This window comes from Nicotiana tabacum, chromosome 2 (assembly GCF_000715075.1).
Source record: "Nicotiana tabacum cultivar K326 chromosome 2, ASM71507v2, whole genome shotgun sequence".
NCBI classification, from domain to species: domain Eukaryota; kingdom Viridiplantae; phylum Streptophyta; class Magnoliopsida; order Solanales; family Solanaceae; genus Nicotiana; species Nicotiana tabacum.
Genome location: NC_134081.1, coordinates 1,854,641 through 1,911,507, shown reverse-complemented (window position 1 = coordinate 1,911,507; position 56,867 = coordinate 1,854,641). Strand labels below are relative to the sequence as shown.

The 56,867-nt window shown below is 34.6% G+C and overlaps 3 protein-coding genes across 4 annotated transcripts; 2 read left to right on the top strand and 1 right to left on the bottom strand.

Moving 5' to 3' along the window:
* Window positions 1–6,912: 6,912 nt before the first annotated feature.
* LOC107763165 (double-strand break repair protein MRE11) lies at window positions 6,913–18,735 on the bottom strand. Of its 2 annotated transcripts, none has more exons than XM_075229846.1 (23): window positions 18,552–18,735; window positions 18,185–18,224; window positions 17,796–17,931; window positions 17,422–17,579; window positions 16,858–16,948; window positions 15,962–16,081; window positions 15,817–15,885; window positions 15,643–15,734; window positions 15,399–15,501; window positions 15,193–15,300; window positions 15,043–15,105; window positions 14,862–14,933; window positions 14,641–14,718; window positions 14,474–14,536; window positions 14,295–14,355; window positions 13,143–13,225; window positions 12,492–12,605; window positions 12,290–12,367; window positions 10,846–10,917; window positions 10,451–10,719; window positions 8,898–9,018; window positions 7,971–8,171; window positions 6,913–7,259 (listed from the first exon to the last, which is right to left on the bottom strand). In XM_075229846.1, exons 2-23 carry the CDS (start codon window positions 18,199–18,201, stop codon window positions 7,227–7,229), a joined length of 2,202 nt encoding a protein of 733 aa, XP_075085947.1. In that variant the 5' UTR covers window positions 18,202–18,224; window positions 18,552–18,735; the 3' UTR covers window positions 6,913–7,226. The 2 variants fall into 2 exon arrangements, with proteins under 2 accessions (XP_075085947.1, XP_075085953.1); XM_075229852.1 differs by having other exon boundaries at window positions 17,457–17,579; window positions 18,552–18,729.
* A 3,797-nt stretch (window positions 18,736–22,532) lies between these two features.
* On the top strand, window positions 22,533–23,906 carry LOC142173837 (uncharacterized). Its single transcript, XM_075239678.1, has 2 exons — window positions 22,533–22,822; window positions 23,753–23,906. Exons 1-2 carry the CDS (start codon window positions 22,533–22,535, stop codon window positions 23,904–23,906), a joined length of 444 nt encoding a protein of 147 aa, XP_075095779.1.
* A 108-nt stretch (window positions 23,907–24,014) lies between these two features.
* LOC107759697 (uncharacterized) lies at window positions 24,015–25,498 on the top strand. Its single transcript, XM_075239673.1, has 3 exons — window positions 24,015–24,497; window positions 24,582–24,910; window positions 25,462–25,498. The coding sequence occupies exons 1-3, from the start codon at window positions 24,015–24,017 to the stop codon at window positions 25,496–25,498; spliced, it is 849 nt and encodes a 282-aa protein (XP_075095774.1).
* The last annotated feature ends 31,369 nt before the right edge of the window (window positions 25,499–56,867 follow it).

The window sequence follows — 56,867 nt, the reverse complement described above, 5'->3', positions numbered from 1 at the left end:
AGAGTTGAGACACATGCTTTGTGTTGCCTATTCTATGGCAGCATGGGTATGGGATAAGATAACTAATCGGCACAAAAGGTTTCCCAAGAAGAAGATGAGGGCGGAGGCTCAAGTGTGGCTTAAACTGATAAATGCACGGCTCCTACCATGCAATCATGACACACTTAATAGCCGTGAGAGGACCTGTGTACTCTACTTCCTCATGACGGGTCAAAGGGTAAATGTGGGTTATCTGATCCGCTACCAGATGTCTATAATCAGAACGAGTAAAAAGATCGATTGAATGCCATTTGCCAATTTTCTAACTTAGTACTTAAGACACGAGGAGGTTGAGGAGGAGCCAGAGTTTGACCACACCATCAATCAGTCCCTACGACAAACGGACATCACTAGCCTCCGGCTGAAAGAAGAGACTGCCATGACATCGTTGACAAGTACCGAGCACAATGCTTAGGATGATAGTTTTATGGCCCATCTCTATGGGATGATGGATTTGCAGCTAAGGATAGGAGGTCGACAAGCCACATCTGAGGAGAGGACCGAATTGGAGCACCGGTACCCGCTCAACGCTCATGCTCAGCAGCTGGTTGGGTTAGGAGATTGATACAGACTCCCCGATGATGAGGATATCAACACACCGGAGCAGTCTGAGGCTGAGCCAGAGCAGTCAGATGGTGAGGGAGATGATGATGAGGAGGAGGATGAACATGATGATGAGTGGAGAGCGTCAGAGGATGAAGGCGTTGCTTGATCAGGGAGTTTCTTTACACCCTACTCATTTTTTTCGTGTTTTGTCATTTTGTGCATGCACTGAGGACAATGCATGAGCTAAGTGTGGGGTGGGGACTTGTACATAGTTAATTTTAGTTATTTAGTGTTAATTATTTTAGTATGTGTTTTAGTAGTTTAGTAATTGATTTGGCTTTGTGTTTTAGTTGTTTAGTGTCGTTAAAAAAAAACAGAAAAATTGTACTCCTCCCGACGATGGATCTCCCAGACAGTTTTCTTGAGGGAAGTTAGTCAAAAGAAAATATCAAAAAGATTTTTTTTTTATAGGTAGTGTAGTAATTCCCCCTTGATTTTTCTTTGGGCCGCGGTTCTTTTCCAGGGGCTTTTAGTTGAACCGGGTGTAGTTAGTTTTAATTTTTAGGAGTAGGAACCACGAAGCTATACATTTAATTGTAGAAATAACTCTTAGCTTTGTTATACCTTGAGAATAGTTAGTACTATGGTTGTGACGCTTAGGCTCGATTTTTGACTCTCGCATAAGTACCTTAAATCGTAGATTCCTAATTTTGCTTAACTGCTTTGACTGGAGTGTCGCGATGAAACCAATCCTGAGTGAGTTATATGCCATGTGTGTGTGATTTTTGTATGTATTCTGTGCATTGCATTTGATGTCTAGAACTTACCCTGTATGTGTGCAAAGCGAAATAGTAGTCTTGTTCAGTCTGAGAAGTGATATAGGCGTTTCTTTGTTAAGCCATATATATATATAGTTTATCCCCCTAAAAGTTATGTAACGTAGTTAACCCCTTTGAGCCTGTAATCCTGTTTCTTTGGCAACCACACTACAAGCCTTACCCAATTATTTGAAGTAACCATCTATTTGAACCTTTTCACCTCTAATGAGCACTTGAATTGTTATAAACTTTGTAAAAGTTAAAGTGTGGGGTGGTTGGTTTGGTTTTTGCATGGAACTAATGAAATAAGGAGAAATGTGAACTGTTTTGAAAAAAAAAAGTAAGAGCCGCTTGAATTGAAAAAGAAAAAAATAAAATAATAGTTGTATTGCTGGGAAAAAGAATATTCTTTGATAAGTGGCGACTCTTAATGCAATTATGCTTAAAGAAATATGGGGTAATATAAATTGAAGTGAAGGTGGAATGTTTGCTTTGGCATAAGTATGGGATGTGTGTCAAAGTATATGTATTGAAGTGCTTAAGGGAGGTGTAGTCACTCATATCTAAATGTATCCTACCCGACCCGCAGCCTACATTACAACCAATGAAAGTCCTACTTGATCTTAGACTGAATGAACTCGAGTAGTAGAGTATTACACTACGGGCAAGCCTATGGTGCATCATTTGTGGCATATGAATGTTATTTCTGAGAGCGAGAGAATTTTGTCTATCTTGAGTTCCTATATTCTTAAAATTCATTGTGTGTGAAACTAAGCTCTTTGATTGGGTAAGGGCACATGATTCATGAAGGAAAGGTAATGTTGTTGACATCCATGTTAGAGTAAGTAAGTGAATTGTGAATAAGGCATGGTATTTGTGAGTCGAATCTTGAGGCGAGGATGTCACACTTGTGTGCTTAAACTATTTTAAAAAAATTCTTGGTGTAATGAGTTAGGAGAATTGCTTAAAAAGGTCATGTCTATAAGTGTAGTTTGATTGCTCGAGGACGAGCAATGTTTAAATGTGGGGTATTGATGTGTGGCTATAATTCCATAGTTTTGTATATTATGTGCCTTGCATTTTACATGCTTTAATGATAAATTACACTTTATATGCGCATAATAGAATCTATTTTATGTGTAGGTGAATTGGAGATGAAAGTAGAGCAAAAGGGATACTGAAACGTTGAAAGTATGCTCGAGAACAGTGAAAAGGAGAGACTTGACAAGGCCAGCCAAAGGCCAGGCTGAACCAGGCTTTGGCCTGGCGAGGCCAGCCAAAGGCCAGGCTGAACTAGGCTTTAGCCTGGCGAGACTAGCCAAAATCCAGGCGTTAGGCTGGCGACGCCAGGCCTGAGGCCAGGTCCAATCCGAGTTTTGAAGACTTAATTCGTTTCCGGGTTTGACTAGGACTTGGCCTACACATTTAGGGTTTCTTCTACACATATAAATAAACCTAAAAATACCACTTGGAGGGACTTTTGAAGCCAGAGGCAAGAAGTGCTGGTGGAATCACTTGTTGGGAGTTAGAATCATCAATTTCTACAGCTTTTCATCTTTACTCTATATTTTAATTATGCAAAATAATTGGGATATTGTTACTATGAGTATGAGTAGCTAAATTCCTAATTTAGGGTTTTGATGGAACCTATTGAAGGATGATTTTCTTGTTACGTTAATATAGATTTGCCGTAGTATTTTCTCTATTTGTTCAACTATATTATTCTTGTGGTTGATTGAAGGGCCCTCAATTAGTTGTGCCTATTTAGTATGTATTACTCGGGAGAGAGTGTATATTTAGGTAGTTGTTGAACAACATCACTCCTAAACGTATATGAGGGATCAATACGGAGGTTTAAAGGTGGGTTTAGGGATAACGAAACCTTGATGCGATCTGAGTGAGCTGTACTTAATGCCAGCTAGCGTAATTCGGGAGAATATGCCTAATAAATTATGGTAATTACTCAGGAGAGAGTTACGACAGTTAAAGTGCTCATGCTCGATAGAGAAGACTTAGGCAAATTTGTAGAAAACATAGCAGAAAAGATTCCGAGAATCGGGAAAATCACAACCTTAGATCATTTCAATTCTTATTTACAATCTGTTCGTAGTTAGTTGTTAATTATTACATTTTCATTACCTAATATTTAGTTAATAAAAACCTAAATTGTTACTTAAATATTTCTGAAGATTGATTGTGTGAATTTTTGCGAGTCTAGTAGTTGTGTTTGATAGGTTAATTCCCTGTGGGATTCGACTCCGGGCTTATACACCGGAATATATTTGCAATGACCGCTTAGTCCTTTTTATAAGGCATAGTTGAGCGTGATCAATGTTCGCCCCCACTCTAGATGACATGTTTCACTTGGCTTGTTGTCATAAAAACTTGTTTGACTCATGAAGTGTTACATAAAAAGGGGATTCAACTGAAATATTTTTTGTACCAATAAAAGGGGAGAGAGAGTAACGGTCATGTATCCCTACATTTATTTATTATCACATTTATTTGGTGTCTTAGCTGAGAACGAATGGGTGATACTACAAAATATTAAAGACCTACTATGGTATTGGAACATCATCATTAAAATAAAGAACGAACAAAAGGAGTAGTGGAAAATGGCTCCATCATGCATCTGGTGGACTATGTGAGAAGAAAAAAATAATATATACTGTTACTTTACTAAAAGATATTTTTTGGGACTTTATTTTAATTTACATATTTGTCCTCATATTACCATTTGCAATCATGGATTAAAATTGTTATTATTTTCTTTTCCACATTCAATTCTCCAACATCACTCTTTGAGGAATGGATTGTCAGAACTTTCATTTTCCCCTAATTTCTCCATCTTGAGACGGTTCAAACCAAGTATTATCTATTTTAACGTTACTTTTGGGGGAGTCAAGTATCAGAACTTCTAATTTTACTATCTTCAGACGGTTCAGACCAAACACATCGTCCATTTCAACATACATCGAGGAAGTCGACGATGGAAATTCCTTATTGTTTAGAAAATAATAGGCAACCATTATACATATTAATAAAATTTATACCCATTTGCTGTATTATATGGTTATTTATTTGCCTTCTCATATTTGTATTAGACAGATATGAAAAGTGTATGATTTCTTTTTCCATATTCTTCAATACACTCCAAATTAGCAAAAAAAAGGCGAAGTTTTCATATTTGATACTTTTTGGATACATAGCTGTAGACATCGAAATTTTAATGGATCAAGTTAAATCCTAAATTAAAGATACTATAAAAAAATCATAGGAGTCTATTAGGATTGCTTGTAGGTTACTCTACCCTAAACCTAACTAACACCTATATAAAGGAATATATATTCCCGTGTCAAAATTCTCATAAACTCTTGGGATATTCACAAAGAGATCAAAATATGGCTGAATACTTCTTGACAATCAAATAGTTCAAGAAGCTAGAAATCAAATACATCCCCAGGAGGTCTGCCCATCCTACATTCGAGAAATACGCTGCTTCAGCCCTCGAATCACGGAGATAATCAGGATAGAAGAATCAAGGGAAAAACAGAATTGTACTCACAATTGATTAGTACAAATATTTTTCTCTTATTTTGTGAATGCAATTTATTTTTCATATCTTGAAAATTTATTGCAAACAAATTGGCACGCCCAGTGGGTCCAGTTCTGCCCTCCATCTCTTCCTCTTGTAAATCAAAAACTCCAAGTTTCAAAATCATTTGTTGCGATGATCGAGTACTTCAAGTCTCGTCTTCAAGTTTCGGCAATCCTACACCCCGACAAACCTTGAAGTATGGGACATTTATCGACATCGAAATTTTAACGGATCAAGCTAAATCCTAAATTAAAGATACTATAGGACTCTTGAAATTCTAGGATTCTATTAGGGTTGTTTTGGAGGTTACTCTACCCTAAACCTAACTAACACCTATATAAAGGGATAATATTCCCTTGAAGAGGAATCTCAAAATTGCCATAAGCTCTTGGGATATTCACAAAGAGATCAAAATATTGCCGAATACTTTTTGAAAATCAAATAGTTCAAGGAGCTAGAGATCAAATACATCCCCAGGAGGTTTGGCCATTCTACATTCGAGAAATACGCTGATTCAGCTCTCGAATCACAAAGATAATCAGGAGAGAAGAATCAAGGGAGAAACATTATTGTACTCACAATTGATTAGTAAAAATATTTTTCTCTTATTTTGTGATTGCAGTTTAGTTTTCATATCTTGAAAAATTATTGCAAACAATAGCCATGAATGATTCCATGGTTTAGTTCATTTTGCCTTTTATTTGACTTGATCAATCAATTTATGTTTTTATATTATGCAAATATACTACTAATGTGCTATTGAGAGAACTCTTTCTTTAGGTTAACATGTTTGTATCATCGTTCATGTATCTAAAAGCATTAGAGGACTTTGTATTTGTAATTGGAAATTCAGGAGGGACTTTTTATTTGGCAAGGTATTTCAGTTTCCTTGGGTTGATTGACTTTCTTGGCTTGGATTTGCTATTAAGTAAATAAAATCAATCATCAAACCTTAATAACCTACAATAAGACTTTCTTCCTTAAACACTAACTCAGCCAACATCAAATGAGGACTTAAGAAATTTGTCATATTCCTTGTGATTATTGATCCTTTATAGTTAGAAGACCAGTTCTTAAATCAGATATACATGGAACACCTCTTCCCCACCCCTTTTAAAACTTAATCTTCTATTTTACTTACAGTTTAATCTAACAAATATTGAAATAATAGTTAGGGGAGGGGGTAGAATATTGATACTGTAATATTATTTTAATGGATAATTGAATCTTCTCCTAGTTTATTTTTTCATTGTACCTTTCGAACTTCTTTATTTTGAGGTAGATACGATAAATTTAAAAGAAAAAGGCGTTATTATGGTAAAAGTTTGATTTAGATATGCTAAGTGGTTTACATGGCCGAACCGTCAATTAATTGGAGTGACAATCTTATAATTCAATATTCAAGTTTCAGCTGAAGCAACATTAGGTTAAAACAATTCAGCTGCCTAAATTTTGTGATATCGATTTACACGATACATTTATAATAAATTAGTCGAGATATGCATGAGTTGTCTTGAGCATTACCATTATAAGAATGACTTTTCTTCGTCTTTCATGTTTAGACACTCAAGGATTCATGTTTGCCACTCGTTCCATCTTTTCAACTTCAGTTCAAGAAATAAAAAACTTGTCTTTTAACATGCAGAAATAAATAAAACTTCCTTTACAGATGGTCTTCAAGTGCTTTGTCAAACATATGAAATCGTGGGTTTAGAAAGTTGCAATTTGGTCATGAAATTTTGGGTTTAGAATTTGAACTTTAAGTTGGGATCCTGTTCTACTGACTAGTTGTTGGTCTCTGATTTTTTTCCTTTTGAATCTTGTCTATAATCGTGGAAAATTGCCTGGCGTGCCGTAGAGAGCAGAACCATAACAAAGAGAAAATATGGAAGAGAAGGGAGGAAAGGGGGAAAGTAAAAAAACTGGAATAGCCACGTCTTACAACAATTTCCGTTGAATACTTCTGAGTTAATAGTACTATCAACTATACTGTTCCAAAGATGCAAATGCATATCCAAAATTGGATTAGATTTTGAAGCCAACTGTTCCTGTAAACAAACTACTACTCCTAACCTATCAACCATGGCAATACAAAGCCGCTGAAATTAAAACCAAAAACACATCTGCAACTCACTAGTGTATATTTACACCTCGCTATGCAAATTCAGTCCACATAATCAACATCCCAGAATGGAACAAATGGTATCAGATGTTTCCAGCAACAGTCACCTCCTTAAAGCACCATAATTCCTTGTTACCTGCAAAGAACATTAGTTATGCACGCAATGTTCGACCTAGAAAAGTAAACTTTGCTTTATAAGGTGAGGTAAAATGCACGACGTTTTCAATGCTCAGTGACGCAGAGCTAACAATCTATAAGAATAACCAGAGCATGCTTCTTATTCTTTGTCATGAGCAATTTCCCTAATTACTTTGCACCTTTCCTCAACATCAGAATTCTTGAATATTTATCAATACCTACATGGGGCAGACTACGATATTTAAGTTCAGCCGCCATTTCTCCAGTACCTCAAAAGGAAGAAAACCCCAAGAGTTCATAAATCATACTAATTTACTTTGTTCTCCCATCAATTCTCCAATAACACAATTTAGTTTCATTTCTTCAGAAAAGAGCCACTCAAAACTAATTAAGACATTTCATTTGAAGTGACTGAAAGTATTCAGGGGGTCATGCCTAACGATGAGATATAAACTAAAGCCCTATTACCAGATTGCAGAAGGGTATTCTTGATCGAGTTTCTCACTAGGATAATTATAAAGATATAACTATAAAGGAAGCAGCAAAGTTATAAGCACGCTCAAGGAGCAAACAACAACTTAAACGGGATAATATCTTATGAAGTAGAGATATAATAATTTTCAAATTTTTGTTTGTCTAAATAGTATAAGCATTGCCTTAAAACAGCTATATGATCCAATCCAAATACTAACTTTCTGATATCACTTACCCGAGGTCGAGGTCTATTTTCTTTCTTTGCCATGTCATCATCATCATCATCTTCTTCATCTACATCCATGAGCATCCTTTGAAGTGAAGACGAGGAGCTATCTGATTTTCTTCCCCTTTTAGCCGCTGTTGTTGAACCTCTACCCCTTCCCCTTGGAGCAGCCCTTTTGCGGCCTTTGCCCTGGACTGTCTTGTCATCGCCCTAGCAATGGGAGACAGCATATAAAGGCGCTATTACGTAACATACAGCAGGAGGAAGTGAGACAGAAAACTGATATTTAGGAAATACTTTTACCATCCAGTATTTGGAATTTTCATGCACACTATCCAAAATACAACTCTACAGGGGAAACAGATTCAAACTGAAGCGGTGACGTTTAATGATACTGCACTGGCCAGTAATACATTGTTCAGTAGTTCAAAGCAACTGGATCTCCTGATCTCTTACTCTCAATGCAAAAGTGAGTGTACGACGTTAACGGGGCTGATTAGCAGTGCGGTTAAGTGGGCAAACGTCGACTGAAGAGCGAGTCGAGGTCTCCAGAAATTATTAGTAAATAGAATAGGCATCCACTGTCTTCCTTGTTACTTGAGTTTAAATTCTTTATTCACATTTGTATTTTCTAACTGCAATTCTCAGGCAATGAGAGAAGAGCTAGAATTTACTTACTGTCACTCGTGCAAAGGTTTAATTGCCTTTTTTAACACTTCCAATCTTTTGCTTTCTATCCTTAGGCAGTGTGAGGAAAGTTGGGGTTAATTGTATATAATACAATGTAATGCTCATACAAGACTGCAATTAATTTGTGTGCAAGCTATATGCCTTCTTTCCAATACTCTTTTTTTCCTTTCCTAAGACAGCTTTCTAAACCAGGGAGGAGAAGTGCTTGGGGAAAGAAATGTATTCAATAAGGAAGATAGAACCTACTGAGCTTTCATCAATAGCATTTGTGTCCTGTTTAGCATCCTCATCACTTGAAGGAGATTCCACATTCTCATCATCTTCAGCAATACTTCGCACTGATGCAGATGCAGCAACCGATGCAGATCTGCAGCAACAAAGTTTATGTAAAGGACTTTAATGACAAATAATGCTTAAATTACCTAAATTTATGGCAAAATTCTAAAGGAGAAGCAAACAGCTATCAGCTATTTTGACTGGTAAAGTTTTATTTGTAAAAGTTGACACTACAAAATGTTGAAGATAATGCTTCTTTTTTCATATGAAGATCCTTTGTGTTATGCAAACATTTAAAAGAGGTGACGACAATCTGTCTTTAAAATAGTTGGGCGTCTTGTTGATTTGTGTTGTATTTTAGCCCGCTCTCTTTCCTTTTTATAATGTGAATAATCAATGAAAAGTGATTTCAATTAACTTCTCACTTGTTTATCATTCTTAACAACTTAATTCTTCTGTTTTAAGAAAAGTTGTCCATCTTAGTCCTATTTATACCCCTTTTCACCTCTTTTATAAAGGTTGCATAAAACAAAAATGATTTCAATAAACGTATCATCAACTCACCATTTTAATTTAGTGCATTCTTAACCTAATATATAATTTAATGTTACCTCTGTCCCATAATTTTCTTTTCCTGTTTGACTTCAAATATTAATTGCTTTGGAGTCATGGCCATTTCAAGACTAAATTTAAGTTGTGCTAATATCTTTTTCCACAAAATTAATGCTATCACGGAAATACGCATAGACTCGCTTATTGCCACGCAGAATATATACGCATACAAATGAGTTCACTGGTGTAGAATATTTATTTCCTCCTCTCTCTTGTTGTCCTTCCATGATCAGCGAATAATTCCTCTTTCTTTTAGGGAGTGTTAATTAATACTCCATAACAATTAAGTTATAAGAAATAAAACTAGCAAATCAAAATTCTAAGAAATAAGAAGTTTAAAGAAAATGAAATTGAAAAGACAAATCTGCTATCTATATATCGTAATAATTTGATGAAAGTAAGTTTATATAGGAAATAAAAAGCCAAAACAAACAGCAAAACATCAATGTTTGTAAGTAGTAGCGATAATTGCTTATTTTGCACTGATCAAAGCAAAAATATTGTTGTCTATTTGCTTATTATTTAAGAAAAGAAGCAGAGAATTTTATCTGCTACTGCAACAAAAAGAGCGTGAAGCATCTTATGTTGGGTATTCTTTGTTGTCTCACTAACACATGCCTCCTATAGGCGATTGTATTCTGGTTCAATCCTGCTTTATATTCTTAGCAAGCTAAATGTAGCTTGGAGTTCAGAAATATAATGAAACTTCCCTTGATGCTCAATGCTTACAACAGCAACAAGCCACATATCAAACCCTTTGATGCCAAAGAAAGCAAGAAACAAGCACAACTCGAAGCAAAAGCTTCTGCATGTGAATAAACTATAGCAAAACTGGGACTTTATAAAGAAGACTAGAAACAGGGCAAAAATACGCAACATTGGAGCATCACTATTAGGAATCCAGGACAAACCTCTGTGAATGACGGAATCCCAAAGATGCATCAAGAGTTGTCTGCTTCAAGCTATTGGAAGCCCTTCCTCTGCCTCTGCCTCTGCCCCTGCCCCTTCCCCTTGAAGAGGTCTTGCTAACTTCAGAAGCATCACGAGAGGATCTAAAAGATTGAGATGACTCATTTCTTCCTTTACCGGCAGTAGACTTTGAGGCGGAGAGCATAGTGGTGTCCTCATCATCACTGAATGAAACTGCTGATCCTACTGCAGTACTTTTGCCTCTGATATCCTGAGAACACATGTCCTTAATCATTATGGATCAGATGCCCTTAGATTATACATGCTTTAGACAAATATAATAATGGACATTGACGCAATAAGATCATCCTCAGGTAAAAATCACAAAAAGGAATACCTCCAAGGACTGTCCATTAAAGGAGAAAGGTTGATCATCTTTATTCTGTGCAGCTCTTTGTTTGACGCGTTCCTACAAAAGCCATATTTGATATAAGACTTCAGAACATCACATAACAGTAATGGCATTGTGAAATTTACAAGCACACATAATTATAAGAACAATCAAGAAAAATACATTTGAACATGCAATTTTATGCAGTTAGTGAATTCATAATCATAGAATGTGCAGAAGAACTTCTGCGCCCAGCTAATTCCAAGCAAAAAAGAAGAACAGCTCTAGTCAACATTCCAAGACTACTGCTTTCCATCTTTGGCTAAATTTGAACTAGCAATTTGTGTAATTGCCTCCATTTGAACTGACTGAACAAGTGGCACAAGCACATGCAAATTGTTTATGTCATCTGAATTGTATAGCGAACAATCGTGAATGGACCTTACGGACCAGACTTGAAGGTCATCTTTAACTCTGTGTTAACCTGGACAGCAGCACATTATTGAATAATTAAGAATCTAACTTTCCAACTGTTCTCTTTCCTTTCTTTGGCTTAAGCTTCTCTTTGCAGACAACAAAGTCAATTAACACTATCACATGCCCAAGCATATAAAAGGCATTTGTAGTTCTTTGCTGCTATTTGAGTTCTCCGCTTCCTTCTCTCAGTGATTGTCCAACCTACTTTGCTTTGATGGAACAAAATCACCACCTCACCCACCCTAAAAGGACTAAATAGAGCAAGAAAAGAACTGCAAGAGAGCCCAACATGTTGAGCTACTCCAACATTTGCACTGTGAACTGACACGTTCGCACGTGATCCATGCATAATATAAAAGCACCACATAAAACGTGGCACCCTGTCTGTTTTTCATAGATCAGGAATTAAGCAGTCATCAGAAAATTGTTAGTTCCTCATGCATCTCTTCTTATTTGGTGGAAGCCTCCTCCTTTTTTAACCTGTCTTTCAGAAGCTATTAGCTGGGAATTATTTCTGTGTGCTTAAAACTTCTGCAAACAAATAAACCCATGAAATCCTTGCATCAAGTTCACTGACTCTCCACTTGAAACAGATTCAAGAATCACATATCACAATGACTGTTTGGGACCATAATTCATATCAGGTACCATTGAGAATGAAAGCCAATTGCTGCAGATGAAAATATACTTTTTCTATTGTTTAGCTGCATATCTCCCCTTTGTGAGATATGGAATGGGTGCCCAACCTATCTTTCCCCATTTGAAACTGTGAACCAAAGTAAAAAGGGAAGAGAATAGAGAAGGTACAAGCTCTTCTTTAAGGGGAATCTTTAAAATAGTAGATATGAACCCAGAACTTTAAAAATATAATGGGTTCAATGCTAAAAACTTTAAAAGTTGAACCCATAAGATTTAAATCCTGGATCCGCCTCTGTCAGAGGTAGTCTCAAGGTGAAAGATATAAAATTCTTACCTCTAAGCATTCTCCAACTTTTAAAATTATATCATCTTCTTCGAATTTCACTGCATCTGAATCACGGGCTATTTTATTCTGTTAGAAATATTTCAAACTTAGTACCGCACAATTAAAGTAACATATATGTAGGAGTAGAAGAAAAAATGGAATATAGGAATATCCCTAATTACAGTGACTACCGCATAACAAAATGACATACTCGAGTTTCCTCAAGGTTGTATTGTACACAAGAATAAAAAGCCATTTTGTCATCCTTGTTAACAAAATTGTGCAGCGCAACATCCAGATCGCTGACTGGAAGTACCTCCATTTTCTGTAGCATAAAATCATTATTAGATAGCTCCAAAATATTGAAAAACAAATGAGGACTTTGATGTATTGTTTTCAGCATCAAGATGTTTTCCACTTGTGCTTGCTCTTGTCAAATCTTCTGATTATACACTAATTGCGAGAGTCAAAATGTTTTACTGTTAGATACATGCTTCTTCTTTAACTGCTAGTTGGATATATTATGTGGTAAACAAGGAAAACCCCATTTATCAGACTAGAAGAGGGTGAAGAGAGGGGGTAAAAGAGGGTGGTCAAAGAGAGAAAAAGTCCAGGATAATCGATAAAGATGCCCTACTGGAAACTTAAGTGTGCTGCCAAGAGTACGTTCCCTTTCACTTTTACGAAACTTAGTTTTCCCACAGCATAGAGGAACCAAAGAAAACTCTTGAACTCGAAAAATTAAAACATTATATGCTACTGTTTTGGATATATAGTAATGAAAACTCAAACATTGAACTATTTAACAGGTGATCGAGGACATCAGAATGAGAAAAGCTTCCAAACTTGACTTGATACCCACCAAATTGCTCTCAGCAACTAAAGCTTCAATGTTTTGCTGATTCAATTCTTCAGGGCGAAGCCGCTCAGAATCATCAAATTTAGCTACAAGAAATAAACAAATGTTAATAAATGTGAGATAATAAAAAATAGTGTAGATTACAATATCATTACAACAACAACAACCCAGTGAAATCCCACAAGTGGGGTCTGGGGAAGGTAGTGAGTACGTAGACCTTACCCCTACCACGAGGGAGTAGAGGTTGTTTCCGAAAGACCCTCGGCTCAAGTAGATTACAATATCATTAAAAATAAAAATAAAAAAATCAAGAGAAGCTAGGATATAAGGAGAATCAAGGTATTCAAAATGATGGATCATGGATGAATTATCTAGCATTATAAGTACGTATCTGCATTGGAGATGGTAAAAAAAATTCAAAAAGCCAGAATGGTGAAAATATCTGGAGCAACGATAAGATGTTCTTCTATACCAACCTTCTAGAGGAACTGTAACACTCAGTCTGGATAAAAAGAAAGTTCCAGTTCAACTTGGAATAAACACTGATATGAACGTTGAAAGTGTCTATTGTTATATTAAGCAACGGGAAACTTTCAGGTCACAAGATACCGTTTTGTTCTCTGAAAATTTAGGGGGGAAATATGAATGTAGAAGCTTATAACGGTCCATATAATCTGTTTGGTTGTATGTATGAAGAATTTCAACATCCCACCCAAAATATTAATGCAATGGATGGAGTGGTCCAAGACCTTTTAAACCTCATAAGATGCCCTTATATACCCAAGTGGGACATTATATGATGCAACAGTATATAGATGGTATAAGTTTCCTTCATGATAAATTGGAGATTATCTTATGACAGTCTAAGATGGATGGCTTGAGATTCAATCTCTATAAAGTATCAAACCCAAGAAGTGCAGAGTCTTCATGAGATAAATGAATTAGATTAGGTCAAGTTATGACTTATGAGCAAGAATCAGACTGTCATTGCCTACAGAGTGATCACACGGTCACTTGGCAGCACTAAACCAGTAAATTGTGAAACACAAAATCCAGTCATCGATCAAAGGCCATGGAAAGGGCCAGCCTGGTGGCCTAGACTCATGGCGAAGAAATGTAAGTAGATTCTTCACTCCCAAGAAAACAGTAAATTACCTTCTTTGCCGACCTTCTTTGATGATTTTGAGAAAATGAGAATATCCTGCGGATTGGCAACCTATAAATTTGAAAATGTCATGACCAGTGTTGTATGCATCTCGCTAGAGAGAGAGGCCAGGACTGCAAAAAAAAAGGATTAAATAGAACCCTGATCTAGCAGTTAGCATAAGAAGTACCTTCCCCACATATTTTTGTCCAAACCTTTGAGGATTTATAGTCATAAACCCAGAGTAGTCTACCTGTCAGATCGGTCATCCAAAAAGGAACATCAATTTTGGCACTACAATTAAAAAGGGAGAAGGGCAATGTATACAAAGTGAAACATGATGCATAAGAAAACCACCTTTACTCGAACTAAGGGGAGCTTTACAACAGATTCACTATTAGCCTTTTGATTAGATCTTTCTATCAACTTCCTGACCTATCACAATTAGAAGTTGTTCAAAATCAATCAGAGTCATAAACTTCTCAAATAAAGCAACAGAAATTAACAAATGTACAAAAGGTTTATCATATAATATCCTGAATAAACACAAAGGATTGAAAGATGGAGAATAGACATACTACGCTATCCAAATGTTCAAGAATCGAGCTATGATCATTAGGATCAATATCAGGTTCATCCTTCAACACTACCTGTACCATGCACCATTTGAAAATGAATTTTAAAAAAATCCTGTGTAGAGACGTAGTTACGAAAACAAGCTACCTCAGTATAGAGGTTGTGGTGGATAAAAGAAGCTACCTCAGTATATTCAAAAGGCCGCACTGAGTTCAGAGGTATCTTTGTTGGGCGATATTGATTTCCCTAAGTAAAGTAGAAACTATTATTCAAATATAAAGGCATCACCAACAAAATAAAGAAGATTTAAAGATGGAATTCATAAAGCACAACCTTAATCTCTAAGAGGAGTACATGTTTTTGTTTTGATTCACCCTCAATCAGTGATGTTGCAACGGAAGAACCTGGCTGAGTAACGTGAAAACCCATACCTGGGACCTCCTGTAATAAAGATAAGCTTCAACTGAGCCTACTTCACAGGAAGGGAAGTAATTTAAAAGGCGAGGACAGAAACCAAGAAGCTCCAGAATTAGTAATACCTGAGGGTCCACTAAACATTCATGTTCATGACCCCACACAATAAAATCCAGAAAGCGAGGCAGGAAATGCTCATTTATTGCATTTTTCGGATTTGTCTTTACTCTGGAAAATGTGACGAGAAACGAGAGGAACATTAATACTCAAACTAAATTTTCAATTGTACTACTAAAACTTAGCGCAGATCTTAAACATGATAAGAGAGGAGATTTTCAGTTATTATCATCTGGCAGTATCTTAACCAACCTGTTCTGGTGAAGTACCAAAATGTTGAACCAGTCCGAGACTTGACACCTTTCCTGAGCCTCAGGTCGCATCCATTGCACAGCATGTGGTGTCTTCAAGTACCAAAAGGAACACAATTAGAAACTGTTTTTGTCAAGCAGCCAGACAGATCTGAAAAGGAACTAGAAACAATACCTGAAACATTCTATTCAAGCGTTCGTCCCTGATATTCCCAAGACCATAAAGAGCTACTGATGTTGAACCCTGCAATGCATGCAGTTAGAAATAAAATCACGCTTCAAACTCGGCAGCCACTTATTAAAGATATCCACAAGCAGACCTTCCTGATAAGGATAGGGTAGAGAGCAATCTGCCCAACACCAGAACCACCAAGATCCATTTTACCAAAATAGTTAACAAGATTGCATGCGGAAAGGATATCAACGGCAGATAGGTTATCCTGTAACATAAGTGGACAACATTAACTCCAGATCAGCATGTAAGAAAGAAGATGGTAGCTCAACATTTTCAATAAAGTATTCTGGCTCATTGATTCATAAGAATAATTTTGAGATGCTAGTCCAATAAATAATGTTGGCATCAGCCTAACATTAGCTTAATCTTGAAAGCAGCAAATTAAGAGTTGTTTGAGTTCATCAGCACAAAGATGCAGACAGGTCCAATCTCCAAATAATCAATTCTAAACCTTCCGTGCAAAATTGAATACCCACCTTCATGTTTTACTCCATCCCAAAACATTGTTCAATTTCCTTTAAAAAAACAAGAAATATTATATAACACAAAGTCACCACTTTGACGCTTCTCCATGCACCTATTATCATTTCTCCAAATCCAATTAGAGCTTTTCTTTTAAGCCTTCACAATTTTCTTAATGACAGATTCAATTAAGAATTAGAAAAAAGTACATGTAGAATCAGTGTGAGAGGTGGCATCATAGCCAGGACAAAACCACCTCTAGGGGTCAAAACCCAAATTGCTCTATGTGAGAGGTGGAGAAAACATGTAAAATCTAAAGCACCCATATGAAAATTAGCCTGAAAAGAAAAAGGGTTCGCGAAGGAGGATGAATAGCTCAAGCCATCTTCCTGGCAAAGTTAATTGGTTCTTACTTAATTTTAACACAATCACATTGAAGACCAACAGCGGTATGATCAAAAATAGTCTTGCTGGTCAATGAATAGAATAATAACAAAGCAACTTTCATAGAATCCATACCACACCAGCTGGATCATCATGATTGCCATGAATGCTAAAAACAGGCAACCCCACATTAAAGTGGGGATCTTCATAATTTACATGACCAAACCTGAATAAGATCCGCATAAGATTAAGAATAACAGAAATATTTATATTAACAAAGAAGTAAATGTAAATGAATTTATACGGAAGAGTTAATTGTAAAGCAAATTTTCAGATAAACTAACTTTGCAGGAAAAGATATCCTCTCATAGAACATAGAAAAAGGGGAGCAAGCCGAGCATAAGATTGTTGTTTCAAAATTTTCAATCATTTTTCCACAAATGAGGTGTCAATTTTCAGAAGGGAGAACAGAAATTTGCCTTCCCATTAAAAGATAAATGAAGAAGAAGAAGAAGAAGAAGAAGAAGAAGAAGAAGAAGAAAGCATATATGGATTTTTCATACTTATCAAAAGGAAAGGAAACACAAAAAGAAAAGAAGAAAGAAGCATTGGAGGAATTTATGGAACGCTTCTAAAGCATGAAAATAAGAGGAAGAATAGTGATTGCAAGTTAGCAAAGTTCAGATAAATGGTTATTACATGTTAGCAAAGTTCACTGTCTGGTCACTAACAACCTGGAATTGCACAGGTCGATCATTGAGACAATAACGACGGAGAATCTCAATGGCTTTCACCAGTGTTGACCTGGAAGGCTTATTCTCGTGAAATAGATCACCACCGAGAAGCACAAAGTCCACCTGGAGCAAAACTGAAAGTCAATGAAACTCAAATATTTACTAGATTCCAACAAAATCTCATACTTAGTTTTCACCCCTTTTTTTCTAGATGGATCATAGATAATTGGCACAAGATATAAGAATAAATAACTGAGGAATGGCATATTAATTCCACCAATAGATACAACTTACAAGCAAATTTGTAAAAACCAAATGAAGAAGAGAAATTATTTTTGCCTGTTTTTTCTCCGCAATCGAACATATCTCTTCAAATGCCTGAAAAGAATCTTGCCGCCGTATTTCATCCTTTTCCATGTAGCCCAAGTGACAGTCTGTAGCAACCAGGATCTTAACCGTGTCGATCTCCTCCTCCCTGAGAAAATTTTCCAATTAAATTCATATTGCATCTATTGTAGACTTCAATAAATTTCTACAATTTCAAAGCAAAACTAAAATCTAAGATATCTCAAAAACCATGCATTTATAAAACAAGCTGATCAATTCAACTTGAAATTAGTTTTAGAAAAACTTTTAATTTCATATGTTTTAATTAACAGAACATACTAAAAGTTGTTATAAACTACTTAACAGGCATTATATTATTTTTCCTTCATTCTTTCTGTTACCTTGAAGAATCGTCCATTTGATCGAAGATTATCTCTTAACCTGCAGCAACAGCAATGAAAAAGGAACAATTGAAAATTGAGCTTGAGTTATATAAATTGACAATATAAGAAATATTTACACAATCAAGTCCAATTACAGTTAAATCTTTTCATAAGCATTAATCAGTAGTAATATGGTAGAAATGGTAACTAAACTGCTATCACAAGTTAAAATCCACCGATAATGTAAAATCTTTTTACAACGTCAGTTATATGATTTAATAATTGAAAATTATAGAAGTAACATGAAAGCAATAGTTAAAATGCTTTAAAAATAAAAACCCTAGCTACATAAATGAAATGTCAAACAAGTATCAGAAATTTTTACTTCGATGTTGTCAAGCAAGAATCAGGGAGCAATAGAAATGGAAGTAGAGATTTGAGAAAGAGTTGCTGATTTCTCGAAGAACAGGAGGAAGCCGAGTTCAGAGATAGTGAGCTGCCGCTGCAACTCTGTGACCAGTGGCCTGGCGGGGAATTTAAAAGAGGAAAATTGTGCTGAGACTGAGTTCGGGGCTGTGCCTATTGGAATTTGGAAATGTGTTGGTAGTGTGTAATTTTTTTATTTTTTATTTTTTATTTTTTGCTTTCTTTTTTAAAGTACAGGAAACAAAACACTAGAGTATGTTTGGAAAGTTACCCGGTAATTAAAATTGGTGTAATTATTAGGATTTATGTGTTTGTCATAACGTAATTATAGTATAATTACAAGCATACTGTTTGGTTGCACAAGTGTAATTATACGGTTAGATTATATTTTAAATAAAGTAATTATCAAACTTAAAAGTTAATATAGTAAATATATGGCTATAAAAGATTTTTTATAAGTATAAATAATATTAGATTTGGTATTTAAGATGCATATTTTTTTCTTGAATGTACATTAATGAGTAATCATATATTTATAACTAATATTGTAAAAATAATTATATATATTTTCCAAATTAATAATATTTAGTTTAATTAATTATAAAAACTAAAGACATATGTTTTGAAAGAACATTACGGAATGCATGTTTGATAAAATAAATTAATATTTATAAATATAATGTCATAACATTATTCAAATATTTGGCAAATCTAATCTATCAATTCTAATTAAAAATAATGAACAATATGTAATGTGAAATAACAAGCCAATACTACTAAAACAAGTAAATTAGATCCATAAATATAACACAATTTCATAATCCAACAAAAAAAAAGTTTAACATATGTCAAATTCCAACATAATAAAAATAAGTACAAATACAACTTAAGATTAAAAAACATAACAAATTTATAATCTCATTCAACGGTAAAATTCTACTTTAATGACATCACCCATTACATGCCAAGTTTATTAATGACTCATTATTTCTAATATTAGCAGGTGTAGTTTAAAAAAACTAGAATAACAACGCAGTTACGCTAAATGAAGAAAATAAAACAAATAAGAAATAAAATATAAGAGCAATTACATGGAATCACAAAAAGTAAAGATAGAGAAATAGAAGATAAATAATGTACAAAGAAAAATATATTTTAAAATTAAAAAATAAATTAAAAAGTAAAAATAAAATAAAAATTTAAAATCAAAATAAACTAAAATAATGGAAATAAAAATTTATAAAGAAAATAAATTAAAATAATTACTCATAGGAATGAAATAAAAAAGTAACCTTGTAATTATACAGTGTAATTACCACCAATTCTCGCCCTCCCCTTGAGAATTGGAGAGTGTAATTACATCTCTCCAATTACACCTAATTTCATGTTAACCAAGTAATTACTTGGCTAGACAAACATCCCAAACTCTGTATTTACACCCAAATTCAATTCCTAGGTGGCTTTCCAAACAGGCTCATGTAGAAAGAAAGAACGGTAATTAACTCAAATAGTCGTCCACCCAACCAATAAATTAAAAATAGTCGGTTAAGGTATAATATATACATATTTCGTATATTATATGTGTATAATCGTATATAATTAATGTATATGGCTAAAAATGATAAACGGTGAATATTACCGTCTATTTATGTAAAGATCCCAGAGAAAGAAAGATTAATGGGTTCTTGAAGTGAAAGTGATTTTTATGTTATTAATTGAAAGAAGCGTGACCGAGTGATGTGCACAGATAGCCAGTAATAACACATGTATTTACTTTTAAACCATTGTTTTAAATGTATTTAGTTTTTAGCCACTGCTTTAATAAACTTTTACCCACCCGGACGAAAATACCCTTCTGCTATATAGGATTTCGCTGATACATACGCTCCTTATTCACGATCAGCAGCAGCTCAAACTTACGTGCAAACTTACGTGCGGAGAATTGTTGTGATCGTCCAAAATTACAGAAGCTTCTCTTCCGATTTTAAATTTTTTTGTCTAAGTTCAGAATTCAACTTTCTCGTCCAAAATTCACCATAAAATTACAGTAAGTTCTAAAGTTTCAGATATCTCTATATGCTTTTGTGTGTTTGTGTGAATTTTTATTTCGTTACTGAAGAATAAGATGCTAGGAATTTGATTTTTTTTTCTTTTCTGTATTGATAACGTTAAGGACATCGGGTCCTTAACTCTGTGATTGTTCTGTAAATATTGAGGACATAATGTTAAGGATTTGGTGTCCTTAACATGACTTTGTTCTAAAAAAATATTAAGGATAAAGTGTCCTGTATTTTGCAACTTGTATTAATAAAGTTAAAAATATGATGTCCTTAACTTCATGACTGTTATTCTAAATGTTAAGGACATAGTGTCCTGTATTTGCAAATTGTATTAATAAAGTTAAGGATACGATGTCCTTAACTTCATGACTGTTGTTCTAAATATTAAGGACACCATGTCCTTAACATTTTCACTGCACACAGCAAAGTTAACTTTTTCACTGCACACATCAAAGTTAAGGACAGCTTGTCCTTAACTTTTACAATGCACACATCAAAGTTAAGGACAACTTGTCCTTAACTTTTACAATGCACACATCGAAGTTAAGGACATCATGTCCTTAACTTTTACAATGCACACATCCAAGTTAAGGATACCATGTCCTTAACATTTTGACTGCACACATCAAAGTTAAGGACATAGTGTCCTGTTTTTGCAACTTGTACTGATAAAGTTTAGGACATGATGTCCTTAACTTAATGACTACTGTGTAAAAATTAAGGACATAGTGTCCTGTTTTTGCAACCTATACTAATAAAGTTTAGGACATTATGTCATTAACTTCATGACTACTATGTAAATATTAAGGACATAATGTACTGTATTTGCAACTTGTATTGATAAAGTTTAGGACATGATATCCTTAACTTCATGACTGTTGTTCTAAATATTAAGGACATAGTGTCCTGTGTTTTGCAACTTGTATTGATAAAGTTTAGGACATCTTGTCCTTAACTTCACGATTGTTGTATAAATATGTCCTGAATTTCCCATTTTCTTGACTTGCAGGATGGATACAATATGTATTATAGTTGCTTTTAATGGTAGATGGACTGCAGACTATAAGTATCTTGATCATCAAACAAAGCTTGTTCTAGTACCTGAGGCAATTCGATTTGAAGATTTCATTAACCAGGTCTTTGAAGTTATTGAACTGGATAGAGACAAGTTTGAAGCAATGATATGGTTTTATATCAATCTGGGAACAAGCAAGGGAATGCTTGTATCCAAAGATTTAGATCTTCACACATGTATAGAGTTACTAAAGTCATTCACTCTTCAAGGGTTGTCGTTTCATTGTTGATATTTCGGAAAGAGTTTTTGATTCTACAAGAACCTTTGAACATGTCAATACATAAACTCAACAAGACAATCAAGACAAATGCCAACAGATAATGGAAATAGATGTGGTTGAAGCTCAACAATAACTGAAGAGGTACTTCAAACATTTGATTTTATTCAAGTAGAAGGACAAAGCATTATAGAGATTGACAACGAACAAGCTTTGGGTATTCAAGTCTTAGAGAGTGCACCGGTAATAGAAGAAGTTGCTGAAAAAACCTTTACTCAACTAACTAGACAAAGCTCAAATTCGAAACAAAAAGAATCCCCAACTACGATATTAAGAGAAAATGCTTCATTGGATGAAATAAAAGTGGGATCAATATTTGACAAAAAGAAGAGTATAATTAACTGTTTTTCCAATATAGCAATTAAAGGACATTTTGAATTCAAGGTTGTTAGATCAAGCTCAACAAGATATTCGTTGAAATGCAATGATGATAGGTGTGGGTGGTGTGTGCGTGCTTTCAGAATTAAAGATTCAACACTATTCAAGATAGTAAAGATTGAGAAAAATCATGACTGCTCTGTTAACACTATGAAAGCTGATCAAAGGCATGCAACGTCAAAGTTGATTAGTGGTTACATTATCGACAATCTTCGAGACCCAAGGTTTGAAGTTACACCAGCCTTTGTCATGGCAGAAATGCAAAAATTGCATGGACTAGACATTGGTTATCACAAGGTGTGGCGTGCTATTCAACGTGCTTCAGCTTTAATAAGAGGAACTCCTGAAGAGAATTATGAATTATTGTCTTCATACTTGTATATGATGAAAAGTAAAAATCCGGGAACATACACTAACATAAAGATAGACGACAACAACAGGTAAACAATCAAAAAGAGTTTATTAGTCTGTTTTATAAACTTTTAGGACATGGTATCCTTAACTTGGATGTGTGCAATGAAAATGTTAAGGACATGGTGTCCTTAACTTTGTTGTGTGCAGTGAAAAAGCTAAGGACATGGTGTCCTTAACTTTGATGTGTGCAGTGAAAATATTAAGGACATGGTGTCCTTAACTATGGTGTCCTTAACTTGGATGCGTGCAGTGAAAAAGTTAAGGACATCGTGTCCTTAACTTGGATGTGTGTAGTGAAAAACTTAAGGACATGGTGTCCTTAACTTTGATGTGTGCATTGTAAAAGTGTCCTTAATTTTGATGTGTGCAGTGAAAAAGTTAAGGACATTGTGTCATTAACTCTGTTGTGTGCAGTGAAAATATTAAGGACATGGTGTCCTTAACTTTGATGCGTGCAGTAAAAAGGTTAACGAGATGGTGTCCTTAACTTTGATGTGTGCAGTGAAAAAGTTAAGGACATGGTGTCCTTAACTTTGCTGTGTGCAGTGAAAAACTTAAGGACATGGTGTCCTTAACTTTGATGTATGCAGTGAAAAAGTTAACGAGATGGTGTCCTTAACTTTGATGTGTGCAGTAAAAATGTTAAGGACGTGGTGTCCTTAACTTTGATATGTGCAGTAAAAATGTTAAGGACATGGTGTCCTTAACTTTGATGTGTGCAGTGAAAATGTTAAGGACATGGTGTCCTTAACTTTGATGTGTGCATTGTAAAAATTAAGGACATGGTGTCCTTAACTATGATGTTTGCATTCTAAAAGTTAAGGACAAGTTCTCCTTAACTTTGATGTGTGCACTGAAAATGTTAAAGACATTGTCCTTAACTTTGATATGTGCAGTGAAAATATTAAAGATTTGGTGTCCTGTATTTTTAACCTTCTGTTAAACTGTATTTTCAGGTTTCTTTATATGTTTTATGCATATGGATCATCAATAGCTGGTTGGAATCATTGTAGACCAGTGATTGCTGTTGATGTAACTTTTTTGAAGTCAAAATATCGTGGTGTTTTAATGATTTCAGTTTCAAAGGATGCAAATAACCAAATATTCTGACTAGCCTTTAGAATTGCAGAATCTGAAAATAACAATTCCTATGAGTGGTACTTTAGTGAGCTTCGCAATGCAATTGGGAGTCGTGACAATTTAATTTTTTTATCGGACATGCATCAATCTATTGCACATGGCATTGCAAAGGTATATCCTGAAAGCCACCATGGGATTTGTATCTATCATTTGGAGCGGAACCTAAAGCGAAGGAAAGTGAAAAGTGAGGTCATAAAACTTTTCCAAAGTGCTGCAAGAGTATACAAGCACAAAGAATTTGATCTATACATGTCAGATTTAGCAAAAGTTGATAAGAAGACTTTTGACTACTTGATAGAAGAACCACCGGAAAGGTGGGCACGTTCTTGTAGTTCACGACGAAGATATGACATGCTCACAACAAACATAGTTGAGTCAATGAATTATGTGCTATTAGAAGCAAGGGAGTTGCCTATATTAAGAATGATGGATTTCATCCAAGTGAAGCTACAACGTTGGTTTTATGAAAGAAGAAATGAAGCAGAAGGAACTTTTTATGACGTTTCTTGGTGGGTAGAAGAGGAATTGAAGAAAAAGATAGATTTAGCTTTTACTTTAAATGTAAGTATTATGTTCTTACTTTAGCTTATTATTTTAATGATAATTTAACATAATGTACTAACTTATAGTTTTTCAACTTTGAAGGTCTTCCCTATTGATTCATGGCGTTCTAGAGTTGAGGAAGAAGGAATTACTTTCTTGGTGGACTTAAACAAAAGAACATGTGATTGTTTTCAGTTTCAATTTGATGAATTACTATGTATACATGCAATTGCAGTGATCGAGAAGAGAAACATCAAGAAGTCCAATTTCTGCTCGGACCGATACTTAAAGGAATCTTGGCTGAAAACATATGAAAGACAAATACATCCTGTAGGACATACGGATTCTTGGATTGTACCAGAGAGTGTTAAGTCACAAATTATTAAACCTCCAGATTTTAAAGTCCCGCCAGGTAGAAGGCAGAAGAAAAGGTATATTTCAGCTACCGAATCATCAAAAATAACATTCAAATGTGGTCGTTGCAGAAGAATTGGTCATAATAGAACATCTTGTATATATTCTCCAGCAGTCCATCCATTTTCAAGGAAGCATAGAGAATAATAGATATATCCACTTATGTTTATCTACTCTTTTAAGTTTTTTTATAAATTGGATTCATTTAGATTGTTTTTATTTGAGCAAGTAAACATTAGCAGATGGTTATATAAAAGATGTCCTGAATTTTCAAAGTTTCTTTGCACTTACTTGCTCTTTGTTTCTTTTTCTTTTTTTTGGGAGTTCAATTTACCTTTGTCGGACCAATTATTATTTATGGAATTTTATTCTTGCCGTAAGTAAACAAGAAAGTCCTTTTCTTTATATAATTTGACGTCTACAACTTGCTACATCTTTATTTTTAAAATGAGATTGGTACAAGTAAAACTTAAGGACATAATCTTTTACAAGTCCTAAAAATTTCAAGTATGAATCTAATATTAAGGACATAAATTTCTAAAATGTCCTTAACTTCTGGAAATCTCAGATTATTATCTAGATTTCCAGAAGTTCAGGACATTTGAGAAAAATATGTCCTGAATATTATTTTCATCCTTCAACAAATCAGGACGTTTATGAACATAATGTCCTGAAGTTCTACAACAATCAATGTATCTTTTGCTATATCTCTACAGATTTAATAAAAACTGACAATTTAAAATGGACAAATCAGTAGTTATAAAATTGACATCTGCAGCTTGCTAAACACAGCTTGCTACATCTTATTTTTAAAATGAGATTGGTACAAGCAGACTTCAGGACATAATTTTTTGAAATGTCCTGAACATTTGAAGTATGAATCTAATATATAGGACATAAATTTCTAAAATGTCCTTAGTTTCTGGAAATCTCAGTTTATTATCTATATTCCAGAAGTTTAGCACATTTAAAAAAATATGTCTTGAATATTATTTTCATCCTTCAACAAATAAGGATGTAGTTAACAGATTCTGAAGTTCTACAACAATCAATGTGTGTTGCTTTGAATTTCTAAAAACTTCAAGACAATTTAATCAAAGATTGGCCCTTTAAAACTGTGAAAAAATGGACAAATTAATAGTTAACAGAAAGAAAGAAATTAATAACACGATGCCTTCATATTACTGCTGAAACTGTAATTTAGTATAGGTGTGACCAAAATATTATGCTATGCAAACAAAATAAAGTGCCTTGTGACAATTTACAGGATATTTCAGAATTCATATGGATTCTTTACAGCAATTTTATACCAATTTCACTACAGCTGACTTTCTTTACAACTACACTACAGCTCCTTTGGGCATGAAGTTTTATTTTCACTATCATAGTCGTCGCCGATATTTTCTGGTGATGTATCATAACCAGAATTTCTTTTCCACTCTCCATGTGCCCAAAGATTTGGTGCAAGTTCTTTTCTGAAGTTTGATATGTCCTCAGGTTGGAATTTCTCCACATCCTTTCCCATCATCAACAACTCCACATACTTGATTAGGAATGCACCACAATCAGTCCTAAGAAAAATATGCAGTCAATTAAATAATATCTTTAATAAAATAAATCTAAAGTACATATAAATAATATAGCAAATGACAACACGTACGATCCAGCTTGGTGTGGTGATCTTTGCCACTGAATATCAAATTTGTTGAATGCATATCCAAAAGACTTGTGATTTTTCTCAAACTGTGAGAACTTTAGCAAGTGGGGGATCATGCGTGCATACATTTCAATGTGTTTCATTCCTTGCTCATATGGATCACTATATATGGAATCGTACACATCAATATTTCTCTCATTCAAGTCCAATACCCCCAAAAGAAAATGTGTCACAACATCATTATCTTTTGAAGGAAGCCGACATGGAAAAAAGATTTTGTCAACCTCTGTCCAAGCAATTCCACATCTACGATTGTCACCCCACACATATGGTGTGAGAACCAACTGATTATCATCACACCAAAACAAATCTGAAGCTTCTTCATTGAAATCCTTATACACAATTAGCATATAGTTATCAAAAAGTATATCTGTAGTTGTGCAACGAAAAGGATGGGCGCAAGGGTGGTAGCATTCCTTCTTTCTCAAATAATACAGGGCAATGTCAATATGCTTCATAAAAAAGCAAAAAAAGAAAAAAAAATCCATATGTCATAAATAAATAAAAAATAATAAATTAAAAAGAAAGAAAACAAATGCCTTGTGAATTACCAAACCTTATCATCAAGTACAAAGCTACTATTTGCAAGCTCAAGGAAGAATATTTTTCTACTAATTTTTTGATGGTACAATTTTTATGGATTCTTTCTCACACCATTATCCTCAGCATATATATCAGTTTGTCCCCTGAAAATTTTGAAAATATCAAAGTTAGAAAGTTTATAAGTTAGTTCTCAATTCCTAATTAAGGACACTTGGTCCTGAATTTACAGTAACAAGGTCATACGTTTAGGACACTTGGTCCTGAAGTTAGAGTTGCAAATTCAAAATTTAAGGACAGGATATCCTTAACTTACAGTTACAAGTTCAAAAGTTAAGGACACTTGGTCCTGAACTTAGACTTACTAGCTCATAAATTAAAGGACAATTAGTCATGAACTTAGAGTAACAAGCGCATAAGTTAAGGACAATTGGTCCTGAACTTAGAGTGGAAGTTCAAAAATTAAGGACACTTGGTCCTGAAGTTAGAGTTGCAAATTCAAAAGTTAAGGACAAAATGTCCTTAACTTACAGTTACAAGTTCAAAAGTTAAGGACACTTGGTCCTGAACTTAGACTTACAAGCTCATAAATTAAAGGATAATTAGTCCTGAACTTAAAGTAACAAGCTCATAAGTTAAGGACAATTGGTCCTGAACTTAGAGTGGAAGTTCAAAAATTAAGGACACTTGGTCCTGAAGTTAGAGTTGCAAATTCAAAAATTAAGGACATGTAGTCCTTAACTTACAGTTACAAGTTCAAAAGTTAAGGACACTTGGTCCTGAACTTAGACTTACTAGCTCATAAATTAAAGGACAATTAGTCATGAACTTAGAGTAACAAGCTCATAAGTTAAGGACAATTGGTCCTGAACTTAGAGTGGAAGTTTAAAAATTAAGGACACTTGGTCCTGGACTTAGACTTACAAGCTCATAAATTAAAGTCTTGAACTTAGAGTAACAAGCTCATAAGTTAAGGACAATTGGTCTTGAACTTAGAGTGAAAGTTCAAAAATTAAGGACACTTGGTCCTGAAGTTAGAGTTAAATTCAAAAATTAAGGACCGGTAGTCCTTAACAACAGTTAGTCCTGATAGACTTACAATCTCAAAAGTTAAGGACACTTAATCCTTAACTTAGAGTTACAAGCTCAAACATTTAGGACATTTAGTCATGAAGTTAGAGTTGGAAGCTCAATACACTTAGTCCTAAATTTAAAATTACAAGTTCAAGACACAAATGTAAGCAATTAAGAAATAATGAATACATTTAGGGACTTACACTTTTTTGCGACCTTTCCATTTCTCCTTGCCCAACCACCCAATGAATTTCTTCAATAAGTTTTCATCATCTTTGGTATAATGAAAAATACATGTACGAGTATATTTTGATTTTATCCAACCTGTATACTTAGGAGTATTTTCATTGTGCGCCATCGATGTTCCTCTTTTTCTTTTCTGTTCAAAAGGAGATTTCAATTGCCAACTAAGATTCTTATTCCTTTTCCCTCGACCAATCTCTTCTTCAACATTTCCTTCAACCTCCATAGACAAACCCTCATCAATGCTCATTTGTGTAGTCGGAGGAGTAGGAGTAAGAATAGCAAATGATGGACCATCAAAACCAATACTATCTCTCTTCCTTTTCCTAGTATATTGGTCAACGGTTTCATTTTTGTTTTGCTCTGCAAGCAACACTGCATATACATTAGTTTGCTGCAAGTCGTCAATTCTATGAATTGTCAAATGAAGAGACAAAAACTAAGGAAATAATTTTTGAAATGTCATGACAATTTGAATTATGAATACAATATTAAGGACACAATCAATACTTGTATTGGCCACGCTGCCTTTTTGTATTTCTTTAACAGACAATAGTGCTGACATATTGCTTGCATTTTCTTTATCTTGCAACTGTTCTCCATGTTCTTCGATTGCAAGTTAACAAGATTCTGCAAAATATTTACAGGAGCTAACACAATTAGTACTTGTTACTAATCTTTGATTAAAACAAACATGTATAAGATAAAAAAAACTCCGTCTAACCTTTTGCAACTGTCAAGATCATGCTAGTTAAATCATTATCTTGACTAGCATTTTTTTGGCTTCCAATATTGTCTGTAAGAAAGAGAGGTGTAGAGATATCATACGTTCCTTCTATATATTTGCAAACAATCTCACTTATGCTTGTTCTTTGGGTATTTTCTATGTCTTGAGATTGTCCTCCACTTCTCTCTTTTGAAATTCCATCATCTTGATAGTCCACTCCATCTTCTTTCCTTGCAGTTTCAAAAGATCATGTAACATTTACAATTAATACTTATAGTTTACTATACTAAAACTAACATTCAACATGTCATGAAAATTCCATCTAACCTTGATTGGCATCATTTTGATTTCCAAATTTCTCTTTAAGTGAGAGAGGTGTAGATAGATCATAGATTTTTTCAACACATTTGCATATAATCTCACTTATACTTATTCTCAATGGATTTTCTAAATCCTGAGATTGCACTCCAGATTTACAAATTATGTCTGTTACACTTGTCTCTTTTGGATTTTCCTGGTCTTGATATTCCATTCCATCTTGAACTTGCACTCTATCAAAAGATTCTACACACATTTGTAATCACAAATTTTTTTTATATGTATTATGCTATTGAATATAAATTTCAATGATAACAAATTCAAAAACTGTATCTAACCTTTCCCAATTTCGATGCCAATATCAGTTTCATCTTCTAGATGCGCATCTTTATAATCACTTTCATAATGATCTTCTACATGCACATCTATATCATCACATTGATCATCAACTGCATCTTTGCTAATTGGAACACTAGGTTCTCTCTCTATGGTCCTTTCATGAGGTTTGTCTAGAAGCTTCAATAAACTATCAATCTTTGATCCTAAGATTTTCTTTAAAGCATGTGAGATAGTATTTAAAATAAGAATCAGAATGTTAGCTGCTTATAAGCTACGGACTTTGGTCCTTAACGTAGAGGTACAAGCTCACAAATTAAGGACAAGTGTTCCTTAACTTAGAGTTACAAGAACAGAAATTAAGGACATGTAGTCCTGAACTTAGAGTTACAAGTTAAAAAGTTAAGGACAGGTAGTCCTAAAATTCAAGTTACAAGCTCACAAATTAAGGACACTTGGTCTTTAACTTAGAGTTACAAGCACAGAAATTAAGAACAGTTAGTCCTGAACTTAGAGTTCCAAGTTCAAAAAATAAGGACATGTAGTCCTGAACTTAGAGTTACAAGTTAAAAAGTTAAGGACAAATAGTCCTAAACTTCAAGTTACAAGCACAAAAATTTAGGACAGGTAGTCCTGAACTTAGAGTTCCAACTTAAAAAAATAAGGACATGTAGTCCTGAACTTAGAGTTACAAGTTATAAAGTTAAGGACATGTAGTCCTGAACTTAGAGTTACAAGTTAAAAAGTTAAGGACAGGTAGTCCTGAACTTAGAGTTACAAGTTAAAAAGTAAAGGACATGTAGTCCTGAACTTAGAGCTATAAGTTAAAAAGTTAAGGACATGTAGTCCTGAACTTAGAGTTATAAGTTAAAAAGTTAAGGACAGGTAGTCCTGAACTTAGAGTTACAAGCTAAAATGTTAAGGACATGTAGTCCTGATCCTGTTATACATATATACTGTTTAAAATAACATATATGAAAGTATTTTTGCCATGCCCTAGACAATATATGTACTTAGCTGCTCATACTAAGTACGCATACTGCCAACATGGCTCTGATACCAATTTAAAGGACAACGTGATGCAGTATAAAGTAGTTAAACAAGTATAAGAAAAGCCCTTAAAAAACTTATAAGTTTTATTGATTGAAAGAAAAAAACATTGCAGCGGAAAATATTAGAATAATACAGAGGGGGGAGGTCTTAGAAAATTTGGAAGATTTTCTGATGCCTCTTACAATGGGGAGAGGGAGCCTTAAATAGACTGAAGGAAAGATGCCTTTCATCTTAGGCGTACAAATGGGCGGTCTGATTTAGTCGACAATCTAAAGTGGCCGACAAACAGAAATGGGTGGTCCACTCTTTTTAAAAGCAAACAGTAAAAGGCTGTCTTCTTTTTCAAAAGGTGAATAGTGAAAGCAAGATTCCTTTTTTGCTGATGGAGACTCTGTCGGTGCAGATTCCACTAGTCGTAGTTTGGATCCATGTATGCCAAAGCAATACCCTTTGGGTCGCACATATCACCATTACTGCTTTCTCCTGTAGAAGCAGCATCTTCAATCAATTGCATGATTTGATCTTCTTCGTAATCTTCAATATTTTGTAAAGCTTCTTTTAGCTTTTCTTTGAGAGCTGCCTTGGAAGGTGAAGCTTTCTGGAAGCTTTGTTGGACGGACTTCTGAACGTTGGGGACTTATTTTTTAGGAGTCCACCCCTTGATCTTGATTTCTTTAGACAGATACTTGATCCTGTCAAATTTTGCCTTAATAAAATTCCAGCTGACGATAAATGATATCCTCTTCTAGACAAAGTACTTGCACATTTTAATGTGCTCTGGAAGAGTAGAAATGGCCTCCTTGGTCTGAAAATTATCAAACCGTCTAGGAATTATAGCTTTAGTGACATCTAAGCTATACTTGACAAACCAAGTATGTCCTGGTCTAATATACATAAAATTAAACCATGCTGCTTTGTAATCGTGCCAGCAATAAGTCTGGGGATGATGAGTCATGGTGAGTGCAACTGATGTGTGCAGGTGATCGGCAAACCACTCAAACGGTGATAAAATTTTCTTAATAGTAAACCTAGAATAATTAATAAATCCTGGTCTATTTTGACATAAAGTATGTTCTACTTCAATGGAGTCTGTATCAATGAGGATGGCTTCATAGAATCTTCTCGTTTTGTATGAATTTTCAGTATCCATGTAATTAAAATCCATGTAACAAGGTTTGATTAGGTCTTCTAGTTTGAGACCTTCATTCTCTTTATCTAGAGCTAGAACGGGTAATACCTGAAGGGTAATGTATTCGAATTTTTCTTCTTTCTGAAGATCTTCTTGAGGTGTCTTCTTAACTGAAGGATTAACTGCTTCTGCAAAAGTCTCTGGGACTTTCATGGCGTAGCTCTCTTTCGTTTGAACTGTAGAGCTAGATGCTGATCCTTTTTCTAAAGGCTTTGGTTGAGTTTTTGTAAGTTTCTCAGAGGGAACTGGAATTGGTGCTGGTAATTTCGGGTATTCAGCTAGAGCTGTATACCGGTTCTGAAAAGCAAGTTGTGGCCTTTGAGGGGCTGATGTTTTGGTAGGAGTTATGGGAAGAGGGACAAATGGTCTAGCCATTTGCGGTTTGTTGATCTCCTTTCCTTTGGAAGGAGTGTTAGGTCTGAAGGGCCTCATTTTTTCCCTGTAAAAATTCTCTTGTTAGAAAATCAGGTAAAGAATTTTCTTCTCCTTTGATAAATTCGATTTTAAAATCAAAGCTAGACAGTAGAGCTTGCCATCTAGAAAATATTTGTTTTGAAACAAGATTTTTAACATCTTTTTGTAAAATCTCTTTAGCAGATTTACAATCTACTCTAACAAAAAATTCTTTGTTAATAAGATCGTCTTGAAATTTAGTGATACATAGCACTATTGACAAAACGTTTTTTTTAACAGTAGAATAATTCTTTTAAGCGGAATTCCAGATTCCTAAAGTAAAACGAACCAATTGTTCAGAAGATTCAATGGAAATCTTTTGTTTAAGGATACCTCCGTAACCAATATCTGAAGCGTCTGTTTCATCTATCATAAAAGCTTCTGGGTTAGGGATTCCTAAGCAAGGAAGGTTTTGTACAAGTTTTTTGACTTGGATGACTGACTGTATTTGTTCTTGACTCCACGGGATAGGATTCTTCCTAAGTCTTTTGTAAAGAGGTTCACAGACCTGTCTAATGTTGGGGATAAAATCAGCAACATAATTAAGACTTCCTAAGAATCTCTGTAGTTGAGTTTTATCAGTAATCTCATTGGGAAATTTGGATGAGAACTCTATGGCTCTGAAAATCGGTTTATAAGATCCTTGGTAAAGGTCGTGACCTAAGAATCTAATAGAGGTTTGGAAGAGTTTGATCTTCTGGGCACTAACTACCAAACCATTTTTCTTAACAACTTTCAGGAAGGTGTTGAGATGCTTGAAGTGAGAATCTATGTTATCAGAAAATATAAGAACGTCATCTATATAAACTATAGACATATAACTGTAATCATTAAATATGGAGTTCATGATATTCTGAAACTCAGATGGGGCATTCTTGAGCCCAAATGGCATTACATTCTATTCGTATTGACCGAAAGGAACATTAAAAGCCGTTTTGTATCTGTCTTTCTCGGCTACTTGAATTTGCCAGAAACCAGATTTTATATCGAACTTACTGTAAATATTGGCTTTGTAAGTTCTTTTTAGAACATCCCTTTTGTTGGGGATGGGATATCTGATCCATTTAAGGACAGCATTCAATGGTTTATAGTTTATAACTAATCGTGGGGCACCTCTCTCTTTCTCTACACTCTTATTAACATAAAATGCAGAACAACTCCAAGGAGATTTAGAGGGACGAATAATGTTGTTTTTGAGGAGATTTGAAATCTCTTTTTTGCAAACTTCCATAATTTCATGATTCATCTGAATAGGTCTTGCCTTGGTAGGTATGACCTGTTCATTGAATCCTTCAGTGTAGGGGAGTTCAACCAAATGCTTTTTTCTTTCCCAAAAAGCGTTAGAAAAATCAGAACATATTTCTTGTTCAAAAGTGTTTTGAAGATTAGCTATTTTAGTATCTATCTCCGGGGTTTTTAAAATCTGTTTGATTTTCTTAACTTTTATTTCATCTTTTAAAAAGGTGATATGCTGAGACAGTTTATTTATACGGAAAATAGTATTTTCTCTAATAAAATTACTTTCATCTTGTGAAAGGGTTTTAACAAAAGGAAAATGTAATTCTTTTCCTAGAATTTGTGTAGAAATACCGTGTAAGCCAGTAATAAAAGGTTTTATCTGGGTGATAAAAGGAATTCCAAGAATGATATCTTCATTAATATCTTCAGTAATAATAAAATCATTTGTCAAGCAAATACTATTATTACAAATATGAGCTTTTGAAAGCTTATAATTAATACGAAGTTGTTCTCCTGTAGCGGAGTATAATTTGGAAGTACTTTTCTCTAAGTACTGGGTTGGAATAATACCTTTCATGATGCAGTTACGATTTGCACCACTATCAAGTAAAGCGATTTTGTTAATAGCGAAGTGTTTGCTAATAACAATCTTGATCGGAATATGGCAACTTTGAGGTTTAATACTCGTAATGACTGTAAGGCCTGGGGCTTGGGACGATGAAGTCTTATCTTTAGTAAGACGGAGGTCGATGGAGTCTTCATTCTCAGAATGACACTCACTTTGACGGGGACTAGGTTCTTCTTCATTTTCTGACTTATACTCATAAGTCTTAGCTTGTTTGAGAACCTGTTCTGTTAAGATATCAACCTCAACTTTTCCGAGTCTAGATTTAATATCTCTGATTTCGTTTTTAAGTTCTGAGACTACATGTCTCAAATCCGAAATCGAAGGTTCAGCTGGTTTATCGAAGCAAGCCATGACTTGCTTCATGCTGAACGGTTCAACAACTGGCCTAGGCTTAGGTCTGTCATTTTGATGAGTGAGAATAAGATTCTTGAGTTCAATCAAGTACTTTTTCCAGACTCATCATCTGCGATGTGTTGGACGACATCAAATAGAGCTTCTTTGGAGCTATCTGATAATACCTTAATAGAAGCCTGGGTTTTATCACAAGTACAAAAGGCTCCAGAACAATGGCATTCACTGCCAGATTGGCTTGAGTCAGAGTTATAGGCGATGTTGATATCATCTTCATCACTATACTCATCTGAGGAATAGTTAGGAGAAGAATCTGAATTAGGTTCCTCTAGAATAGAGAATAGTTCCTTTTTAGTATCTTCGCTGATTTCTAGAAGATTGATTTTCTTCTTCTTTCTGTCTGATTTGCACTGGTTGGCCCTGTGACCAGTTTTACCATAGTTCTAACAGACTTCTTTGGATCCGGAAGACTTTGATGGCCTTCGGAATTTAGATTTCTTTCTAGGAGGATCATCAAAATTTCTCCTAGATTTGTGGCGGCGAGTCTTTTTGGAAGACTTGTAAGCCTTGTCTTTCTTGGAAGAATGAGTAGAAGGAGCGACTATGTTTGTGTAACCGAAGTCTTGACAGAAACTTCCTAGTTCTCTTCTAGAAGAGTGTTGCTCTTTTTTGAGCTGATTTTTAAGCTTGATGTCTGTGCAGAGTTCGAGCCCTACAACGTTGATGATGCTAACAATGTCACCATAAGTCATTTGATGGTAAGGAATTTTACCTTCACAACGATCTTGGATTTTGGTTCGGACTTTGCTAGCGAATAAAGGAGGAAGACCGCTAATGAAGCGTTCTTTCCAGAAGTCTAGATGACAGTCAGGTCTAATCATAACCTTGCTGATGAATTGGTTTTTATACCAGATAAAGTCATCTAAAGATGGACAGGATAAATTATTCAGGATTTGTAGACTCCTGTCTTGGAAGAGTTTTGGCTCTCCAATGAAGTGTTTTGCTATGTGATAGAGAAGGGTAGCACATGCATCTTCTCTAGTTATCTGTGAGGTAGTTTCCATGGGGGTAACCGTCCCACCTATAACCATAGTAGAGGAGGATGTTCCTTCTGATTTGACTACGGTCTCAACAGTCGTAGCAGAATAGATGGCTTGTTTAATATCATCAGTGAAATAATTATCCCACCAATGTTTTAACATGCCCGTAAATCCAGCTACAATCATAGAGGCGGCTTCTTTATCAGAAGATCCCCTTATCTTGTAAGCTGTAATACAAACTCCCATTTCATGGAGTTTATGGTATATTTGGTGTTCTGCAAGAGCATCAATGTTCCATTCGATTATGCTTCTTCCTTCGTGAGAAGTAGAGGCAAGAAAATGGTTTTCCTCGTATTGGATATCTGGAAACGAGGGATGCTTATGATAATTTTTGTAATTATGAAAGCGTTCATTTGAAAGTTTATGGAGGAGATCTTCCTTTTCTTGGATGGTGGATATTTTACCATCTTTGGGTTTCTCCTTAGAAATGTTGAGATCAGCCAACTGCTTGTTGATTTTGTCAAGGACATTACCACTGACTTCAAAAGTATCTTTGAGTTTCAGATACTTGTCCTTAGAAAACTCAGCAATTTTGAAGCCTGGATTTGCTTTAATGTTCTGACTAGTACTAGGTTGTGAAAAGGTTGGCTTTCCACTGAATAAAGACTTTTCTTTGGAGTCTTCTATTTGTCTAGAAATGACATGAAGGAGCTGATTCGAGTAATTGTTTTGTTCAACAACTCGATCGAGATCAGAACAAGTAACGATATTTGTTGGTTTCTCGCTTTTGATTTTGAAAGGGGAAGCAGAGATAACAACATTAGAAACTAGGATTTTTATTCCTTCTAGAGGAGGAGTGACAGATTCAATAACTTTGTTGTTGGCTGTGTACCATTTGTTAATAAGGACTTGCAGGCAGTCCTTCTGGTGTTCATATTTACCAGATATTTCAAACCATTTAAAGAAATTGATTTCATATTTCATTCTTTTCATGTCTGATATCCAGTAATTTCTGAAGTCTTTTCTCTGTTCAAGAGAATAAGTGGCAACATACCATTTTCTTTTAGGTACGTTATCAGGATGAGGCCATTGTTGGTTGATCTTTTTCTGATCTAGGATATATGGTTCCTCTAGCGATATGTATCCTCCTCAGGAAGAAGTCCCTGAATATATCAAAATGATCAGATCTGGTGATCCATATATCCCAGATCAGAAAAAGATTGATCTTGGTGACATTGTTAGCATCATCAATGTTGTAGGGCTCGAACTGTGCACAGACATCAAGCTTAAAAATCAGCTCAAAAAAGAGCAACACTCTTCTAGAAGAGAATTAGGAAGTTTCTGTCAAGACTTTGGTTACACAAACATAGTCGCTCCTTCTACTCATTCTTCCAAGAAGGACAAGGCTTACAAGTCTTCCAAAAAGACTCGTCGCTACAAATCTAGGAGAAATTTTGATGATCCTCCTAGAAAGAAATCTAAATTCCGAAGGCCATCAAAGTCTTCCGGATCCAAAGAAGTCTATTAGAACTGTGGTAAAACTGGTCACAGGGCCAACCAGTGCAAATCAGACAGAAAGAAGAAGAAAATCAATCTTCTAGAAATCAGCGAAGATACTAAAAAGGAACTCTTCTCTATTCTAGAGGAACCTAATTCAGATTCTTCTCCTAACTATTCCTCAGATGAGTATAGCGATGAAGATGATATCAACATCGCCTATAACTCTGACTCAAGCCAATCTGGGAGTGAATGCCATTGTTCTGGAGCCTTTTGTACTTGTGATAAAAACCAGGCTTCTATTAAGGTATTATGAGATAGCTCCAAAGAAGCTCTATTTGATGTCGTCCAACACATCGCAGATGATGAGTCTAGGAAAAGTACTTGATTGAACTCAAGAATATTATTCTCACTCATCAAAATGACAGACCTAAGCCTAGGTCAGTTGTTGAACCATTCAGCATGAAGCAGGTCATGGCTCGCTTCGATAAACCAGCTGAACCTTCGATTTCGGATTTGAGACATGAAGTCTCAGAACTTAAAAACGAAATCAGAGATATTAAATCTAGACTCAAAAAAGTTGAGGTTGATATCTTAACAGAACAGGTTCTCAAACAAGCTAAGACTTATGAGTATAAGTCAGAAAATGAAGAAGAACCTAGTCCCCGTCAAAGTGAGTGTCATTCTGAGAATGAAGACTCCATCGACCTCCGTCTTACTAAAGATAAGACTTTATCGTCCCAAGCCCCAGGCCTTACAGTCATTACGAGTATTAAACCTTAAAGTTGCCATATTCCGATCAAGATTGTTATTAGCAAACACTTCGCTATTAACAAAATCGCTTTACTTGATAGTGGTGCAGATCGTAACGGCATCATGAAAGGTATTGTTCCAACTCAGTACTTAGAAAAAAGTACTTCTAAATTATACTCCGCTACAGGAGAACAACTTCGTATTAATTATAAGCTTTCAAAAGCTCATATTTGTAATAATGGTATTTGCTTGACAAATGATTTTATTATTACTGAAGATATTAATGAAGATATCATTCTTGGAATTCCTTTTATTACTGGCTTAGACGGTATTTCTACACAAATTCTAGGAAAAGAATTACATTTTCCTTTTGTTAAAACCCTTTCACAAGATGAAAATAATTTTATTAGAGAAAACACTGTTTTCCGTATAAATAAACTGTCTCAGCATATCACCTTTTTAAAAGATGAAATAAAAGTTAAGAAAATCAAACAGATTTTAAAAACCCCGGAGATAGTTACTAAAATAGCTAATCTTCAAAACACTTTTGAACAAGAAATATGTTCTGATTTTCCTAACGCTTTTTTGGAAAGAAAAAAGCATTTGGTTGAACTCCCCTACACTGAAGGATTCAATGAACAGGTCATACCTACCAAGGTAAGACCTATTCAGATGAATCATGAAATTATGGAAGTTTGCAAAAAAGAGATTTCAAATCTCCTCAAAAACAACATTATTCGTCCCTCTAAATCTCCTTGGAGTTGTTCTGCATTTTATGTTAATAAGAGTGTAGAGAAAGAGAGAGGTGCCCCACGATTAGTTATAAACTATAAACCATTGAATGCTGTCCTTAAATGGATCAGATATCCCATCCCCAACAAAAGGGATATTCTAAAAAGAACTTACAAAGCCAATATTTACAGTAAGTTCGATATGAAATCTGGTTTCTGGCAAATTCAAGTAGCCGAGAAAGACAGATACAAAACGGCTTTTAATGTTCCTTTCGGTCAATACGAATGGAATGTAATGCCATTTGGGCTCAAGAATACCCCATATGAGTTTCAGAATATCATGAACTCCATATTTAATGATTACAGTTATATGTCTATAGTTTATATAGATGACGTTCTTATATTTTCTGATAACATAGATTCTCACTTCAAGCATCTCAACACCTTCCTGGAAGTTGTTAAGAAAAATGGTTTGGTAGTTAGTGCCCAGAAGATCAAACTCTTCCAAACCTCTATTAGATTCTTAGGTCACGACCTTTACCAAGGATCTTATAAATCGATTTGCAGAGCCATAGAGTTCTCATCCAAATTTCCCAATGAGATTACTGATAAAACTCAACTACAGAGATTCTTAGGAAGTCTTAATTATGTTGCTGATTTTATCCCCAACATTAGACAGGTCTGTGAACCTCTTTACAAAAGACTTAGGAAGAATCCTATCCCGTGGAGTCAAGAACAAACACAATCAGTCATCCAAGTCAAAAAACTTGTACAAAACCTTCCTTGCTTAGGAATCCCTAACCCAGAAGCTTCTATGATAGTTGAAACAGACGCTTCAGATATTGGTTACGGAGGTATCCTTAAACAAAAGATTTCCATTGAATCTTCTGAACAATTGGTTCGTTTTACTTCAGGAATCTGGAATTCCGCTTAAAAGAATTATTCTACTGTTAAAAAAAAAGTTTTGTCAATAGTGCTATGTATCACTAAATTTCAAGACGATCTTATTAACAAAGAATTTTTTGTTAGAGTAGATTGTAAATCTGCTAAAGAGATTTTACAAAAAGATGTTAAAAATCTTGTTTCAAAACAAATATTTGCTAGATGGCAAGCTCTACTGTCTAGCTTTGATTTTAAAATCGAATTTATCAAAGGAGAAGAAAATTCTTTACCTGATTTTCTAACAAGAGAATTTTTACAGGGAAAAAATGAGGCCCTTCAGACCTAACACTCCTTCCAAAGGAAAGGAGATCAACAAACCGCAAATGGCTAGACCATTTGTCCCTCTTCCCATAACTCCTACCAAAACATCAGCCCCTCAAAGGCCACAACTTGCTTTTCAGAACCAGTATACAGCTCTAGCTAAATACCCGAAATTACCAGCACCAATTCCAGTTCCCTCTGAGAAACTTACAAAAACTCAACCAAAGCCTTTAGAAAAAGGATCAGCATCTAGCTCTACAGTTCAAACGAAAGAGAGCTACGCCATGAAAGTCCCAGAGACTTTTGCAGAAGCAGTTAATCCTTTAGTTAAGAAGACACCTCAAGAAGATCTTCAGAAAGAAGAAAAATTCGAATACATTACCCTTCAGGTATTACCCGTTCTAGCTCTAGATAAAGAGAATAAAGGTCTCAAACTAGAAGACCTAATCAAACCTTGTTACACGGATTTTAATTACATGGATACTGAAAATTCATACAAAACGAGAAGATTCTATGAAGCCATCCTCATTGATACAAACTCCATTGAAGTAGAACATACTTTATGTCAAAATAGACCAGGATTTATTAATTATTCTAGGTTTACTATTAAGAAAATTTTATCACCGTTTGAGTGGTTTGCCGATCACCTGCACACACCAGTTGCACTCACCATGACTCATCGTCCCCAGACTTATTGCTGGCACGATTACAAAGCAGCATGGTTTAATTTTATGTATATTAGACCAGGACATACTTGGTTTGTCAAGTATAGCTTAGATGTCACTAAAGCTATAATTCCTAGACGGTTTGATAATTTTCAGACCAAGGAGGCCATTTCTACTCTTCCAGAGCACATTAAAATGTGCAAGTACTTTGTCAAGAAGAGGATAGTTAGGAGAAGAATCTGAATTAGGTTCCTCTAGAATAGAGAAGAGTTCCTTTTTAGTATCTTCGCTGATTTCTAGAAGATTGATTTTCTTCTTCTTTCTGTCTGATTTGCACTGGTTGGCCCTGTGACCAGTTTTACCACAGTTCCAACAGACTTCTTTGGATCCGGAAAACTTTGATGGCCTTCGAAATTTAGATTTCTTTCTAGGAAGATCATCAAAATTTCTCCTAGATTTGTGGCGACGAGTCTTTTTGGAAGACTTGTAAGCCTTGTCCTTCTTGGAAGAATGAGTAGAAGGAGCGACTATGTTTGTGTAACCAATCGTGGGGCACCTCTCTCTTTCTCTGCACTCTTATTAACATAAAATGCAGAACAACTTCTCTTGTTAGAGGGACGAATAATGTATTTTCTTCTCCTTTGATAAATTCGATTTTAAAATCAAAGCTAGACAGTAGAGCTTGCCATCTAGCAAATATTTGTTTTGAAACAAGATTTTTAACATCTTTTTGTAAAATCTCTTTAGCAGATTTACAATCTACTCTAACCAAAAATTCTTTGTTAATAAGATCGTCTTGAAATTTAGTGATACATAACATAATGTCCTGAAGTTCTACAACAATCAATGTATCTTTTGCTATATCTCTACAGATTTAATAAAAAACTGACAATTTAAAATGGACAAATCAGTAGTTATAAAATTGATATCTGCAGCTTGCTAAACACAACTTGCTACATCTTATTTTTAAAATGAGATTGGTATAAGTAGACTTCAGGACATAATTTTTTGAAATGTCCTGAACATTTGAAGTATGAATCTAATATATAGGACATAAATTTCTAAAATGTCCTTAGCATCTGGAAATCTCAGTTTATTGTCTATATTCTAGAAGTTTAGCACATTTAATAAAATATGTCTTGAATATTATTTTCATCCTTCAACAAATAAGGATGTAGTTAACAGATCTGAAGTTCTACAACAATCAATGTGTGTTGCTTTGAATTTCTAAAAACTTCAAGACAATTTAATCAAAGATTGACCCTTTAGAACTGTGAAAAAATGGACAAATTAATAGTTAACAGAAAGAAAGAAATTAATAACACGATGCCTTCATATTACTGCTGAAACTGTAATTTAGCATAGCTGTGACCAAAATATTATGCTATGCAAACAAAATAAAGTGCCTTGTGACAATTTACAGGATATTTCAGAATTCATATGGATTCTTTACAGCAATTTATACCAATTTCACTACAGCTGACTTTTTTTACAACTACACTATAACTCCTTTGGGCATGAAGTTTTATTTTCACTATCATAGTCGTCGCCGACATTTTCTGGTGATGTATCATAACCAAAAAATTTTTTCCACTCTCCATGTGCCCAAAGATTTGCTGCAAGTTCTTTTCTGAAGTTTGATATGTCCTCAGGTTGGAATTTCTCCATATCCTTTCCCATCATCAACAACTCCACATACTTGATTAGGAATGCAACACAATCAGTCCTAAGAAAAATATGGAGTCAATTAAATAATATCTTTAATAAAATAAATCTAAAGTACATATAAATTATATAGCAAATGACAACACGTACGATCCAGCTTGGTGTGGTGATCTTTGCCACTGAATATCAAATTTGTGAATGCATTTCCAAAAGACTTGTGATTTTTCTCAAACTGTGAGAACTTTAGCAAGTGGGGGATCATGCGTGCATACATTTTAATGTGTTTCATTCCTTGCTCATATGGCTCACTATATATGGAATCGTACACATCAATATTTCTCTCATTCAAGTCCAATACCCCCAAAAGAAAATGTGTCACAACATCATTATCTTCTGAAGGAAGCCGACATGGAAAAAAGATTTTGTCAACCTCTGTCCAAGCAATTCCACATCTACGATTGTCACCCCACACATATGTTTGAGAACCAACTGATTATCATCACACCAAAATAAATCTGAAGCATCTTCATTGAAATTCTTATACACAATTAGCATATAGTTATCAAAAAGTATATCAGTAGTTGTGCAACGAAAAGGATGGGTGCAAGGGTGGTAGCATTCTTTCTTTCTCAAATAATACAGGGCAATGTCAATATGCTTCATAAAAAGGCAAATAAAGAAAAAAAATCCATCAGTCATAAATAAATAAAAAATAATAAATTAAGAAGAAAGAAAATAAATGCCTAGTGAATTACCAAACCATATCATCAAGTACAAAGCTACTATTTGCAAGCTCAAGGAAGAATATTTTTCTACTAATTTTTTGATGGTACAATTTTTATGGATTCTTTCTCACACCATTATCCTCAGCATATATATCAGTTTGTCCCCTGAAAATTTTGAAAATATCAAAGTTAGAAAGTTTATAAGTTAGTTCTCAATTCCTAATTAAGGACACTTGGTCCTGAATTTACAGTAACAAGGTCATAAGTTTAGGACACTTGGTCCTGAAGTTAGAGTTGCAAATTCAAAATTTAAGGACAGGATATCCTTAACTTACAGTTACAAGTTCAAAAGTTAAGGACACTTGGTCCTTAACTTAGACTTACTAGCTCATAAATTAAAGGACAATTAGTCATGAACTTAGAGTAACAAGCGCATAAGTTAAGGACAATTGGTCCTGAACTTAGAGTGGAAGTTCAAAAATTAAGGACACTTGGTCCTGAAGTTAGAGTTGCAAATTCAAAAGTTAAGGACAAAATATCCTTAACTTACAGTTACAAGTTCAAAAGTTAAGGACACTTGGTCCTGAACTTAGACTTACTAGCTCATAAATTAAAGGACAATTAGTCATGAACTTAGAGTAACAGGCGCATAAGTTAAGGACAATTGGTCCTGAACTTAGAGTGGAAGTTCAAAAATTAAGGACACTTGGTCCTGAAGTTAGAGTTGCAAATTCAAAAATTAAGGACATGTAGTCCTTAACTTACAGTTACAAGTTCAAAAGTTAAGGACACTTGGTCCTGAACTTAGACTTACTGGCTCATAAATTAAAGGACAATTAGTCATGAACTTAGAGTAACAAACTCATAAGTTAAGGACAATTGGTCCTGAACTTAGAGTGGAAGTTTAAAAATTAAGGACACTTGGTCCTGGACTTAGACTTACAAGCTCATAAATTAAAGTCTTGAACTTAGAGTAACAAGCTCATAAGTTAAGGACAATTGGTCTTGAACTTAGAGTGGAAGTTCAAAAATTAAGGACACTTGGTCCTGAAGTTAGAGTTAAATTCAAAAATTAAGGACAGGTAGTCCTTAACTTACAGTTACAAGTTAAAAAGTTAATGACAGTTAGTCTTGATAGGCTTACAATCTCAAAAGTTAAGGACACTTAATCCTTAACTTAGAGTTACAAGCTCAAAAATTTAGGACAAGTCATGAAGTTAGAGTTAGAAGCTCAATACACTTAGTCCTGAATTTAAAATTACAAGTTCAAGACACAAATGTAAGCAATTAAAAAATAATGAATACATTTAGGGACTTACACTTTTTTGTGACCTTTCCATTTCTCCTTGCCCAACCACCCAATGAATTTCTTCAATAAGTTTTCATCATCTTTGGTATAATGAAAAATACATGTACGAGTATATTTTGATTTTATCCAGCCTGTATACTTAGGAGTATTTTCATTGTGCGCCATCGATGTTCCTCTTTTTCTTTTCTGTTCAAAAGGAGATTTCAATTGCCAACTAAGATTCTTATTCCTTTTCCCTCGACCAAGATCTTCTTCAACATTTCCTTCAACCTCCATAGACAAACCCTCATCAATGCTCATTTGTGTAGTCGGAGGAGTAGGAGTAAGAATAGCAAATGATGGACCATCAAAACCAATACTATCTCTCTTCCTTTTCCTAGTATATTGGTTAACAGTTTCATTTTTGTTTTGCTCTGCAAGCAACACTACATATACATTAGTTTGCTGCAAGTCGTCAATTCTATGAATTGTCAAATGAAGAGACAAAAACTAAGGACATAATTTTTGAAATGTCATGACAATTTGAATTATGAATACAATATTAAGGACACAATCAATACTTGTGTTGGCCATGCTGCCTTTTTGTATTTCTTTAACAGACAATAGTGCTGACATATTGCTTGCATTTTTTTTATCTTGCAACTGTTCTCCATGTTCTTCGATTGCAAGTTAACAAGATTCTGCAAAATATTTACAGGAGCTAACACAATTAGTACTTGTTACTAATCTTTGATTAAAACAAACATGTATAAGATAAAAAAAACTCCGTCTAACCTTTTGCAACTGTCAAGATCATGCTAGTTAAATCATTATCTTGACTAGCATTTTTTTGGCTTCCAATATTGTCTGTAAGAAAGAGAGGTGTAGAGATATCATACGTTCCTTCTATATATTTGCAAACAATCTCACTTATGCTTGTTCCTTGGGTATTTTCTATGTCTTGAGATTGTCCTCCACTTCTCTCTTTTGAAATTCCATCATCTTGATAGTCCACTCCATCTTCTTTCCTTGCAGTTTCAAAAGATTCTGTAACATTTACAATTAATACTTATAGTTTACTAAAACTAATATTCAACATGTCATGAAAATTCCATCTAACCTTGATTGGCATCATTTTGATTTCCAAATTTCTCTTTTAAGTGAGAGAGGTGTAGATATATCATAGATTTTTTCAACACATTTGCATATAATCTCACTTATACTTGTTCCTAATGGATTTTCTAAATCCTGAGATTGCACTCCAGATTTACAAATTATGTCTGTTACACTTGTCTCTTTTGGATTTTCCTGGTCTTGATATTCCATTCCATCTTGAACTTGCACTCCATCAAAAGATTCTACACACATTTGTAATCACAAATTTTTTTTATATGTATTATGCTATTGAATATAAATTTCAATGATAACAAATTCAAAAACTGTATCTAACCTTTCCCAATTTCGATGCCAATATCAGTTTCATCTTCTAGATGCGCATCTCTATAATCGCTTTCATAATGATCTTCTACATGCACATCTATATCATCACATTGATCATCAACTGCATCTTTGCTAATTGGAACACTAGGTTCTCTCTCTATGGTCCTTTCATGAGGTTTGTCTAGAAGCTTCAATAAACTATCAATCTTTGATCCTAAGATTTTCTTTAAAGCCAGTGAGATAGTATTTAAAATAAGAATCAGAATGTTAGCTGCTTATAAGTTACGGACATTGGTCCTTAACGTAGAGGTACAAGCTCACAAATTAAGGACACGTGTTCCTTAACTTAAAGTTACAAGAACAGAAATTAAGGACATGTAGTCCTGAACTTAGAGTTACAAGTTAAAAAGTTAAGGACAGGTAGTCCTAAACTTCAAGTTACAAGCTCACAAATTAAGGACACTTGGTCTTTAACTTAGAGTTACAAGCACAGAAATTAAGGACAGTTAGTCCTGAACTTAGAGTTCCAAGTTCAAAAAATAAGGACATGTAGTCCTAAACTTAGAGTTACAAGTTAAAAAGTTAAGGACAAATAGTCCTAAACTTCAAGTTACAAGCACAAAAATTAAGGACAGGTAGTCCTGAACTTAGAGTTCCAACTTAAAACAAATAAGGACATGTAGTCCTGAACTTAGAGTTACAAGTTATAAAGTTAAGTACATGTAGTCCTGAACTTAGAGTTACAAGTTAAAAAGTTAAGGACAGGTAGTCCTGAACTTAGAGTTACAAGTTAAAAAGTTAAGGACATGTAGTCCTGAACTTAGAGCTACAAGTTACAAATTTAAGGACATGTAGTCCTGAACTTAGAGTTATAAGTTAAAAAGTTAAGGACAGGTAGTCCTGAACTTAGAGTTACAAGCTAAAATGTTAAGGACATGTAGTCCTGAACTTAGAGCTACAAGTTAAAAAGTTAAGGACATGTAGTCCTGAACTTAGAGTTACAAGTTAAGAAGTTAAGGACAGGAAGTCCTAAACTTCAAGTTACAAGCTCACAAATTAAGGACACTTGGCCCTTAACTTAGAGTTACAAGCACAGAAATTAAGGACATGTAGTCCTAAACTTAGAGGTACAAGTTAAAAATTAAGGACATGTAGTCCTGAACTTAGAGTTACAAGTTAAAAAGTTAAGGACAGGTAGTCCTAAACTTCAAGTTACAAGCTCAAAAATTAAGGATACTTGGTCCTTAACTTAGAGTTACAAGAACATAAATTAAGGACATGTAGTCCTTAACTTAGAGTTCCAAGTTCAAAAAATAAGGACATGTAGTCCTGAACTTAGAGTTACAAGTTAAAAAGTTAAGCACATGTAGTCTTGAACTTAGAGTTACAAGTTCAAAAGTTAAGAATAGGAAGTCCTAAACTGAGAGTTACAAGCTCAAAAATTAAGGACATGGTGTCCATAACTTAGAGTTACAAGCACAGAAATTAAGGATATTACCTTGATGTCATTTTGAATCCTTTTTTTTTTTTTTTTTCTGATAAAGCTATTTTTGATGTATTCTAGTACATTCTACCTCCATATCCTTTTTGAACTTCTCCGATAATCTCTGAATCAAAAATCATAAAAACAAAAAAGTCTTTTAAGCAAAAATAAGCAAATAAAAAACTAATGGTATTCAAAGACAGAAAACCTATGTTAACAATTTTCTTAAGCAAGACTTCATCAAATTGTGTTGAAGGCATTGAACTTTGATCTTGAGACAATGGCACATGCACACTAGTGGGCTCCGCATCTACTTCAGAAGAAAGAAATGGTACCATCTCGAGCAACTGATACAACTATTATATAAGAAAAAAACGTAAGTATTCAGAACTAAAACACATAAACAAAAAAATAGCTAGTAATCCTGTTAACTTACTTTTTCATTATGGAAGTACTTTTTATATAGGGTGTCATAATGTGGAGATTTCATATCTGAATAACATAGCATCCAGGGAAACCCACATTCTCTAAAGTTCACAAATTGTTTTTTCTGAAAAATTGAAAATACTTCCATAATCTAAACACATAAGGCTAAAGGGAAGCCAAGTATAGTATAACTGTCCTTCTCTTTATCTTTCTCTTTCTCTTTCTATTTCTCATTCTCATTCTCATTGTCTGAAGTATTTTGTTTGGGCTTCAAGCAGCTCTTCAATGATTTTAGTAACTTTTCATAACAAAGAGAGCCCCAATTGAAAGAAGAGCAGAGTTCATCGTCATCTACGATTTTCATTACCAGCTCAGACACATTCCGATTCTTGCGCTTCCCCATCAACACAGATTCAACAAAATAAATTGTTGCCAACTTCACCGCATCATCATGGCTGCCTATAAATGATGCAGTTGTACCCTATGGGTGACTGGTAATAAAGTGCCACAAATCGCCTAACTCGATTCTATCTTTTCCAGGGAAGTAGACTTTCGAAAGCCTATTCTCTCTTTCACGTAAAACTTTGAAGTCCACTGAAGAAGAACATTTCAACCCAGTAATTATCTGGAATGCTTCACGTGTAAACTTTACTTCATGATCAAAAACCTTGAATGTCATTGAATGCGAGTCATTGCTTATAATTTCTGAAAGCAACACACAATGAATAAGTCTACCACAGAACTTCACACCTTGTAATCAGAAAAAGTTTTCGAAAACACCATCCCTCAACTTCTTCCATTGCGTGTTCGACAAGAAACTTTTTATTGTTTCCTTATACTAAAAATCTCCTTTCCAATAGCTTATCAAATTATGCTAATCATCAAACTCGAAAACACGATCTCCTTCCATTAGCACACTACAAAGAAGGAAATAGAACGTAAATATTAGGACTATTTTTCTGAAATGTCCTTAATATTTAAACTACAAAACTAAAATCCAGGACCTAAGTAGATGCATCTTTAATAGAAGAACAGTAAAAATTAGCTTACAAATTCGTAGGACTATTTTTCTGAAATGTCCTTAATAATTAAACTACAAAACTAAAATCCAGGACCTAAGTAGATGCATCTTTAATATAAGAACAATAAACTAAAATTAGCTTATAAATTCTTAGGACTATTTTTTTCTGAAATGTCCTTAATATTTAAACTAAAAAACTAAAATCCATGACCTAATTAGATGCATCTTTAATAGAAGAAAAATTAACTAAAATTAGTTTATAAATTCTTAGGACTATTTTTCTAAAATGTCCTTAATATTTAAACTAAAAAACTAAAATTCAGGACCTAATTAGATGCATCTTTAATAGAAGCACAATTAACTAAACTTAGCTTACAAATTCTTAGGACTATTTTTCTGAAATGTCCTTAATATTTAAACTAAAAACTAAAATCCAGGACCTAATTAGATGCATCTTTAATAAAAGCACAATTAACTAAAATTAGCTTACAAATTCTTAGGACTATTTTTCTAAAATGTCCTTAATATTTAAACTAAAAAACTAAAATTCAGGACCTAATTAGATGCACCTTTAATAGAAGCACAATTAACTAAAATTAGCTTACAAATTCGTAGGACTATTTTTCTGAAATGTCCTTAATATTTAAACTAAAAAACTAAAATCCAGGATCTAATTAGATGCATCTTTAATAGAAGCACAGTTAACTAAAATTCCTAAACACAGTTAGCTTACAAATTCTTAGGACTATTTTTCTGAAATGTCCCTACATAATCAATATATTGATTGAACCACAAACACATTTCAATGCCAAAAGGTTCTCAATAACTTTCTCACAAAAATCTGCACCTTATTCCTCAGTGAATCAAGTTATAATCATTATTTTGGACATTTCACACATACTTGATGGCAAATACAGCATTGATCACGATTAGAGATATACAAAAAAAAAAATACATAAAAGCAAAATCGAAAACATACCAGTACGCTGGTTAGCTGCAGAGAAGATGACAAATGAGAAGAGATTAAGTTGGACAAAGCATACAGAGAAAATTGTTGTGGGCTGGGCATGAGCGATATTGAGGGAGCAAAATTTTGCCTATGAAATTTTGGCTCTGAACTTCAATCGAGATAAGAGAGTTGCATGCAGGAACGACATTGAGGGAGTAAAATTTTGCCTATGAAATTTTGGCTATGAACTTAAATGAGAGAAGCGTATAAAGGAAGGGTTTGAGAATAAAGGAAATAGAAGAAAGGTTAAAAATGTCTTTTCATATTAATTTTAATAGAGTAGTGGCTATTTTTGCTCAACATTAGAATTGGTGGATAAAAAATAAATACCACGTTATTTAGTGGCTACCACACGCCATTTTTACGAGTTTTTATTCTTTGCTATAATTGACTTATTTGGGTTTAGTGTTAATAATCTCTGACCTAATTAATGAGACATTTTTATGTAGTCCCAAACTTCTTTTTTTTTATATTTGACCCTTACATATAAAACTAAAACTTTAACCAAAAAGGAAAAAACACAACCCATCCAACATCTATTTATTTTCACTAGTTTTAGTATACGTGTGTCGTACGTGTGTACCCCGTCAAATATATTTATAATATTTGTTATATGCAAGCACGGAAAACTAGTAGAACAAATAGCTTGACAATAAGTTGAAGCATAAAGTGTAATGCAATATGGGGACTTTCATGTTCAACGAAAGTTCACAATCAAGAACACCAAAATAAAGATTAATTGAATTAATGCAAATTTTAAATACTAATAAAAATGCAAAAAGAATAAAAAAAAAATAGACCCTGAAAACCCTTAATTTTGTTGATGTTGCTCGAACAACAAAGTTATGATGAAAATGTGGAATTGTAGCTACTTTTTTAGAAGTACTCATATATAATTCCAAACAAAAAGAAAAAATTATATAAGGTCATTGTGTATAGTTCAAATAGACCATAAAAATTAATTATTAGAAAATTAAGACTCCTAAATCGAGAAGGAGTTCAAAATTACCAAATATAAATTTATGAAGAATAATTTGTCAATTTTTATTAACTAGAAAGAATCATAAATTTTATTAACTAAAAATCCCTCCTAAACCTAATAGGAGAAATTTCATACACCTAAATATAAATAAAATTAGGAAGTAAACGAAACCTAGTTACTTCAAAATATACAAAGTTTCCTAATTTATCAACTAAAGAAAATTCTCCTAAACATAAAAGGTGATTATTCCTAAATAGTAGGAAATTAATTAAAATAAATTATTCTTAAATATTAGAAAAATAATTAAATGACTTTTTTGTTCAGTGCGAACTCTATTTTAAAGGGGTAAAAAAGACGAACGACATTTCACTAAGGGTCTTCGTGCTTTTAATATAGTATAGATTATTGAGTTGTGAAGTTCGTGGTTTTCAAATTAATAACCAAAACTAGTATTAGTAATTAGTACCCGCGCGATATGCAGATAAATATCAAATTATGATTTGTCTTATTTGAATTATATGCAAATTTCATCAAAATTTAAACCTTCCAGATAAAACCTATATATAATAATTAGATATCAGTTAAGAAGCAGGACATGAAACTATTGCTCATATTTCGTACTAGATAACATGTTTTTTTTTTTTTTTTATATATTTGTAACAACCCAATCCCTTGTTCTTAGTACTTGCATTTTATTTTGTGGTCACTATTAAAGAATACTAAACATCACGTTGTAATATATCTTGTTTGAACATATTGTTTTAATAAAATTCTTACTACCACTTTATGTTTTACCTCAAAATTGAATAAGTCTTATCCTTATACATCTTTACCCAAAAAAAACCTCTATTTAATCTCTGCTTATAGTTGTTGAATTATTTATTACTTAATATTGTTATATTTTCATGTGATTTTTATTAGCTTACCAGTTGACTTAATATCTTGCTTATTACCCTTTTGACAATCAAATATAAATATTTATTCCTAAAATTTAATGTATTTTTATACTTTTATCATCTTGCTTGTAACGACCCGATAGGTTGTTTTGAGCTCTAGCGCGTCGTTCGATGGTTTGAAGCCTTGAGTAGTTTCACTCCATGTATTATTACTTGCACGTGTAGTCAGATTAGATTTTCGGGAAGATCAGAGTTGGTTTGGAAGAATAATTCTCAATTTGGAAGCTTTAAGTTGGAGGAGTTGATCATGGTTTGACTTTTAGGTAAACGATCTCGGATCAGAGTTTTGATAGTTCTGCTAGGTCTGGATGATGATTTTGGACTTAGGCGTATATCCGGATTTAGATTAGGAAGTCCGTAGGTTGATTTGATATTTTTTGGCAAAAGATAGAAAATTGAAGGTTTAGAAGGTTGATAGGTTTGACCGAGAGTTGACTTTCTTGATATCGGATCCGGAGTATAGTTTCGGAAATTAGTATAGGTCCGTTGTGTCATCTGGGACTTGCATGCAAAATTTGAGGTCATTCCGGGTTGATTTGGTATGGTTCGGCATGAGTTTTAGAAGTTTAAAAGTTCATTAGTTCATTAGGCTTGAATGGATCTGTGGTTCATGGTTTTGATGTTGTTTGGTATGATTTGAAGCCTCGAGTAGGTTAGTACTATATTTTAGGACGTGTTGGTATGTTTGGATGGGGTCCCGGGGGCCTCGGGGTTGATTCAGATTGAAATTAGAGGGAGAATTGGACTTATGCAATTTCTGGTGGCTACAGATCTGGTGTAACCGCACCTGCGAGGATTTGGCCGCAGAAGCGGCCAAGGGGGTCGCAGAAGCGGTTCTGGGTGAGCTGGGCAGCGGTCGCAGGTGCAAGATTTTTTTCTGCATCTGCGGGCTTGCAGTTGCAGATGCGTATTTTGCTCCGCATAAGCAAAAATGAACTGGACGGGCGGGAGTCGCAGAAGCGGAAGTGCTCCGCAGGTGCGAGTGCGCAGGCGCAAGGTTTTGACCGCAGAAGCGGTTCCGCATGAGCGAATTGTGAATCGCTGTTGCGCTTGGTCAAAGTTTTATGAACTTTTGCACCTGTGATAGTTTGTCCGCAGGTGCGGCACTTTAGTTCGCAAATGCGAGGAATGCTGGGCAGACCCTATTTATTTGAGGATTGATTATTTCATTCATATTTTTGAGCTATGGAGCTCGGATATAGGGCGACTTTGGAGTGTCATTTTTATCTTCTCACATGAGGTAAGTGATTCCAACTTATTACAATTTAAATACATGGTTTATACATGGAATTAAACATGAAAATTTATGGAAATTATAGGATTTTAAGAGAAAACATATAAATTGGTATTTTTGACTTTTGACCACGAAATTGAACATGAAATTAGTAATAAATTATATATTTGAGTTCGTAGTGTTATGGGTAATATTTATCTTTGAAAATTTTCAGAATCCGGGCACGTGGCCCCGAGGGCTGACTTTGTTGACTTTTCGAGCGGAGTTGAGAATTATTATAAATTGATTAATTATGAGTGTTGGAGTATATTTTTATTGGTTTTCATGATTGTTTGACTAATTCTGGATCGATGGGCATTGGTTTGGGATACTAGAGAGGCGTTGGAGCCGGTTATGGGACTTCGAAGTGAAGTAAGTCTCTTATCTAACGTCGTGAGAGGGAATTTACCACGTATGAGGTGACGAGTGTCCGTGCGTATGCTATAATTCCTGATTATATCCGGGTAGACTTAGACTCACGTCATGCCTTAGTTGTACTATTTGAGTTATTCTTGTTTGTTTAATACTTTAATTCGCATTATGACATGAGACTAGACTCAAGTAGAGTAATGTACTTGTTATGTTAGAAATTTGATGAGCTACTTGATTAGCCGTGAAAATTGTGCTTCCCTTACGAATTTCTTCCGCGTTGAGAGCGTATTCATCGAAAAGAATCCTTAAATTTCACAACTCACACGTACATTCGTGAGTGGGGTCAAGGACCTGTTAAAGCTTCTTATTCTAACGGGATCGGGCCGTTCACCTCGACAAGATTATTATAACACACTCTTATGGGATCGGGCCGTTCGCCTCGGCAGGATTATTATAACACACTCTTATGGGATAGGGTCGTTCGCCTCGGCAGGATTATTGTAACACACTCTTATGCGATTGGATCGTTCGCCTCGACAGGATATTGTAACACACTCTAATGGGATCAGGCCGTTTGCCTCGGCAGGATATTGTAACACACTCTAATGGGATCAGGTCGTTTGCCTCGGCATTTCTATAAGCCACTATTATCGGATCAGGCCGCTCGCCTTGGCAGAATCATGCGAAACACTTGATAAGAAGTCTGCGTACTCTTGAATTATCCAAACTTGAGATGTGACCGTTGATTTGGTGTTGACGATTACGTACTCCATATGAGAGGTATCTAGTATTGGAGTACCTTGTGTTCACTATTTAGCTGTAGACCGTATTATTTGCCTATATCTGTACTCGATGTTTACTTACCATGTTTCATATTTGTCTACTTATTTATATTTGATTTTATGGACCACTAGTAAGTGTCAATATCGACCCCTCGTCACTACCTCTTCGGGGTTAGGCTAGATACTTATTGGGTACGCGTTGATTTACGTACTCATGCTGCACTTCTGCACTAAATGTGACGGATCTGACAGGTTCATTGGTGGTCATTTGGGCGTGTAGGTGTAGCTGCCGAGGGGATTTTATGGTGAGCTGCATTCCATGCTATGATTCACAGCACACAAAGTCCTTATCATAATAATTTAGTTTATCACGTCTATCTTGTATTCCAGACAGATGTTGTATTGTTATTGTATTTTCTCGTAGATGCTCATGCACTCGTGACACCGGGTTTTGGGGGTCCCTAGCGGAGGATCATTATTGTAGTCCACGTATTATTATCATTTCACGTTATGATTTACTTACATTCGGAATTTGGTAAAGAAAAGTACAGGTTCCTATGATTGCATGTTTTATTCTATTTATTTAATGAAATTCCTGATAATAAAAAAAATAAAAAATGATTAATTATTTAGATGGTTCACTGATAAACGGCAAAAAATACATATTTTTCGGTGTACTTTCATCTCATAAATTGTGTGGTTACGGTAGGTAACATGAGTTTTTGTAGTGAATTATGCTCATCACGTGCATTCTTATGTGTAGGAGCAAGTTGGACGAAAAATGAGCAAAAGAAGTTGATTCGGGACCAAAAGACAAAAGAAGAACTTTGCCCGTTCACTCTCGCGTGCGCACGAGAAAGTGAACGAGCTAGCTAAGGAAAAGCTTGAGAAAAAACAGCGGATTATGGCAAAAAGGCATGGAAGTGCACGAGAGACCTAGAATTTCGCTCGTTCACTCTCGCTTGCGCATGAGAGAGTGAACGAGCTATCCTAAAGGAATTCATCTTAGAGAGGATTATCGACCAAAGGAGGCAAAAACACACTAGGAGCAAGGCGGAGAATTCTTCTACGAGTTTTTCACTTCCTTCTTCCTATTTTCATTATTGGTTATGAATTCTAGTATTGTAGCTTTGCATACTTTTATGAATAAATAATTTTTTATCTAGGATTTTGATGGAACCTTTTGTAGGATGAATTCGTATTACGTTTTTATACAAAAATGCATATTTTTCGATGTACTTTCATCTCATAACTTGTGTGGTTACGGTAGGTTACATGAGTTTTTGTAGTGAATTATGCTCACCGCGTGCATTCTTATGTGTAGGAGCAAGTTGGACGAAAAATGAGCAAAAGAAGTTAATTCGGGACCAAAAGACAAAAGAAGGACTTTGCTCGTTCACTCTCGCGTGCACACGAGAGAGTGGACGATCTAGCTAAGGAAAAGCTTGAGAAAAAACAGCGGATTATGGCAAAAAGGCATGGAAGTGCACGAGAGACCTAGAAGGAAAAGAAAAAGACAAGAATTTCGCTCGTTCACTCTTGCGTGCGCACGAGAGAGTGAACGAGCTATCCTAAAAAGGCTATTTCGAAATGGGCTTGTATTATTTCTCCCCATTCTAACCCTATCCCATATAAATAGTCTTTAAACTCACTTTTGAGAGAACGAGGAGGGACATTCTTAGAGAGGATTATCGACCAAATGAGGCAAGAACACACTAGGAGAAAGGCAGAGAATTCTTTTACGAATTCTTCCTATTTTCATTATTGGTTATGAATTCTAGTATTGTAGTTTTGCATACTATTATGAATAACTAATTCGTTATCTAGGGTTTTGATGGAACCTTTTGTAGGATGAATTCTTATTACGTTTTTATATAATTGAGCCGTTGGATTTCTCTACTTGTTCAACTACGTGTTTATTGTTGTTGTAGTGAATTATGCTCAATATGTACATTCTTATTTGTAGGAGTAAGTTGGACGAAAAATGAGCAAAATAAGTTGATTCGGGACCAAAAGACAAAAGAAGAACTTTGCTCGTTCACTCTCATGTGCACACGAGAGAGTGAACGAGCTAGCTGAGGAAAAGCTTGAGAAAAAACAGTGGATTATGGCAAAAAGGCATGGAAGTGCACGAGAGACCTAGAAGGAAAAGAAAAAGAGAAGAATTTCGCTCGTTCACTTTCGCGTGTGCACGAGATATTGAACGAGTTATTCTAAAAAGGCTATTTTGAAGTGGGATTGTATTATTTCACCCCATGCTAACCCTATCCCATATAAATAGTCTTTAAACTCACTTTTGAGAGAACGAGGAGGGACGTTCTTAGAGAGGATTATCGACCAAAGGAGGCAAGAACACACTAGGAGCAAAGCGGAGAATTCTTCTGCGAGTTTTTCACATCCTTCTTCCTATTTTCATTATTGGTTATGAATTCTAGTAATGTAGTTTTGCATACTATTATGAATAACTAATTCGTTATCTAGAGTTTTGATGGAACCTTTTGTAGGATGAATTCTTATTATATTTTTATATAATTGAGCCGTTAGATTTCTCTACTTCAACTACGTGTTTATTGATGTTGATTGAATGGCCATCAATTAACTGTGCCTATTTAGTGTGTATATTGCTCGAGACAGAGAGAGTACATATTTAGGTAGTTGTTGAACAACATCACTCCTAACGTATGTGAGAGATCAATACGGAGGGTTTTAAAGGCGGGATTAGAGATAACGAAATCTTAGTGCGATCGTAGTGAGCAGTGAATTAGTGTCAGCTAGCGTAGTTCGAGAGACTATGT

Excerpts from the sequence above, each read along its gene's own strand:
- LOC107763165 (XM_075229846.1), bottom strand. Across the intron at positions 15,301-15,398 it reads AATGTTTAGTGGACCCTCAG|GAGGTCCCAGGTATGGGTTT; the intron begins GTATTACTAATT and ends TCTTTATTACAG. Across the intron at positions 12,606-13,142 it reads TAGTTGCTGAGAGCAATTTG|AAAATGGAGGTACTTCCAGT; the intron begins GTGGGTATCAAG and ends TTTATGCTACAG.
- LOC107759697 (XM_075239673.1), top strand. The coding sequence starts at position 24,015 with ATGCATCAATCTATTGCACATGGCATTGCAAAGGTATATCCTGAAAGC. Across the intron at positions 24,498-24,581 it reads ATTTAGCTTTTACTTTAAAT|GTCTTCCCTATTGATTCATG; the intron begins GTAAGTATTATG and ends TCAACTTTGAAG. Across the intron at positions 24,911-25,461 it reads GGTAGAAGGCAGAAGAAAAG|ATTATTATCTAGATTTCCAG; the intron begins GTATATTTCAGC and ends TGGAAATCTCAG.
- LOC142173837 (XM_075239678.1), top strand. The coding sequence starts at position 22,533 with ATGAAAGCTGATCAAAGGCATGCAACGTCAAAGTTGATTAGTGGTTAC. Across the intron at positions 22,823-23,752 it reads AAGATAGACGACAACAACAG|GTTTCTTTATATGTTTTATG; the intron begins GTAAACAATCAA and ends CTGTATTTTCAG.